The sequence below is a fragment of the Lissotriton vulgaris genome, chromosome 7, assembly GCF_964263255.1.
Source record: "Lissotriton vulgaris chromosome 7, aLisVul1.2, whole genome shotgun sequence".
In the NCBI taxonomy this organism is placed as follows: Eukaryota; Metazoa; Chordata; class Amphibia; order Caudata; family Salamandridae; genus Lissotriton; species Lissotriton vulgaris.
Window position 1 is genome coordinate 847247787 of NC_141695.1, and position 72089 is coordinate 847319875.

Consider the following 72089-nt stretch of genomic DNA (forward strand, 5'->3'; position numbering starts at 1 on the left):
AAACTTTGCACCATTAGAGAGGGTCCCATTGCATGCCACATGCCGGGACTGGAGGTGCAGATGCGACCCAAGGTTAGTGCAGCAACACCAAAATGGTCCAAGGAAATTGGCCCCAATATAGCATACATGGCCAGAGGGTTGCGCACATACTTAAAACACCATCAAGTCAGATTGCACATGAAGTTAGGAACACACAGAAAAACATGACACAATACACACAGTACATGCAGTGATTGCATGCCCCTCATGCCGGACATCTGGACACACTACCCCCTGGCGCACATCGTGTCCATGCAAGGTCACGGCACACCTGCCTTTGTTATCAGAGACCTTTTATTAAGGATTCCACAGACAAGGCCCACATTCTTTTGCCAAACAAGGATCACCAGTTGTACTTTGATTGATCTAAAAAAAATTATCAGATTAATTGTACTTTGAGACAGTCCTTAGACCTGTTTCTGTAAGCTGTACTCCCGACTAGAGTGTTTAATTAAAACAGCTGTTCCTCTTTTTCCAAAATCCTCTTGTCTTTTGTTTTTTCAAGGTCAATGCATATTGGAGCAGAACGTGTAATTTCCAATTGGGAATATATAACTGTCCAAGTTTGGTGTCTCTGGAATCCTAGTTTGAAATCATAATTTATGATGAAGTCAGATTTTAAATTAATAAAAAAGAAGGTTTCATTTTTCCTGGTTATAGATGATAGATCAGACTGCGGTAAGCAGTCCTACTATCGACCGTAATTTACTGTACAGCTAGGAGTATGATCAGTTATGAGGCACCCCACACAGTAACAAATGTACACATAGGAGTTAATCAATATTAATATGGTTTCACAGGATTTAAGCGCATTTCAAAAAATACATAAGTAATGAAACTAGAGGTGAAAAATGATCAGAAAATAGAGGTTCTGTTGATTAACATTATTACATTTATTATAACAAAGGATGATATTTTATCATCCTTTGTTATAATAAATGTAATAACACACTCGACCCCGTCTTCACCACAAGCACCCACATCGCCTTCAACCACACCACCGAACTCCACTGGACCGACCACAGCTGCATCCGCTTCACCTTCAAGAAACCAACCATGCACCACCGCACCCAACAGCTCCCCCGCCGCTGCTGGAGCAAAGTCACCGAAAACCAGCTGACCTCCACCTTAGCCCAGAACTTGCCCACCGACACAGACGCCGCCGCCCGAAACTTCGGACAGTGAATCAACAACTGTGCCAACACCCTCGCCCCGCTCAAGAAACCATCCACCAACCACTTCAGCAAGAAAGCCGCCTGGTTCACCGAAGAACTCCAGACCTCCAAACGTACATGCCGGAAGTTGGAGAAGAAATGGCTCCATGACCGCACACCAGACAGCCACGTAGCCCACAAGGATGCCTTCCGCTGACATCACCACCTCATCAGAATGACCAAGAGATTCTCCTTCAAAGCCCGCCTGGACAACAAAGCACACGACAGCAAAGAAATTTTCATCATAGTGAAGGAACTCTCCAACCCTAGCACCAACACCAACGACGTCCCGCCCTCATGCGACTCTCTGGCCACCTTCTTCCATCACAAGATCGCTGACATTCACAACAGCTTCAACACCCCATCCACCCCGACCGCTACTGACCCCACCCTGAACACCACCTGCACCACCCAGCTGAGCTCTTGGTCCCACGTAAACGACGATGAGACACGCAAGGTCAGGAACTCCATCCACTCAGGATCACCATCAGACCCCTGCCCACACCACATTTTCAACAAAGCGGAAGCAACAATCGCACCCCAACTACATAAGGTCATCAACATCTCCTTCAACACAGCAACATTCCCGGAAAGCTGGAAGCACGCCAAAATCAACGCCCTCCTCAAGAAGCCCAAGGCGAACCTCAAAGACCTCAAGAACTTTCGGCCCATCTCCCTCCTCCCCTTCCCGGCGAAGGTCATCAAAAAAATCGCCAACTCAAGGCTGACCCGCCACCTCGAGGACAACAACATCCTAGACCCATCCCAGTCCGGATTCAGACAGAACCACAGCACAGAGACATCCCTCATCGCCGCCAAAGACGACATCAGGCACCAACTGGACAATGGCGTAACGTCAGCCCTCATCCTCCTGGACCTGTCGGCTGCCTTTGACACGGTCTGCCACCACACACTAAGAACGTGCCTCCAAGAAGCTGGAATACAGGAGAAAGCCCTGAACTGGACCACGTCCTTTCTCTCGGGCAGAACCCAGCGAGTTTGCCTCCCACCCTTCCGATCCAAAGTCACCAACATCATCTGCGGCACACCCCAAGGCTCATCCCTCAGCCCGACCCTGTTCAACGTCTACATGGCCCCCCTCGCACAAGTGGCCCGCCAGCACGACCTGAACATCATCTCTTACGCCGACCTCGGATCACTGACAGAATATCGACAGTCAAAATATCGACTTGCCAAAATATCGAGGTTAAAAATATAGAATGCCAGAATATCGACTTCCTATCTACAAACAGGTAAGTACAAAAATATCAAATCCAAAATATCGATAGGAAAAAATATGGACAGTCAAAATATCGAATTTTTTAAATATCTTAAAAGTAATTTTAAAGTAATATAATAATAAATATTATTCATTTAAACATATTTAAAATACTTAAATAAACTTAAAATTAATAAATAATTAATGTAACTTAAAAAAGAAAAATAATAATATTTTAAAACATATATATATATATATATATATATATATATATATATATATATATATATATATATATATATATATTCGTGAAACAAATGCCCTTGAGCTTGCAGAGGGCTCACCGCGCTGACCTCACCATCCGGTCTTTCAGCCTCGTGCTGTTTGCTTTTCAGATCCCCATCTGTTTTGCACCATGCCCGACGCGTTTCGAGGCTATTGACGCCCCGTAATCATGGGTTGCTGGAAGTACACACAGAATGCTTGCTGTTTCTTTTCCAATACTTTTATTTATTGAAAAAACGCCCCCAATGGGCGTGGCTCACAGATGCCTTGAAGCATGATGGTCACTGTGGTCCTGGAAACGGCATAATGGTCATCTCTTAAGTAGAGTCCGTGTTTGTACAACATTTCATTAGGCGCTTCATTATTTCCTAAAGTCAGGTAGGTTCATCTGGCAGGCAAAAAGTTAATAGCAGGTCAGCACTGCTTCTCACAAGTGAAGTGGTTTCTCTCCAAAGCCTTTCCTTGCCCTCAAAGCATGCTGGAAATGGAGCCCCTCTGCCACGGCCAGAGCTGCCGCGTTGTGTATTCGTGAAACAAATGCCCTTGAGCTTGCAGAGGGCTCACCGCGCTGACCTCACCATCCGGTCTTTCAGCCTCCTGCTGTTTGCTTTTCAGATCCCCATCTGTTTTGCACCATGCCCGACGCGTTTCGAGGCTATTGACGCCCCGTAATCATGGGTTGCTGGAAGTACACACAGAATGCTTGCTGTTTCTTTTCCAATACTTTTATTTATTGAAAAAACGCCCCCAATGGGCGTGGCTCACAGATGCCTTGAAGCATGATGGTCACTGTGGTCCTGGAAACGGCATAATGGTCATCTCTTAAGTAGAGTCCGTGTTTGTACAACATTTCATTAGGCGCTTCATTATTTCCTGAAGTCAGGTAGGTTCATCTGGCAGGCAAAAAGTTAATTGCAGGTCAGCACTGCTTCTCACGAGTGAAGTGGTTTCTCTCCAAAGCCTTTCCTTGCCCTCAAAGCATGCTGGAAATAATGAAGCGCCTAATGAAATGTTGTACAAACACGGACTCTACTTAAGAGATGACCATTATGCCGTTTCCAGGACCACAGTGACCATCATGCTTCAAGGCATCTGTGAGCCACGCCCATTGGGGGCATTTTTTCAATAAATAAAAGTATTGGAAAAGAAACAGCAAGCATTCTGTGTGTACTTCCAGCAACCCATGATTACGGGGCGTCAATAGCCTCGAAACGCGTCGGGCATGGTGCAAAACAGATGGGGATCTGAAAAGCAAACAGCACGAGGCTGAAAGACCGGATGGTGAGGTCAGCGTGGTGAGCCCTCTGCAAGCTCAAGGGCAATTGTTTCACGAATACACAACGCGGCAGCTCTGGCCGTGGCAGAGGGGCTCCATTTCCAGCATGCTTTGAGGGCAAGGAAAGGCTTTGGAGAGAAACCACTTCACTCGTGAGAAGCAGTACTGACCTGCAATGAACTTTTTGCCTGCCAGATGAACCTACCTGACTTCAGGAAATAATGAAGCGCCTAATGAAATGTTGTACAAACACGGACTCTACTTAAGAGATGACCATTATGCCGTTTCCAGGACCACAGTGACCATCATGCTTCAAGGCATCTGTGAGCCACGCCCATTGGGGGCGTTTTTTCAATAAATTAAAGTATTGGAAAAGAAACAGCAAGCATTCTGTGTGTACTTCCAGCAACCCATGATTACGGGGCATCAATAGCCTCGAAACGCGTCGGGCATGGTGCAAAACAGATGGGGATCTGAAAAGCAAACAGCACGAGGCTGAAAGACCGGATGGTGAGGTCAGCGCGGTGAGCCCTCTGCAAGCTCAAGGGCAATTGTTTCACGAATACACAACGCGGCAGCTCTGGCCGTGGCAGAGGGGCTCCATTTCCAGCATGCTTTGAGGGCAAGGAAAGGCTTTGGAGAGAAACCACTTCACTCGTGAGAAGCAGTTCTGACCTGCAATGAACTTTTTGCCTGCCAGATGAACCTACCTGACTTCAGGAAATAATGAAGCGCCTAATGAAATGTTGTACAAACACGGACTCTACTTAAGAGATGACCATTATGCCGTTTCCAGGACCAGAGTGACCATCATGCTTCAAGGCATCTGTGAGCCACGCCCATTGGGGGCGTTTTTTCAATAAATAAAAGTATTGGAAAAGAAACAGCAAGCATTCTGTGTGTACTTCCAGCAACCCATGATTACGGGGCGTCAATAGCCTCGAAACGCGTCGGGCATGGTGCAAAACAGATGGGGATCTGAAAAGCAAACAGCAGGAGGCTGAAAGACCGGATGGTGAGGTCAGCGCGGTGAGCCCTCTGCAAGCTCAAGGGCATTTGTTTCACGAATACACAACGCGGCAGCTCTGGCCGTGGCAGAGGGGCTCCATTTCCAGCATGCTTTGAGGGCAAGGAAAGGCTTTGGAGAGAAACCACTTCACTCGTGAGAAGCAGTGCTGACCTGCAATGAACTTTTTGCCTGCCAGATGAACCTACCTGACTTCAGGAAATAATGAAGCGCCTAATGAAATGTTGTACAAACACAGATTCTACTTAAGAGATGACCATTATGCCGTTTCCAGGACCACAGTGACCATCATGCTTCAAGGCATCTGTGAGCCACGCCGATTGGGGGCGTTTTTTCAATAAATAAAAGTATTGGAAAAGAAACAGCAAGCATTCTGTGTGTACTTCGTCCAACCCATGATTACGGGGCGTCAATAGCCTCGAAACGCGTTGGGCATGGTGCAAAACAGATGGGGATCTGAAAAGCAAACAGCACGAGGCTGAAAGACCGGATGGTGAGGTCAGCGCGGTGAGCCCTCTGCAAGCTCAAGGGCATTTGTTTCACGAATACACAACGCGGCAGCTCTGGCCGTGGCAGAGGGGCTCCATTTCCAGCATGCTTTGAGGGCAAGGAAAGGCTTTGGAGAGAAACCACTTCACTCGTGAGAAGCAGTGCTGACCTGCAATGAACTTTTTGCCTGCCAGATGAACCTACCTGACTTCAGGAAATAATGAAGCGCCTAATGAAATGTTGTACAAACACGGACTCTACTTAAGAGATGACCATTATGCCGTTTCCAGGACCACAGTGACCATCATGCTTCAAGGCATCTGTGAGCCACGCCCATTGGGGGCGTTTTTTCAATAAATAAAAGTATTGGAAAAGAAACAGCAAGTATTCTGTGTGTACTTCCAGCAACCCATGATTACGGGGCGTCAATAGCCTCGAAACGCGTCGGGCATGGTGCAAAACAGATGGGGATCTGAAAAGCAAACAGCAGGAGGCTGAAAGACCGGATGGTGAGGTCAGCGCGGTGAGCCCTCTGCAAGCTCAAGGGCATTTGTTTCACGAATACACAACGCGGCAGCTCTGGCCGTGGCAGAGGGGCTCCATTTCCAGCATGCTTTGAGGGCAAGGAAAGGCTTTGGAGAGAAACCACTTCACTCGTGAGAAGCAGTGCTGACCTGCAATGAACTTTTTGCCTGCCAGATGAACCTACCTGACTTCAGGAAATAATGAAGCGCCTAATGAAATGTTGTACAAACACGGACTCTACTTAAGAGATGACCATTATGCCGTTTCCAGGACCACAGTGACCATCATGCTTCAAGGCATCTGTGAGCCACGCCCATTGGGGGCGTTTTTTCAATAAATAAAAGTATTGGAAAAGAAACAGCAAGTATTCTGTGTGTACTTCCAGCAACCCATGATTACGGGGCGTCAATAGCCTCGAAACGCGTCGGGCATGGTGCAAAACAGATGGGGATCTGAAAAGCAAACAGCAGGAGGCTGAAAGACCGGATGGTGAGGTCAGCGCGGTGAGCCCTCTGCAAGCTCAAGGGCATTTGTTTCACGAATATATATATATATATGTATATATATATATATATATATATATATATATATATATATATATATATATATATATATATATATATATATATATATATATATATGTATATATATATATATATATATATATATATATATATATTCCAGCTCCGATTTTCTCTCGTGATTAGCAAAAAGGAATTCCGGCACTCGCGGGGGAAGTGTTCAGTATGTTTTTAATCCGAACCACTCAGCAGACAAACGCGTTTCGGTTTTCCTTCGTCAGTGTCTACCATTGACACGGAAGGAAGCAAGTTTAAAAGCTCTTCATCACATTTTAACAGGCAGAATCAAGGACATGCCGGGATTTTTCCCTTTCGGTAAATGCAAAGCCTGCGAGAGAAGCAAAAAGAGAACAACATTTGAAATACCAGGGTCAGGGCAGAGCAGGAAAATATCCAAGTTTCTCACATGTAACACCACCCATGTTGTGTACTGCCTACTGTGCCCATGTGGATTGAAGTACATAGGCAGTACAGTTAAGAATGTCAAGTTACGTGTATTGGAGCACCAGCATGCTATCATGAATAAGGATTTCAACTATCCCGTAGCAAAACACTTTGCCGCTAAGCACAACAGCAATAGAGACCTTTTGCAATACTTTGCGCTAGACCACATACCAGTGGACCCAAGGGGTGGAGACAGGTTGCGGAAATTAAGAAGGCTTGAATCTCGCTACATTATAGACCTCCAAACAAAGGCCCCTTTGGGATTAAACAGGAACGAGGAATTAGCTTCCCATTTGGGAAAAGCATAAACTCTGTAAATAACATATAATGAGATTTATCATACCCCGTGAGCAATGCCGATCCACGGCTTAATAACACCCACAATACAGCAAAAGGCAATCAAATTGATACATAATGTAAATAATTTCAGAAATAGGAAATGTAAAGCGTCCGAAATTAATGTTTGAAAACATAACTGTATTTCATTCACAGCGCCTTTGATTGTGATTCTTGAATGTTAAAGCAAAAAGTAATATACTATGTAATACTGTCTCTCACGGATTGAACGTCAGTCCTCTTTCTATGTACATGCAAAAATGTGACGAAGAGCTTTTAAACTTGCTTCCTTCCGTGTCAATGGTAGACACTGACGAAGGAAAACCGAAACGCGTTTGTCTGCTGAGTGGTTCGGATTAAAAACATACTGAACACTTCCCCCGCGAGTGCCGGATTTTCTTTTTGCTAATCACGAGAGAAACTCGGAGCTGGAATTTGTTTACGTGGAGCGCCACCACGAGAGGCACCCGTCTGCGAGTGACCCGGATACTGGTGCAACGGAGCTGGAATATATATATATATATATATATATATATATATATATATATATATATATATATATATATATATATATATATATATATATATATATATATATATATATATATATATATATATATATATATATATATATCAGGTCAGCCATCTCCTCCTTCGGATTCAATGTAGCAGGACACAGCGGGGCTTCGTTTTCAAACAATTTATTAAACAGGTTCGCATGACCGGTTTCGGCGGCTGAACGCCTTTATCAAATGCTTTTCAGTCCCGACATCGCATTCTCCCACTTAAATCACATGTTCGCTCCGCCTTGCCTAGTGGTGGTTGGCTCACTGCACCTGGTCACTCCTCACGAATAACAGTGGACTACTAGTCCCATAATGCCATGAAGTAGTGATTCCGTGTAGTGGAGTGGGATAGTCGAAGTAATTAATTCAAGAAATCTTCATGCCCCATACCTTCGTCCACCAACCTCAGTTCTTTGTTAAACAGTCTCTCGAGGCGCCATTCACGCTGGAAGCGCCTCCGTTCTTGATGCAGGTTCGCTGTTGCAAGTCATGCCATAACTTGCAGAGGCTGCGGTGGAGGGCCAGGAAAATGAATCCGCTACCACGGTAAAATCAGTTTTTTCCCATGTTTCTCTGGCCGCTTGTCTGAAGGGGTCCTGCCCTTAGCGTCATAGGGAACGCACTAACATCAGGTCAGCCATCTCCTCCTTCAGATTCAATGAAGCAGGACACAGCGGGGCTTCGTTTTCAAAACATTTATTAAACAGGTTCGCATGACCGGTTTCGGCGGCTGAACGCCTTTATCAAATGCTTTTCAGACCCGACATCGCATTTTCCCACTTAAATCACATGTTCGCTCCGCCTTGCCTAGTGGTGGTTGGCTCACTGCACCTGGTCACTCCTCACGAATAACAGGGGACTACTAGTCTCATAATGCCGTGAAGTATATATTCCGTGTAGTGGAGTGGGATAGTCAAAGTAATTAATTCAAGAAATCTTCATGCCCCATACCTTCGTCCACCAACCTCAGTTCTTTGTTAAACAGTCTCTCGAGGCGCCATTCACGCTGGAAGCGCCTCCGTTCTTGATGCAGGTTCGCTGTTGCAAGTCATGCCATAACTTGCAGAGGCTGCGGTGGAGGGCCAGGAAAATAAATCCGCTACCACGGTAAAATCAGTTTTTTCCCATGTTTCTCTGGCCGCTTGTCTGAAGGGTTCCTGCCCTTAGCGTCATAGGGAACGCACTAACATCAGGTCAGCCATCTCCTCCTTCGGATTCAATGAAGGAGGACACAGCGGGGCTTTGTTTTCAAACAATTTATTAAACAGGTTCGCATGACCGGTTTCGGCGGCTGAACGCCTTTATCAAATGCTTTTCAGTCCCGACATCTCATTTTCCCACTTAAATCACATGTTCGCTCCGCCTTGCCTAGTGGTGGTTGGCTCACTGCACCTGGTCACTCCTCACGAATAACAGGAGACTACTAGTCCCATAATGCCGTGAAGTAGTGATTCCGTGTAGTGGAGTGGGATAGTCGAAGTAATTAATTCAAGAAATCTTCATGCCCCATACCTTCGTCCACCAACCTCAGTTCTTTGTTAAACAGTCTCTCGAGGCGCCATTCACGCTGGAAGCGCCTCCGTTCTTGATGCAGGTTCGCTGTTGCAAGTCATGCCATAACTTGCAGAGGCTGCAGTGGAGGGCCAGGAAAATAAATCCGCTACCGCGGTAAAATAAGTTTTTTCCCATGTTTCTCTGTCCGCTTGTCTGAAGGGGTCCTGCCCTTAGCGTCATAGGGAACACACTAACATCAGGTCAGCCATCTCCTCCTTCGTATATATATATATCCACAAGGTACTTTTACTCATCCGAATAAAACGTCACCGACACTCTGGAAGTTGCTGTGCACGTAGGATTTTTAATAAGGCAGGAAAACAACGCATTTCGCTTTGCAGCTTGATCACGTTCACAAAGTGAATCACCAAACAATTGTCCTTTTACTCTTTCCAGTGATCTAGAAAGAGGACAAACCACCCAAAGTGTATCATAGTGGGTACCAACATGGCAGACATGTTTGTAGGAGCAAAATAGTATATGTGTGTATAATGCTTAACCATATAAGTCATTCATATTCACAAAGAAAGTTATGAAAACAGATAAATACATGCATATGTTATTTGGCGAGCACAAGATCATAAATTGATAAAATTTAGATTTCGGTGTAGGGACCATGTTTGCATTGCTCATAATTGTTGTAATTGGGCATTTCAAGTTTTTCATATCAAAATCACATACCAGCACTGCACGAAACAGATTACATTCGGAAGACATATCACGCAACCGTTAGCCGCAGCGGGCGAGTGTCAGTACAAGGCCACGCCCAAGTGGGCGAATGGCACAATCAAACCCATATTTTCTTGTCATGTTACATGATTATATGATTATATAGAGTCCAAGCCCAAGTGGGCAAGTTAGTTCACTGTTTTCCAGTGCAAATTTCAGTTGTAATTAATTCAATTCAAAGTCCATGCCCAAGTGGGCAAGCTGATCTTCCACCATGGTCAAGAGAACATAATTATCAAGACGTTAATCTCCAACTTTTCAAGGTCCCGCAATTTTTCAAAAACTATCACAATACTTGATCAGATTTACCGAGCTCCCTTATTCTGTCACATCAGTTCATGAGGTACACAAAATGTTAAAAAAGGAGAGTTAAAAACTGACTTATCCAAATCGGATTGCAGACAATACTTAAATTCTTAGTTTAATTTATTATTCAGCAAGATGTACGGCTAGTTCTTCATGCAAGTTCAGTCCATTAGTCATCATACACTTTTAAAGTCAATAATGTAACGCGACTCTAGTTGTCGTAAGGTAAGTTTTTTGTTACCACCACGTGTACCAAGGGTGATCTTATCTATGACTACCATCCTCACTTGATTTTCATTCTGAAAATAATGACTGGCAAAATGGCGAGCCACTGGGTATTGCAAATTAAGGTTTTTTATTGCCCTTAAATGCTGTAGGACTCGTTCTTTGGCTTTTAAGATTGTGCTACCCACATACCAAAAATTACATGGGCAGATGAGCACGTAGATACAGTACGTTGTGTTACACGAAAGAGATTTTTTGATCATGACCACTTTGCCTGTTGTGGGGACTGTTAATTCTTTACAATTCGTGTTATTGCGACACGCTTTGCATGATCTACAGCATCTAAAGCCTGGAATGTCGCTTGGCTCGATTCTATCAACAACAACATTTTTGCTCAGCTCATCTTTCAAGGATCTACACTTCCTGAAAGTGATCTGGGGGTTGTTGTTGAGATAGGGTTTCAAGTGATGATCCGTTAAGAGAATGCTCCAGTGTCTGTTTAAGATTTTTCTAAAATCCTGTGCCTGACCAGAATATGTTGTAATGAATCTTACTTTCTCATCTTTTTCTTTGATCTTATTAGGATTGAGAAGTTCATTTCTGGTACTGGCATCAACTCTTTTGCAAGCTTGTACAATTGTTTTATTTTTGTACCCTCGTTCTCGGAACCTGTTGCACATGAGTTCTTTTTCCAATTGGAATGCCGTCACTGTGCTACAGTTCCTTTTTGCCCGTAGAAGTTCACCATAAGGAATACTATCTACTAGACTCCGAGGATGAGCACTTCTGGCGTTCAACAAACTGTTGCCCGCCGTTGGTTTGCGAAAGAGGCTGGTAGTTATAGTGTCTCCTTGTACCTCAACACAGATATCTAGGAATTCAATGGAATTCCTTTGGATGTTTTCCGTGAAATTGAGATTAAAGGTGTTTTTGTTTAATGCTTTCACAAAGTCTCTGGCTGACTCAATGCTTTCATTCCAAATCATAAAAATATCATCGATGTACCTAAGCCACAGGGTCACTTCGGTGTTGAATTCGGCAAGTTGGCTGAACACCTGCTCCTCCCACCAACCCATGAAGAGGATGGCATAACTATGGGCGAAGCAGGTGCCCATCGCCGTGCCCTGTGACTGTCGGTACATCTTGTCATCAAACATAAAAAAGTTGTTGGTCAAACAAAATTCAATGAGAGTGATTAACATTAGGGAATGGCCTATATAAGAGATGGATCTGGACTTTAAGAAATGTTTTACAGCTTTGAGTCCCAGGTCATGCATGATGCATGTATACAGGCTACTTACATCCAAGGTAACCAAAATAAAGGTGGCTTCCCAATGAATGCCTTCAATGATTTTTAGGAAGTATGTGGTGTCCTTCAAATAGGCAGGGAGAGAGACAACAAAAGTTCGCAAGTAGTGATCAATATATCGGGATGTGTTTTCTAACAACGAACCCATTGCAGACACAATAGGTCTACCAGGGGGGTCTATGGCATTTTTGTGGAGTTTCGGGAGCAAGTACAGAATAGGAGTTTTAGGGTGTTCACATCTTAAGAATTTGTACTCCTCCCATTCCAATAGTCCTCTATCTCTGAAATCCTGTAAAAGGTCGTCAAAGCAATTTTTGGCTGTTCTTAAGTCAGATTGGGTGCATGGTTGATAACAAGTTGTATCTCCCAATTGTCTGTGACCTTCAGCGAGATATTTAGTTTTATCAAGGACTACAACATTCCTCCCTTTGTCTGCATTACGAATCACTATTGTGTTGTCTGCCTTGAGGTTGTCAATGGCATGTTTTTGTTCAAAGGAAAGATTTTTCATGTTATTAGGTATACGTTTCAATTTCAATTTCTTAATGTCATTCAAAACACATTTTTCAAAAACCTCTACTGATTCACAAGCAATATGAGGAAGAAACCTAGATTTGACCTTAAAATGACTCCCAGGGTTTACATTAGTGTCCATATCACTATCATTCAGAAATTCATCTGTTACAATGTTCCCCGAGGAAATCACTTCCATCAATTCCACATCATTTAAGTTCAAATCTATATAGTCATATAATCATGTAACATGACAAGAAAATATGGGTTGATTGTGCCATTCGCCCACTTGGGCGTGGCCTTGTACTGACACTCGCCCGCTGCGGCTAACGGTAGCGTGATTTATCTTCCGAATGTAATCTGTTTCGTGCAGTGCTGGCATGTGATTTTGATATGAAAAACGTGAAATGCCCAATTACAACAATTATGAGCAATGCAAACATGGCCGCTACACCGAAATCTAAATTTTATCAATTTATGATCTTGTGCTCGCCAAATGACATATGCATGTATTTATCTGTTTTCATAACTTTCTTTGTGAATATGAATGACTTATATGGTTAAGCATTATACACATATACTAGTTTGCACCTAAAAATATGTCTGCTATGTTGCTACCCACTATGATACACTTTGGGTAGTTTGTCCTCTTTCTAGATCACTGGAAAGAGTAAAAGGACAATTGTTTGGTGATTCACTTTGTAAACGTGATAAAGCTGCAAAGCGAAACGCGTTGTTTTCCTGCCTTATTAAAAATCCTATGTGCACAGCAACTTCCAGAGTGTCGGTGATGTTTTATTCGGATGAGTAAAAGTACCTTGTAGATGTTTTGGGTGACGGTAACCCTACGCCGACCTACCCGTGAATGTGACTGGCTCTGGACCGGAACTCTGGTGGTGTTCTACAATTATAAACCAGTCCGTTCCCTGATAGCAGTTCAGTCTGCCAGCCTTGGAAAGCGAGTTGAAGTGCGAACTCGCTATATTTTGGATTCATATCTGGTCACTCTCCGTGACTGCGGCAAGGTGCAAGGAATTGTGGGCTCTGTAGTGCGCTTGGGCGGACGTCCTGATCAGCGTATCCTAGAGGAGAGTCGCAGGTGAGCGGTTCAACTCGAAGGATTGCACTGGGGTGGATGACGCCGGAGAGCATTCTTTGTCCGCAGCTGCTTAGAGTTTGGGGAGCCGATTTTTACTAAGGGGAGACATCGGCGGAAGTTGCTGAATCAAATTACAAGCCCGAGACTATGGCAGCCTTGGATGCCAAACGTAAGGCTACAGCAGACAAATTATTCTTCATGCAGGGCGGAAATTTGCAAACTTCAAGTGCTCAAGCCTCAAGTAACATAAGCAATGAAGTGCAACTACAAACTCTTCTAAGTAAACTGGAGAAACTGCAAAAGAAAGAACTTTCAAAGTGGTGGGAGGCGGAGTCTCTACAACGGTATATCGAAGTTGGTAGAGTACCCCGAGGCTTAAGGATCTTTACCATTCCCACCTTTGAGGATCCTGATCCAGACATGCTTGAGGAGTGGGCCAATAACTCCTCATCCTGCTCTACCACTATGATGCGTATCCTAGTTAAATATGCTCTAAAAGATAGAAGCAAACTACTGGAACAAATTGTTCAGGTGCTAGTTGAAATAAGCACACTTATGACGAAAGAGGCACTAGATGTCCATTTTAAACAACTAGAAACCAAAATGCTTAAGCTTGAGGAGGAGATCACGATGAAGAAGCAGCACAAATTTTTGCGTGATTATAAAGACTATCAATCTGGTCGCACGCTAACCTTCCATCGCAAATATGATCATCTATTTGACAAACCTAACCCATCGAAAATCACTAATCCTGTCATATCGAGTCCAACAAAGTCATAGAAAGCGATGTGTCTGATGGGAGTCTTCCAGACATTTCCCCGGCTGGGTTGAATCAAAAGATCTCTGAGGATTCACAGAAGAAAAGGAACAATTTTTTATTACAGTTCCAAGTCCTGAATCAAGGACGAGCGGACTCCCAACAGGACCAGGGAAACCAGCGGGGAAGAGGCAGAGGAAATCGCGGAAGACCCAGAGGAACAAGCAAGCCAAAATTCGACAAAAGCGCAGAAAAATCGCCCATGGGAGTAATGACAAGGGGCAGCAAAGCACGAGTATGACGGTAATAAATCTTTCTCAAAGACCGTTAACTATGCATGAGAGTGAGGTACTATCTTTAGGACTTTGTTTTTGCCCCTCTACAAATTTCAATTATGCGCAAACCAGGATAGACTTGTTTTATTTTTCAAGAAAATTAAAACTTAAAAAATGGTTTGAAACGCGTCCCACTAGACCTCCCTCTGAGAATGGCATAACTAATCTGAATGATTTGAACTTAAATGATGTGGAATTGATGGAAGTGATTTCCTCGGGGAACATTGTAACAGATGAATTTCTGAATGATAGTGATATGGACACTAATGTAAACCCTGGGAGTCATTTTAAGGTCAAATCTAGGTTTCTTCCTCATATTGCTTGTGAATCAGTAGAGGTTTTTGAAAAATGTGTTTTGAATGACATTAAGAAATTGAGATTGAAACGTATACCTAATAACATGAAAAATCTTTCCTTTAAACAAAAGCATGCCATTGACAACCACAAGGCAGACAACACAATAGTGATTCGTAATGCAGACAAAGGGGGGAATGTTGTAGTCCTTGATAAAACTAAATATCTCGCTGAAGGTCATAGACAATTGGGAGATACAACTTGTTATCAACCATGCACCCAATCTGACTTAAGAACAGCCAAAAATTGCTTTGACAACCTTTTACAGGATTTCAGAGATAGAGGACTATTGGAATGGGAGGAGTACAAATTCTTAAGATATGAACACCCTAAAACTCCTATTCTGTACTTGCTCTCGAAACTCCACAAAAATGCCGTAGACCCCCCTGGTAGACCTATTGTGTCTGCAATGGGTTTGTTGTTGGAAAACACATCCCAATATATTGATCACTACTTGCGAACTTTTGTTGTCTCTCTCCCTGCCTATTTGAAGGACAACACACACTTCCTAAAAATCATTGAAGGCATTCATTGGGAACCCACCTTTATTTTGGTTACCTTGGATGTAAGTAGCCTGTATACATGCATCAGGCATGACCTGGGATTCAAAGCTGTAAAACATTTCTTAAAGTCCAGATCCATCTCTTATACAGGCCATTCCCTAATGTTAATCACTCTCATTGAATTTTGTTTGACCAACAACTTTTTTATGTTTGATGACAAGATGTACCGACCGTCACAGGGCACGGCGATGGGCACCTGCTTCGCCCCTAGTTATGCCAACCTCTTCATGGGTTGGTGGGAAGAGCAGGTGTTCAGCCAACTTGCCGAATTCAATACCGAAGTGACCCTGTGGCTTAGGTACATCGACAATATTTTTATGATTTGGAATGGAAGCATTGAGTCAGCCAGAGACTTTGTGAAAGCATTAAACAAAAACACCTTTAATCTCAATTTCACGGAAAACATCCAAAGGAATTCCATTGAATTCCTAGATATCTGTGTTGAGGTACAAGGAGACACTATAACTACCAGCCTCTTTCGCAAACCAACGGCGGGCAACAGTTTGTTGAACGCCAGAAGTGCTCATCCTCGGAGTCTAGTAGATAGTATTCCTTATGGTGAACTTCTACGGGCAAAAAGGAACTGTAGCACAGTGACGGCATACCAATTGGAAAAGAACTCATGTGCAACAGGTTCCGAGAACGAGGGTACAAAAATAAAACAATTGTACAAGCTTGCAAAAGAGTTGATGCCAGTACCAGAAATGAACTTCTCAATCCTAATAAGATCAAAGAAAAAGATGAGAAAGTAAGATTCATTACAACATATTCTGGTCAGGCACAGGATTTTAGAAAAATCTTAAACAGACACTGGAGCATTCTCTTAACGGATCATCACTTGAAACCCTATCTCAACAACAACCCCCAGATCACTTTCAGGAAGTGTAGATCCTTGAAAGATGAGCTGAGCAAAAATGTTGTTGTTGATAGTATCGAGCCAAGAGACATTCCAGGCTTTAGATGCTGTAGATCATGCAAAGCTTGTCGCAATAGCATGAATTGTAAAGAATTAACAGTCCCCACAACAGGCAAAGTGTTCATGATCAAAAAATCTCTTTCGTGTAGCACAACGTACTGTATCTACGTGCTCATCTGCCCCTGTAATTTTTGGTACGTGGGTAGCACAATCTTAAAAATCAAAGAACGAGTCCTACAGCATTTAAGGGCAATAAAAAACCTTAATTTGCAATACCCAGTGGCTCGCCATTTTGCCAGTCATCATTTTCAGAATGAAAATCAAGTGAGGATGGTAGTCATAGATAAGATCACCATTGGTACACGTGGTGGTAACAAAAAACTCGCCTTACGACAACTAGAGTCGCGTTACATTATTGACTTTGAGAGTATAATGCCTAATGGACTGAACTTGCATGAAGAACTAGCCGTACATCTTGCTGAATAATAAATTAAACTGAGAATTTAAGTATTGTCTGCAATCCGATTTGGATAAGTCGGTTTTTAACTCTCCTTTTTTAACATTTTTTGTTTAGGTACCTCATGAGCTGATGTGACAGAATAAGGGAGCTCGTTAAATCTGATCAAGTATTGTGATAGTTTTTGAAAAATTGCGGGACTTTGAAAAGTTGGAGATTAACGTCTTGATAATTATGTTCTCTTGACCATGGTGGAAGATCAGCTTGCCCACTTGGGCATGGACTTTGAATTGAATTAATTACAACAGAAATTTGCACTGGAAAACAGTGAACTAACTTGCCCACTTGGGCTTGAACTCTATATAATCATATAATCATGTAACATGACAAGAAAATATGGGTTTGATTGTGCCATTCGCCCACTTGGGCGTGGCCTTGTACTGACACTCGCCCGCTGCGGCTAATGGTAGCGTGATATGTCTTCCGAATGTAATCTGTTTCGTGCAGTGCTGGCATGTGATTTTGATATGAAAAACGTGAAATGCCCAATTACAACAATTATGAGCAATGCAAACATGGTCGCTACACCGAAATCTAAATTTTATCAATTTATGATCTTGTGCTCACCAAATAACATATGCATGCATTTATCTGTTTTCATAACTTTCTTTGTGAATATGAATGACTTATATGGTTAAGCATTATACACACATATACTATTTTGCTCCTAAAAACATGTCTGCCATGTTGGTACCACTATGATACACTTTGGGTGGTTTGTCCTCTTTCTAGATCACTGGAAAGAGTAAAAGGACAATTGTTTGGTGATTCACTGTGTAAACGTGATCAAGCTGCAAAGCGAAACACATTGTTTTCCTGCCTCATTAAAAATCCTGCGTGCACAGCAACTTCCAGAGTGTCGGTGACGTTTTATTCGGATGAGTAAAAGTACCTTGTGGATGTTTTGGGTGACCGGTAACCCTACGCCAACCCACCCGTGAACGTGACTGGTTCTGGACCGGAACTCTGGTGGTGTTCTATATATTTATATATATATGTGTATCCAGCCCGTCTACACGAGTGGTTAGCTGCACAGAAAGGCACACAGACCAGGAATCAGCACGCCCAGGCGAGGTCAGATATCCAACTGTTCAATTTTTATTCATCGTGTGGTTAAAAAGCTGTCATCAGACGCGTTTCGGGCACGTCCGTGCCCTTGCTCACTGACCATATATATACATATTATTACCAAAACATATACAATATTTTTTCCGTAGGATAGCGAGCGTGTTAAATTTACTATTCACACTCCAGAGAGTCCAACAGTAGGGAAAGCGTTGGATAGCGTAGGGATAAAAATTACTAATCCCACTCCAGAGAGCGCAACAGTAGGAAAAGCGTTGGATAGCGTAGGGGTAAAAATTACTATTCCCACTCCAGTGAGTGCAACAGTAGGGAAAGCGTTGGATAGCGTAGTGGTAAAAATTACTATTCCAACTCCAGAGAGTGCAACAGTAGGGCAAGCATTGGATAGTGAGAGGGTAAAAATTACTATTACCACTCCAGAGAGAGCAACAGTAGGGAAAGCATTGGCTAGCGAAGGGGTAAAAATAACTATTCCCACTCCAGAGAGCGCAACAGTAGGGAAAGTGTTGGATAGCGTAGGAGTAAAAATTACTATTCCCACTCCAGTGAGTGCAACAAAGCGTTGGATAGCGTAGGGGTAAAAATTACTATTCCATCTCCAGAGAGTGCAACAGTAGGGAAAGCTTTGGATAGCGTAGGGGTAAAAATTACTATTCTCACTCCAGTGAGTGCAACAGTAGGGAAAGCTTTGGATAGCGTAGGGGTAACAATTACTGTTCCCACTCCAGTGAGTGCAATAGTAGGGAAAGTAAATACTTCATATATAAATATAAATAACATAAATATTAATACCAATTACAAAATAATTAAAATATTTTACAATTTTATAAAATATATTAATTAATCAATTAAAATTACATATACAAATTAACTATTAATATAAATTACCTACTAATACTAAATATTTACCAATTACCAATAAATTAATTTACAATATAAAAATAAATAAAAATTAGACACAAATAAATATTTAAAAAATATAATTACTTACAATTAAATTACTTCCCAAGCTATTCCCCTATAAACACACAACCCACTACAGAAAATAATGTAATAAAAGTAAAATATTTTTAACTTAATAAATTAAAATGAATTACCAATTATATTTTAATGAATTACCAATTATCAATTAATTAACAATTAATTCTAAATAAATACCAATAAATAAAATAACATATTTAATTAATTATAATTAAATTACTTCCCACCCTATTCCCCTATAAACCCACAACCCGCTACAGAAAATAAATTACTAAAATTAACATATTTATCAATTAATCAATTAAAATTGATTACCAATTAAATTTTAATTTATTACCAATAAATAATTGATTAACAATTAATTCTAAATAAATACCAATAAATAAAATAACATATTTAAATAATTATAATTAAATTACTTCCCACCCTATTCCCCTATAAACCCACAACCCGCTACAGAAAATAAATTACTAAAATTAACATATTTATTAATGAATCAATTAAAATTAATTACCAATTATATTTTAATTAATTACCAATTAATAATTAATTAACAATTAATTCTAAATAAATAACAATAAATAAAATAACATATTTAATTAATATTAATTAAATTACTTCTCACCCTATTCCCCTATAAACCCACAACCCGCTACAGAAAATAAATTACTAAAAGTAAAATATTTATCAATTAATCAATTAAAATGAATTATCAATTATATTTTAATTAATTACCAATTAATAATTAATTAACAATTAATTCTAAATAAATAACAATAAATAAAATAACATATTTAATTAATTATAATTAAATTACTTCCCACCCTATTCCCCTATAAACCCACAACCCGCTACAGATTTATATTACACAACAATTTTAAATTAATAATAACTTACCTTAAATTAGATATTTTTGTCGTCTGTATTATGTCTAGTGGATATTATGTCCATTCTATATCTTTTTATTCAATATTATGTCCATTCTATTCGATATTAAAATGTTCTAGTCGATATTTTGGTAGTCTATATTATGTCTAGTCGATATTTTGTCCATTCTATATTTTTTACACAATATTATGTCTAGTCGATAATAAAAACTCGATATTTTGGCTTTATACCGCTGACGACACCCAGCTCATCCTCTCCCTCACCAAGGACCCTCTCAACGCCAAGACTAAGCTCCATGAGCCGACAGGATGAGGAGTAGCCCCCTGAAGCTGAACTCGGACAAGATGGAGGTCCTCATCCTCGGCCCCAACCCCTCTGCGTGGGACCACTCCTGGTGGCTGACAACACTGGGAACAGCACCGACACCCATGGACCACGCACCCAACCAAGGATTCAGCCTCGACTCTTCACTCTCCATGACAAAGCAGGTCAACACCATCTCTCCTCCTCCTGCTACAACACCCTCCGCATGCTACGCAGGATCTACAAGTGGATCCCGACTGAAACCAGAAGAACGGTGACTCAAGCCCTCGTCAGCAGCAGGCTGGACTACAGCAACAGACTCTACGCAGGAATCCCGGCCAAACACCTGCAACCACTACAAATCATCCAAAACGCCTCCGCCCGACGGATCCTCAACGTCCCCCGCTGCAGCCACATCACCCCCCACCTCAGAGACCTGCACTGGCTCCCCGTCAACAAGAGGATCACCTTCATGATCCTCACCCACGCACACAAAGCACTCTACAAAACCGGACCAGCCTAAATACAATCACAATCATAAATATAAACTGACATAGGGCTCAAAAACAAGTGACTAAAGAGCACCAGCTCCATGTTGACAAATGTGCAACAGTGACGATAAAAAAACATAATGACTGAACCAAAGTCCAGGATTAAGGCTCCGATGGTACCAAATGTGAAAGGTAAGTGAAAATATGATGAAATCCACATCTAAAAGCAACAAGGTCCAGATACCTGAAGGCAGAACTATAAACACATTCTGCCACAATACAAAACCAGCAACCATAAAATTGAACTGTCAAGGCAACAAGGAATACAATTAAAATTGTGTTTCAAAGAGGCAAACTCTAAGGAACTGAAAAAACAAGTGTAATGGCCATCTGCCTCCAATGTATAATGTCACTGTTGTGAAGTCAACAACGTCCAGCAATAGAAGCCTGAACACATTAGAAATATGACCACCTGTGGATCAAAATACTCGCATTGGTAACTCGATGGATGGGGTGCTCCGGGACATGGTCTGGTAAGTGAGGCGGTGGATGAGTTTTGGTGGCGTGGGGGAAGCTTTTAGTGGTGGGGTAATTTTTAGGGCTATGGAGGGTTTGGGGTTGTTTTCTGGGTTCGGGGGATTGGGTTGCTTTCAGTTCTCCGGGGGAGGTCGGGTTGTTTTTAGGGCTCAGGAGTGGGTTGTTTTTAGGCCCTGTGGTTGGGGTTGTGTTTAGGGCTGAGGGGGTGGGGGGGGGTAGGGGGCTGGGTTGCTTTTTGGGCTGGGGGTCGGGTTGTTTTTAGGGTTCGGATCGGGTTGTTTTTAGGGCTCTGGGTGGTCGGGTTGTTTTTTAGGGCTTCGGGAGGGTCAGGGTTGTTTTTATGCCTCAGGGCGGGAGGCTGAGGTGTGATCTTTACCACACATATCCCTTTACTAGTCATGCCTTTACCACAAAATTGCATGGTAAAGGAATGCGTTGTTAAGATGCATTTGTTTGTTCAGGCAGCATTGTAGGGTCACTCGTGGTTTAGCCATTCGTGCCTCTGTCATACAACCCACTGCGATGACGTACACATGGTATATGGTGCGCTATGCAAGTGATACTTACCAATAATTAGCACTTGTGGTACGGTCTGTAGTGGGGCCCTTGCCTTCCTATCTGGGATGCTAATTTGTGTACACTACAACTATTTTAGAGTGTCCCCTTATGCCTAACATCTCAATGTATAAAAAACAAAAACACAACCAGCCTTGTGAGAATGCTAAAAATGCGCTGACAGTGCCAAAGCGACACTCTTGACTTGCCCTGCTCACAGTCTTGAAGTGGCATCTGGAGGGTCTGCCCTCAGCCCCCACCAAGCGGAGTCAGCATTATGTTAATTTTCAGCACTATGCGGCGCGTGCAGCACCAGGAAGCATTAACAGTCGTCCTGCAGTGCAGGTAGATGAGTCGTGCTGTAAACATTGTGGTACATTGGTAAGATCCCTACAACATGTGTTCACGCCTCTTTCTGAACTAGGATGGGCTCACAGCTGACCGCCAGGGCCGTTTCTAGGTGTTTTGCGCCCTAGGCGAGAATTGAAAAATGCCGCCCCCTCCCTTTTACTACCATCACTCTCTCCCCTGTCATCCAGGGCAGAATAATTAATGCACTAGATATAAAAGAACTTGTATTCAATATTAAACAATAAAACACATCAAACATCAAATAACTATATAAGCACTGTTCATGATATTTGATTTCGTTTTTAATTTTCTCTCTTCTAACTTCAATGGTGTTTTCTAAGGCCATTGCACTCTATGCCACAACACTGCACTCTACGTCAGTGCCACTCTAGTTTACTCTGAACCACACTACACCACCCTACTCTACGCCACTGTACTCTATGCCACAACACTAGACTCTACGCCACGCCACTCCACTAACTATATCCTGCTCCACTCCACGCAACTCTAGTCTACCGCATTTCACTCATCACAACTCTATACCATGCAACACCACTCGACTCTACTTTATGCCCCGCCATTCTACATCACTCTACTCCACGTCATTCCACTCTACTCAACTCCACGCCACACCACTCTATGCCCCTCCTTTCCATTCCACGCTGCTGCACAACATGGCTAAAAGATACTGGCAAAGTCAATAGCTCTCGCGCAGGTGAAACCTATTGGCTTTGAAAATGCTTGTTTAGTTGAGAGGGCAAATCTAAAAGGATTCCCTGCCTCCAATTTATTTATGCTAGAAGTCATTTGCATAATGCATATTGTTCAATTAGTGTGGCCTCAAGCGCAAAGTAACGCTTGCCAAAATATTAAGCGTTTGCTATGCGTAAAAAATGACAAAATAAGAGAACCTTGATAGTTCTAGCCTTCTATCAACCCACCAGCTAAGGATAGTCCAGTGGGTTCATCGCCTGCTGCTAGGGCACTTGCATAACTAGAATTTACTAGCAATGGATCATTTAGGGCCTATTCAGACTATAAGCCGTTCTGGGCAGCTAACTTTTGTAACATGTAGCTGTGGGAATCAAATTAAAAACCCATGAGCCAATGCGCTTCTAAGATGCAGGTCCTTGGCTGTTGGTGCTTTATAAGGACATCATCATTGCTATGCTTCACTGCACATGATGCACGTGTAGGCGAACACGTATTACTGGTGGTGCAATTTTTGAAGTACTTCAAAGAGAGGCGCTGATTTTCTTTGTGCGTAAAAGGAAACAAACCTTTTCACTGCACTTAAAATTCTGTGAAGCGCAGTCCCTTCCCCCGCCCACTCCCCCCCACCAACACCACAGGGTCGAGGTCACAGAAAGAAGAATTATCCGTTACTTTCACTACAATCTTTCTCCTGGGCATTAGCGTTTAATAATTTGTGCTTTACAAAAGTTCCCATCTGGGAGGTAGTATGGTGCATGGCACAACGAGGGCTCTCCAGGGGCCTGGTGACAGAGGGCACGGGCGCGCGCACAGGGGCAGCTTCAGGGCACAGTTAGTGGGTTGAGGCACATGGATGGCCTATGCGGAGGGCTCTACGGGGGCCTGGTGGCAGAGGGCTCCTCATTACCTAGGCACATAGGGAAGAATTCCACAACACAAGACTGTGTACTTGTACTATTATCTTGCTTGCATTGACTACTTCAACACGTGTTTACTTAGTGATGCATACTTTACTGTACCTTGTATTCTTTGCCACCTTCCACTTAAGATTCCCCAGTGTAAAGTTTATCCAATCAATCAATCAATCAATCAAAGACATTTATAGAGCGCACTACTTACCCGTAGGGTCTCAAGGCGCTGGGGGGGGGGGGGGGGGGCGCTACTGCTCGAACAGCCAGGTCTTCAGCGCTTCTTCCTGAAGGAAAAGTGGTCTTGGGTCAGGTGCAGGTCGGTCGGGAGGGAGGGAGTTCCAGGTCTTGGCGGCCAGGTAGAGAAGGACCTTCCTCCTGTAGTCGCTCTTCGGATGCGGGGGACGGCGGCGAGGGCGTGGTTGGCTGATCGGAGGTGGCGTTTGGGAGCTTAGAAGTTGATTCGGTTGTTGAGGTAGCTCGGGCCTTGGTCGTGTAGGGCTTTGTGTGCGTGGGTGAGGAGGCGGAAGGTGATTCTTTTGTTGACGGGGAGCCAATGCAGGTCTCTCAGATGTCCGGAGATGTGGCTGGTTCGTGGGATGTCGAGGATGAGTCTGGCTGAGGCGTTCTGGATCCGCTGGAGTCTCTTCTGGAGCTTGGCGGTGGTACCGGCGTAGAGGGCGTTGCCGTAGTCCAGTCGACTGGTGACGAGGGCCTGGGTGACGGTCTTCCTGGTCTCAGTGGGGATCCACCAGAAGATCTTCCGTAGCATGCGTAGGATGTTGAAGCACGCCGAGGAGACGTTGTTGACTTGCCTGGTCATGGAGAGGGAGGAGTCCAGGATGAAGCCCAGGTTGCGTGCGTGGTCTGTTGGTTTGGGTGCGGTGCCCAGGGCGGGAGGCCACCAGGAGTCGTCCCAGGCGGAGGGTGAAGAGCCCAGGATGAGGACCTCCGTCTTGTCTGAGTTCAGTTTCAGGCGGCTGGTCGTCATCCACTCGGCTACCTCTTTCATCCCTTCGTGCAGGTTGGCTCTGGCGGCGGCGGGGTCGTTGGTCAGGGAGAGGATCAGCTGGGTGTCGTCGGCGTAGGAGATTATGCTGAGGTTGTGTTGGCGTGCGATGGCCGCGAGGGGGCTCATGTAGACGTTGAAGAGGGTGGGGCTCAGCGAGGATCCTTGAGGGACGCCGCAGATGACTTCGGTGGCCTCTGACTTGTAAGGTGGTAGGCGGACTCTCTGTGTTCTTCCGTCGAGGAAGGAGATGATCCATTCCAGAGCCTTCTCCTGGATTCCGATGTTGCTGAGGCGCTGTACTAGGGTGCGGTGGCAGACAGTGTCGAATGCCGCGGAGAGGTCTAGGAGGATGAGGGCCGCTGTTTCTCCATTGTCCATCAGGGCTCGGATGTCATCGGTGGCGGCGATGAGGGCGGTCTCGGTGCTGTGGTTGGCTCGGAAGCCAGACTGTGAGGGGTCGAGGGATCCATTTGTCTCCAGGAAGGCGGCCAGCTGCTTGTTGACGGTCTTCTCGATGACTTTGGCTGGAAACGGGAGGAGCGAGATGGGGCGGTAATTCTTGAGTTCGGTGGGGTCCGCTGTGGGTTTCTTGAGTAGAGCGCTGAGTTCGGCGTGCTTCCAGCTCTCAGGGAAGGTGGCGGTGTCGAAGGATGTGTTAATGATGTCTCGCAGGTGGGGTGCGATGACAGCGTCGGCCTTGTTGAAGACGTGGTGAGGGCAGGGGTCGGTCGGAGATCCGGAGTGGATGGAGTTCATCGTCCAATCCAAAAATTCTTTATTTCGGCCATTTAGGCCATAAAAGATACATATAAAACATATATACAAAATACATATTAAATAAAACATTAAATTAAGACATACTTTGAAAGGGTGAATAAAAAGAACAGTCACTTCCCGAATAATAGTCAAGAGATACATTGGCAATGAGGATAATTTGACAATACTATCCTTTGGTACTCAGACTTTGAGTGATTTCTTCCTGATGTGCCACATGGCCATTAGAAATGTTGCAACTGCAAATACTATATGAGGGGAGGAATCAGTTTTCAGTATTCTGTACGAAATCTCATAACTCCTTACGCCCAAGTTCCTACACAGAGGCACTAGCCAATGTTTCCTAGGTCTGTCGTAGGCCGGGCAGAAGAACAGAACATGGATTTCCTCCTCATCGCAGTGGGTACAACCGGGGCATATTTTGTCCCCCCCATTGGCCAATTTACACGTGAAGGATTTAATAGGTAAAGTGTCAAGCCTCCATTGGATAAATAGCTTTCTTGCCAGAATCGGGAAAATAATGTCCATAAAACTTTCAAAGAAATAAGAATTTTTGGGGTCCAGAAAACGTTCGGTTAAAATCCCATTGCGGGGTGCAAGCACAAGGGAAACAAGACTTTTTTCCTTATGAGCTTCTACAAGTCTTTTCCGGGAAACCTTTTGGCAGCCTAACTCAGGGGCCTCCCACAACTCGCGGAGACTCAACCGATACAGTTCTTGCTTTACAAAAGATAACCATGGAATTTTGTCGCTATGATTTAGGTTCATAACATGAATAAGATCTTGCCTATAATGTTTGAGCTCATTGGTAGTCCAAAGCCTGTGCCAGAATCTTAACGGTTTGAATTCAAGATCCTCCCCTATAGGAGGGAGACCCATGTCTAATCGTAAAGGAAGCAGAGGTGTACCACGCGGAAGGGCCAAAAGACGTCTCAGAAAATTATTCTCAACACTCGTCAGCACTTTTCCAGCTTTATAACCCCACAGCTCGCTGCCATATAATGCGGCTGCCTTGGCTTGTGTTTTATACATTTCAACTGCAGGGGCAATAGGTTTGTAAGTAGAAGTGTTTGTAACCTTCAAGATTGCCCCGGACAGTTGTGACAGCTTTAATCGAGAACTTGATATCTGTGGTTCCCAAGCTAAATTCTCATGCAGTGTTACCCCCAAATACTGGAATGTTTTTACCCTCTCCAGACTTACGGAGCTCAATGAAGGGTTTGGTCCTGTCTAAGGGGAGGGGTTGAATATCATGAATTTGGTCTTCCCTGTATTGGTCTCTAGACCATACTGTCTACAGAAAAGACCAAATCCATCCAGGATCCGCTGTATTCCCATCGGAGATTTGGAGAGCAGGAGGGTGTCGTTGGTGAACATAATGGCCGGCACCGTCCTGCCTGCCAAAAGTGGGGCATCATTGTCCCTGACATTACTTAGATGGGTTAAAAAGTTATTAACGTACAGGCAAAACAGGGTTGACGCCAGAACGCAACCCTGCCTTACCCACCTTAGGATAGGGAACCTCTTTGACAAAACTCCACCCCTCCCACACCGAACCTGAGCAAAATTACCTTCATGGAGTCTAATTATGGCCTGTAAGAGATGAGTATGAACTCCCATCTCGCTTAAAACCTCCCAAAGTTTTTTCCGGGGTACCAAGTCAAATGCTGACTTCAGGTCCACGAACACCATATACAACCTCCCACCCTCAATCCTCACAGATTTCCAGTAGAGGAGTACAAGGCGGAAGATTTGGTCCATGGTGGACGTGTTTTTCCTGAAGCCAGCCTGAAGGGGGCTTTGAATGTCTCTGTCCTCCATCCAGTCCAGGAGATGGTCCAGTATAAGGCGGGAAAAAGGTTTTTGAGGCACATCTATAAGACTGATCGGCCTATAATTGGCTGGGAGGAGAGGACAGCCCTTCTTGAAGATGGGAACTATCTCCGCCCCCAGCCAAGTACAGGGGATCTCCATGCCTCGTGCAATGGAATTAAAAAGAATGTGAAGGTATGGGGCCCAGATCTCAGGATGGGACCTAAAAAGGTCACCAGGCAGTTTGTCGAGTCCCGGTGCTTTGCCCAGCGCCAGTCTGTCTATAGCACTAACCACCTACCCGAGACTAAATTCCAGTCTGTCGCCAGAATGGGATAGAAGAGCAGCGGCCACATCATTGGTACCATCAGAACTGTCTTCATAGAGTTTACCAAAGTGGGCTTCCCACAGGGAAGCTGCTATATTAGGCTCTACTGCAGCTTTTGGTTCTCCTGACCCAATATTTACTAATGACCAGAATCTCCTAGAGTCCCTCGTTCCAAGGGCAAAAGAGAGGTCCTGCCATCTGTCCCAGTCCCAGTCTGACCTAGCCTGGGCCATTACACCCTTATACTGACGCCTAAGCTCGGCCACCCTAGTCCTATCTGTACCTGCTTTTACTGCTGATGTTAATTCAGACTTAGCCTTTTTACAGGCTGAGTTGTACCAGGAAGTAGTTCGGATCTTTTGCTTGCACTGTACTACCTCCAGATAGAGGACCTCACCTAGAACTCTCACTAGCTCTTCGTGAATTAGAGCTAAACTCTTGTTAAAGTCTTGAGGTCTGGGTTGATTAATTAGACTGCCCAGATCCTCAAACTTGGGCAGTGCTCATACATTTTCCTGGTGCTTTCTTTCGAGTTTGCCAGTTTCTCCCATCTTACCCTACGCTTGTTAGAGGTGAGTACCAGATTGCTTGGTTCATCCCTAGTCTCAGGAGGCTGAGGGCCAGGAACTATTGCAGAATGCACCAGATGTAGTAAAAGTGCATTATGGTCGCTATCCGTACGAGTGACTACTTTGAAATCCTCGACCTTAGGCCACAAGCTAATATCTACAAAAATGTAGTCTAATTGCGACTCATGGTCCTTCCTATTGAAAGTACATTGTGAGGGGGTATCTGGGATTGTTCGTCCATTGCATGCCCTTAGCGCAAAATTGAGCGTCAGGGACATGATTTGAACCGCGAGTGGGGACCAAGATATGGGGTGGGGAGATTGACACACCGGAACACCCCAGAAATCATCTTCGGCAGTGAGTGCCCCTTCCCTTAACCCCTCCAATGGTTCAAAATGACAGTTGAAGTCTCCACCCATCACTATCTTGTAGTCATCCGGTAACTGGCCCAGGAAGGACGAAAGGTCATCAAGTGTGGGTGACTCCATAGTTGGGCCAACAGGACGGGAATATACATTTATAATGGCTAGCTTGGGGGCGTTAGGCCACTTCAGTATAACACCCTGTATGTCCTGGGAGCACGTGTCTATATTCTCCGCAGTGCATCCAATGTGAGTAGCTACCCACACCGCCAAACCACCCGAGGGCCTCCCCTTACCACTCCAACTGGCCTTGATTTAAAAAATTGCGTATCCTGTTCTTGACAGGGATTCCCTAGCCCAAGTCTCTTGAAAGAGACAGCCATCGCTATTTGTTACTATGGTGTCCCAATCGTCTGTATATAATTTGTTGGCCATACCTGCAACGTTCCATGACATAACCTTCAAGGCTTCAGGTAGAGATTTAGATTTAAAGCCTGGTGTCCCGGTTTTAACGTGATCAATGCCCGCATGCGGAGCAGGGGACCCAATTGAAGATGATGGATACTGGTTAGGTGGGACAAAGGATGTTGGAGTCATGTCAAGCTGATCATGAAAAGTCTGTGCATAAAGATATGCGCTATCAGGGAGGATATTCTCTTGGGCCCGCATGCTACAGGGAATTGGATTATCTATCTGCAGCGTGTTGTTTTCCCCGATGGTACTGACTACATTAACTCCCGCGGTCCCCTGACCTCCCTGCACACTACTAGTTGGACAGGTCTGTTTGCAACAACTAAGCTTCATTTTATTACTGATACCCCTCGGAGAAGGCGGTGGGTTACTGCAAGTACCCAACCATCAGTCGCAATTTTCGAGGCCTGAAAAGGCTTCAAATCTATTTTTTACTTCTAGAGGAGTAAAGGGGAGCAGATGTTCCATCCCCCTTGTTTCAAGCGTATGATCCAACCTCCCAGAGTTACTGCCATAGCCCCTTTTGGGAACAGTTTCCCACCCAAATACATTCTTTGGGGCCATGGAACTAGGCATCGAGGGCAAGTATTGGTTGATAAATTTAGAACCTGGATTGCTCAATTGGGCAGGGGGTGGCCAGGGACATGACATGGGAGCCACTAGAGCTCTTGGGTAAAAGTAAGTGAGGTCACAGGGCATGATTGATTTACCTAAGTTCCCAGGCATCCAACTCAGGATGTGCCTAACCGCTTCAGGGTCTCTGAAGTTAACCACAATAAGATCACCCTCAATGTCTTTTTCTCGGCCCCCCAGCCATGGGAGTCGGCGTACATGCCAATCGCTCCTTTGATATTACCGGGGAGTGGTCTATTCCGGGTCAGCCAGTGCATGGTTTTGTTTTTAAGCTGTAGGGATCCTTCTCGCTTGTCAGGCTCAAGAGTGGGGACACCCGTAAGCACCACCACATAGGGAACTGCTTCCGGGAGAAGTTCAACCTGGCGGCCCCTGCGATGTTCAGCTCTATTTGGGGACGCCCTCCTTCTTACCGGCCGCATACTTCTTGCAGCCGGACTATTTCTCCCCTTCGGGATGGCGCCTGAAGTATGCGTGGCTAGTCGGGGAGCGGTGATGGAGGATTTAGCCCCTTGTAGGTTTCGGCTCGCTATTTTGCTAGGTGCATTTGACTCTTTGACTTTGTCAGATGTGGTAGTAGAGGATACAACTACAGCGGCCGGAGCTGGAGTTGGATTAACAGGGACTTTCTGTTGATCCACTTTATTGGAAATTGCCATTTCCAGTTTCCCCAGTCGTTGCTCTATACCTAGTAATCTTTCTAGAATAGGGAAAGTATACGTCCTAAATAGGTGCTCGAGAATATCAAGAGAGGGGACAGACGACTGGGAGTCCGTCAATCTGCCGCTCAGGGATTCTGAGCCAGTTGTTGGGGCAGACGAAATGGGGGTGATAGTATTTCTTGGGGGGTCATTTGGATTTTTTCAGATCTTGAATCCTCCTTTGGTTTGGGGACAGAAGTTGGATTCGCCCCTTTCCCCTTACCAAAATCAGAATGACTGATCCTACCTTTTTGAAGAGAACCCCCCCTCCTCCTTTTTTTGTTAGGGGGTGGGCCATGAACTTTTAGGACCTCCGTTTTTCTAGGTTTATTTCTTGCAGTCATTTTAGCTGTACGCAAGGCAGCTGATGAAACTTCCGGCCCTGCACCTGGATTACATGATGGTGTTGTAGTGTTTATGGGGGTGCTATTTAAGGCCACTGTGGGGGAGGGTGGGGGAGAGGTGTCCCGTAAAAGTACCGGAATACCCTGGGTGGCAAAGGGATCCTCATTTAATGGGGCCACCCCTGGACTAGGGGTTAAAGTATGCGGAGCTAATGCTGAGAAAAGTCTGGCTTTGTAACCTTCAATGGAGCGACGACGCTCCACCCTTATTTCGGCCAGTGCATCGTCCCTATCTATTTCAGAGGTAGACTTTTTAAAGTAATTGTCTAAGGTGCCCTTACTAGTGTTTCCCCCCGCGCTGCTTAACAGAGATGAGTCCATGGTAGTAACTATGGGGCAACTCTTCTAGTACCAGACCAGGTTAAAACCTTAGAAAATATATCTAAAAAACTATAATACATTTACACATTGACCCTAACAAGGAGAGAAATAAACTAATGCAAGGTACAAAAAACAAGTAAATCCTAATTCAGCAGCACCACTTCACAGGGGTATAAGTATTAGATAGGGTACTATGACCAAGCAGTATACCACATACAGGTGAAGGTCCAGCAGCGATGTAGCCACAGAAAGGAGAAGCAGCAAAATAAAGTGAAATAGAAAAGAAAGGGAAGGCCCCAAGCCCAGCCTCCCACAGCCACCTAACCGCCACACAACGGCCCGCCCTTTGCCTGGGCTTCGCCCCGTGCTCCGTCCCGCGCGCGTCCCGCGTTCGCGGGATGGAGGGAGGTTAAGTACAAGAGGTCTATTGCGTCAGAGGGAGGAGTGGGGCGGGAAGAGTCACAGGTGCGCTGGTGCCTGACGCGCAATTCCTGCTGGGACTCGCAGTCCCACACCCACAGTCCAAGCAGTTGAAAGGCTCTCCCCTGGGTCCGCGGTGCGGAATTCAATCTCCTTCAATTGGCAGCAAGCAACAACAAAAGTCCGGCACTACGGCTGCGAGCGGCTCCCGCGAAGCGGGGGCTGTGAGCCGTTTTGAGCAGGTGAGGGGGGAGTGGGGCGGGAAGAGTCGCAGGTGCGCTGGTGCCTGACGCGCAATTCCTGCTGGGACTCGCAGTCCCACACCCACAGTCCAAGCAGTTGAAAGGCTCTCCCCTGGGTCCTCGGTGCGGAATTCAATCTCCTTCAATGGGCAGCAAGCAACAACAGAAGTCCAGCACTACGGCAGCGAGCGGCGCCCGCGAAGCGGGGGCGGCGAGCCGTTTTGAGCAGGTGAGGGAGGAGTGGGGCGGGAAGAGTCGCAGGTGCGCTGGTGCCTGACGCGCATTTCCTGCTGGGACTCGCAGTCCTACACCCACAGTCCAAGCAGTTGAAAGGCTCTCCCCTAGGGCCTCGGTGCGGAATTCAATCTCCTTCAATGGGCAGCAGGCAACAACAAAAGTCCGGCACTACGGCTGCGAGCGGCACCCGCGAAGTGAGGGCCGCGAGCCGTTTTGAGCAGGTGAGGGAGGAGTGGGGCGGGAAGAGTCGCAGGTGCGCTGGTGCCTGACGCGCAATTCCTGCTGGGACTCGCAGTCCTACACCCACAGTCCAAGCAGTTGAAAGGCTCTCCCCTAGGGCCTCGGTGCGGAATTCAATCTCCTTCAATGGGCAGCAGGCAACAACAAAAGTCCGGCACTACGGCAGCGAGCGGCGCCCGCGAAGCGGGGGCGGCGAGCCGTTTTGAGCAGGTGAGGGAGGAGTGGGGCGGGAAGAGTCGCAGGTGCGCTGGTGCCTGACGCGCATTTCCTGCTGGGACTCGCAGTCCTACACCCACAGTCCAAGCAGTTGAAAGGCTCTCCCCTAGGGCCTCGGTGCGGAATTCAATCTCCTTCAATGGGCAGCAGGCAACAACAAAAGTCCGGCACTACGGCTGCGAGCGGCACCCGCGAAGTGAGGGCCGCGAGCCGTTTTGAGCAGGTGAGGGAGGAGTGGGGCGGGAAGAGTCGCAGGTGCGCTGGTGCCTGACGCGCAATTCCTGCTGGGACTCCCAGTCCCACACCCACAGTCCAAGCAGTTGAAAGGCTCTCCCCTGGGTCCTCGGTGCAGAATTCAATCTCCTTCAATGGGCAGCAAGCAACAACAAAAGTCCGGCACTACGGCTGCGAGCGGCACCCAAGTTTATGATTTTGGGTTTCCCCACACACTGGACACACACTTGTCCTTTTTATTTGACAGTGGCCTTCACAAAAACTCATCTGCGGCCTTGCCGAGGCCTCCATCCTGATCTGCTGAAAGGCCTACGGGATGGCCGGGGGCTCCTTGTTGGGCCTGCCCCTCTGGCTGAACCTGTGCTGGCACCTCAGGCACGACTAAAGTCGGAGACACAAGCTCAAGGGCCTTTGAGCAGAAGACCTGCGCTAAGCACGGGCGCGTGCACAGGGGCAGCTTCAGGGCAAAGAAAATAAATACTTATGTTTCCCCCTTTTGCCGCCCTAGCCATTTTGCCGCCCTAGGCGGCCGCCTAGTGTTGCCTAATGGTAGAAACGGCAGCGTTCTTTCTCGCGTTTTAGCTGATGGTAAGTGGTGCAAAATGTAAAGAATGTGGTCACAAGGCACACAGAAGAATGTCAAAACATTTTGCAAGTAAGTTGCAGCAGAATAATTTTGCATCCGCAATTTACCGGTGTCTAAATTACGTCAGGAGTTCTTAACATCGTTCACCACAACATGAAACAAACTTGGACAAACAATTGAAAATACAAACAGGGTCATGTACTTGCAGTAGCAGTACATTTCTGTGAGACAGATGGAGAGTAGTGTGTTTGAATGCGTTTGTCCCTGTTTGCTTGCGTTGTTACCATATTTTATTGGTAGTCTGTAGGTACCACCCAGTAAAAGATGGAGGCCATTGTGCAGGCCAAGCAAGAGTTAATATAATTCACACTCCGGTCCTAATCCCTGCTAATTATAAAAATATTTTCATTTTAGCATTTTATCTGCCTCGGAAAGAAGGAAGATAAAATACACCTATGTTTTGGAGAATTTAACCTATGGAGAAAGTCTATGATTAATTGTAGATTCAATTTTCAGATTCGCTGGCTGAGAGGGGTCCATGGTTGGCCCAAAGGCATATTTGTCAGAATGATCAGCGGCTATATACATGCTCTCCAGTCAAATTCGTTTCGTGTTAATGTATCTCCAGTGGATATCTTGAAAATCTAACACACTGTCTGTACATTTATCTCATGTAGACATCCTGAAAATCTAACACACTGTCTGTATATTTATCTCATGTGGATATCCTGAAAATCTAACACACTGTCTGTATATTTATCTCATGTGGATATCCTGAAAATCTAACACACTGTCTGTATATTAAGCTCATGTGGTGGATATCCTGAAAATCTAATACACTGTCAGTATATTTATCTCATGTGGATATCTGTATATTTATCTCATGTGGATATCTTGAAAATCTAACACACTGTCTGTATATTTATATCATGTGGAATTCTGAAAATTAAACACACTCTCTGTATATTTATATCATGTTGATATCCTGAAAATCTAACACACTGTCTGTATATTAAGCTCATGTGGATACCTATATATATATTTTTTTCATCAAGCAGGACAGATTACACAAATAGTAAAAATGATCCACAAACAGAGAAGAGACATTGTAAGAGAGAAAAATCAAAAACAGGTCAAAGGAGATAAGGTGTTCCTAGATCAAACTTAAAATAATAATATTACGACATAAGAAATCAGAAAAAAGAGCTTAAACTGTAGTGCAATCGATTAGATTTCATCCACAATACCAACAGAGAATTAACATTATAAGCGAGAAAGAAAGGGAGGAAGTCTACTGTAAATGAACAGCTATTAGGACTGAAAACAGAGACAGGATCAGTCCAGCTCCCCTTGGATCCAGTGTTGGACCGGCGCCCAAAGCTCCCTACCTAGGGCTCTTTTTTTACGACCCTTTATTCAATACATAGCCATTTCCATATGATACATAACTAAGTGGCGAACCCTCCTCGTAAAAAAAGGAGGTTCTGGACTGATCCATTCCTGTGTAATGCAAGCACGCATCGTTGCCATAGATATAAAAAGTAGATTTTTTTCCCCTCTGACAACATTTCTGAGGATAATCCAATTAAGACTAATTCATCTGTCAAAATAACTGAAAAACCCAGCAAGAGTGATAAAAAAGTTTGAATTGCAGAGACAAAGAAAGTTAGTTGAGGCAAGAGAAAAACATATGTGCTGCGTCGGCAGCAAACAAACCACACCTATTACATGATGTACCCCTTGTCGATCCCCATTCAGCAATTTCCGATGGCGAATAGTATAAATCAAATAAAGCCATGTAATGTTGCAAGCGTGATCTCCCAGTTATCAAAAAAGTATTAGCCAGGGCAATAGATTCCTCCATCAGAATGTTATCGATGCCAAACTTCGCCGCCCATCTCTCTTGATGAGCCGCTATATCAACTGAATATGATGAAATTAATAGGTTATAAAGAAACCCTATTCTCTTTTTGCTGTACAGGCTATCGATGAATGGAATCCTCCGGAGCCCAGACCTTTCCTGATGGCGTAAAGTGTTAAAAAAGCTGTATATTTGCAGATACTTGTAGTAATCAAAAATTGTAAGATTGTATTTAGCCAGCAGCTCTGGAAAGGATATAAGCTGATCATTTTGCCATAAATCGCTCACACAATAAATGCCAGAGTTCCGCCATCTAATCATTATGTGATCTCTAAAAATCGAGGGGAAAATAATGGATTGGAGGGGTGTATGTTGTCAGATTTTTTGAATCCCTAAGTGACGCCAAATCTGCTTCCATACCCCAAACGCCGATTTCAAAATCTTGAACTTAGTTTTTTTAAAGTAACTAGGCTCAGCGATTTTTTAAGAGGCAACCACGGGACTCCATTCCCAATGCGAGTTCGTATATTGATGGTGAGTGGCTCACTGGAATTCGGGCCTTTGAACCGATTAGCAAAGGGGTAACAAACTGTAAAACTGAAGCAAAGTAATAAAACGTAAAGTATGGAATGCCCCACCCACCCCTTGTCTTTGGGAGGATCATCTTCTTATATGCTCTGCGCTTGCGCTTATACCCCCAAATGAATCTAGCAGACATCCGATCTAATTGCTTGAGAAGGCTAGAGGGAAACTCAAGAGGGATTGTTCTGAACATATATAAAAATTTCGGGAGTATGAGCATTTTTAAGACATTGTTTCGGCCATATAAGGATAGGTGGAGGTGATCAATACGTTCCAATGAGGTATTAGCTTTTTTGAGGACTGTATTAAAGTTTAGCTCTGGGATTGCAGACACTGGGGTTGTAATTTTAATTCCCAAGTATGTCGCTACTGACACAGTATTCAGGTGTACAAAAGATTGCGGGCCAATATATAGAATTTGGGTTTTAGCCAGGTTGAATTTATAGCCCGAAAAAGCGCCGAAGTGAGTCGCTAGCTGTTCTATCTTTGGTAATGCCTTTACATTATCAGTAGTAGTCACCACAATGTCGTCTGCATAAGCAACAGCTCTATAGTTGGTATTTGCAGAATACACAGGGGCTTGATTCAATTTATTTAAGAATATGTCGTTATACAAGGCAAATAGAAGTGGTGATGACGGACAGCCCTGACGTGTGCCGCGATAAATAGGGAAAGAAGCAGATTTTTTTCCCGCAATTTTAATGCAGGAAGTTGGTAACTCATAAAATGCTTTTAATGCGGTGATCATCTGAGGACCAAAGCCTTTCAATGAAAGGAGATCATAGAGGTACAGCCAGGCCACCCTGTCAAATGCCTTCTCGGCATCCAACAGGGTGATCCCAAGTGCCGTATTAGTCCCCTGGGCCCAGTCCATTAGGGTGATCACTCGCCCAACATGATCCGTGGTATCAGGATTAGGGATGAAACTGTGCTGCCAGTGTGAAACCAACGCAGATATTATACCAGAAAGACGAGAAGCTAGAATTTTTTAAAAGACCTTCCTATCTGCGTTGATTAAAGAAACTGGCCTATACGAGGCAGGATCACGAGGGGGTTTGTCCTTTTTGAGAAAGGCCATTATTATCGATTGTCTCCAAGAGATTGGAGCCATCCCTTTCTGTGCTTCCAGGAGAGTGGACAGCAGATCTTGTTTTAGAACCTTACGAAAAACTCTATAAAACTCCAGCGGTAAGCCGTCCGGCCCCCTTGCTTTGCCAACGGCAAGAGAAAGTATAGCCGCCTCTGTTTCCTCCCATGTAATATCTGCCTCCAATAATGTCGCCTGAGCGGAGGTTAATTTAGTTAAGATGTCAGGAAAGATGAAATCTAAAATAGATTCATCGGAATACGATAATGGATCACTGACATATTATCGACTACAAAAATATATGCATTTAAAATATCGACTCCAAAATATCGACTACAAAAATATCGAAGTCCTATCTACAAACAGGTAAGTACAAAAATATCGAATCAAAAATATCGTTTAAAAATATGTACTTTGTAAAAATATCGAATTTATTCAAATTAATGTAAAATTAAAAAAATATTAAAAATAAATAACTAAAATATACTTAAACATACTTTAATAACCTTAAAATTATTAAATAATTATTTTAAGTTATAAAAAAATAAAATTTTATTCGTTAAAACATATATATATATTAACATAATAATATTAAAAAATATACAATATTTTTACCATAGCATAGCAAGAGTGTTAAAATTACTATTCCCACTCCAATGAGTGCAACAGTAGGGAAAGCTTTGGATAGCGTAGTGGTAAAAATTACTATTCCGACTCCAAAGAGTTTAACAGTAGGGAAAGCGTTGGATAGCGTAGGGATAAAAATTACTATTCCCACTCCAAAGAGTGCAACAGTAGGGAAAGCGTTGGATAGCGTAGCAGTAAAAATTACTATTCCCACTCCAGTGAGTGCAACAGTAGGGAAAGCATTGGATAGCGTAGGGGAAAAAATTACTATTCCCACTCCAGTGAATGCAACAGTAGAGAAAGCATTGGATAGCGTAGGGGTAAAAATTACTATTCCCACTCCGGTCCGTGCAACAGTAGGGAAAGCGTTGGATAGCGTAGGGGTAAAAATTACGATTCCCACTCCAAAGAGTGCAACAGTAGGGAAAGCGTTGGATAGCGTAGGGGTAAAAATTACTATTCACACTCCAGTGAGTGCAACAGTAGGGAAAGCGTTGGATAGCGTAGGGGTAAAAATTACTATTCCCACTCCGGTGGGTGCAACAGTAGGGAAAGCGTTGGATAGCCTAGGGGTAAAAATTACTATTCCAACTCCAAAGAGTGCAACAGTGGGGAAAGCGTTGGATAGCGTAGGGATAAAAATTACTATTCCCACTCCAAAGAGTGCAACAGTAGGGAAAGCGTTGGATAGCATAGGGGTTAAAATTACTATTCCCACTCCAAAGAGTGCAACAGTAGGGAAAGCGTTGGATAGCATAGGGGTAAAAATTACTATTCCCACTCCAGTGGGTGCAACAGTAGGGAAAGTGTTGGATAGTGTAGGGGTAAAAATTACTATTCACACTCCAGTGAGTGCAACAGTAGGGAAAGCATTGGATAGCATAGGGGTAAAAATTACTATTCCGACTCCAGTGGGTGCAACAGTAGGGAAAGCGTTGGATAGCGTAGGGGGTAAAAATTACTATTCCAACTCCAAAGAGTGCAACAGTAGGGAAAGCGTTGGATAGCGTAGGGGTTAAAATTACTATTCCCACTCCAAAGAGTGCAACAGTAGGGAAAGCGTTGGATAGCATAAGGGTAAAAATTACTATTCCCATTCCAGAGAGTGCAACAGTAGGGAAAGTAAATACTTCATATATTATATAAAAAAATATAAATTAATATCTATAGAAAAATGTATTAAAAGTAATTACCAATTTAATATAATATAATAATTAATCAATTAAAATTACAAATTAAAATTAATTATTACAATTAGTTACCTATTAATACAAATTAATTACAAATTAACAATTAATTAATTAACAATTAAACATTAATTAACAATTAATTAAATTAAATTATTTAATTAATTATAAATAAATTACTTCTCACCCTATTCCCCTATAAACCCACAACCCACTACAGAAAATAAATTAGTAAAATTAACATAATTAGCAATTAATCAATTAAATACAATTATTTGGCAATTAAAATTTAATTAATTACCCATAAAAAATTAATTCACAATTAAGTCTGAATAAATACCAATAAATAATTTTTAATATTTAATTAATTATAAATAAATTACTTCCCACCCAATTCCCCTATATACCCACAACCCGCTACAGAAAATAAAGTAGTAAAATTTACATAATTAGCAATTAATCAATTAATTAAAATTTAATTATTTACCAAATATAAATTAATTAACAATTAATTAAAAATGAATACCAATAAATAAATGTACATATTTAATTAATTATAATTAGATTACTTTCCACCCTATTCCCCTATAAACCCACAACCCGCTACAGAATTAAATTACGCAAAAATTAAAAAAACAAAATTCATTAATTAAAATAAATTATAACATAAATACACAGTTTTCACACATATAATAACATAAAAAACACTATAAAAAATTCGATATTATTAAAAAATCGATAATTTTAAACCTTTATTATATACTTCGATATATTAACTATTTATATTTTTAACATTCGATATTACATTACTTACCTTAAAAACGATATTTTTGATGTCTATATTCTGTCCATTCGATATTTTGTCCATTCTATATTTTAAACTCGATATTATGTCCATTCGAAATGTTTTACTCGATATTTTGACTGTTTACCAGGATAATATGTTCTCATCATACAGCTTGCTATAAAACTAACGAAAGACCTCCAAGATTTCTTCCGGGTGCTGATAGATTTGGCCCGCCTCATCCTGAATACTGTTAATCGAGTTGTATACCTCTTTTTGCCTAATTTGTTTGGACAGGATCCGGCCAGAGTTTTCCCCCACTTCATATATTTGTGAACGAAACATTGCCACCTGTTCTGCAAGCTTGGCTGCAAAGATCTCATACAACTTAGATTTGTGTATGGCAAGGGTAGCTTTAATGTGATCAGTATCTTGAAAAGAATTAATGGCGGTGATTAATTTAGCTTCCCAGTCCAGCACTGCCTTGTAATAAATGGTTAATGTATTTCGGGTCTTTTTTTGCTTGTGTATGGAGAAAGACAAAGTCTCTCCACGCACACTGGCTTTAAAAGAGTCCCAAACATTTTGAACGGACGCAGACCCCCGATTAAAATAAAAAAAATCCTTAATCCATTTATTCATGTGCTCTATATATAAAGGGTCTGCTAGGAGTTTCCGTTCAAATTACCATAATGTCGGATCTGATGTCGAGCGTGAGTCTGTTCTGATCTCTATCAAAACCGGATTATGGTCTGAGATTATTCAAGGGAATATCTCATAGCCTATTTTGCTTAAAAGACCAGAGGTGACAAAAAATAATCCAGTGGGACAAAGTTTTGATGCGGTGCAGAAAAGTATGTAAAGCCTGGCATAGGATAATTCTTAATAAATCCAACATCACATAACCCAAATTCTACAACTATCCCTCTTAATGCATTATAAGTCTTTTTTTAAGCCCTTGATAAGGCTGGTCAGAGCGAATGTCAAAAGCTTGTTCAAGGTGAATATTATAATCTCCACACAATATTAAAGGGGAAGGCCAGCTGGCTAATTCTAAACTTAGAAAGTTAAGAATGTCAGGGTCGTCCAGATTTGAAGCGTAAATCGAGCAGATAGTCCACGGTTTACCCTCTATACTCATTTCTAATATAGTCCATCTGCCGCACAAGTCCACTTTACTACGTTTGACACAACCCAGACCTCTTTTCGTGAGGATGGCAACCCCTTTTGTAGTAGTACCTTGACGCGTACAACTCACTACTTGCATACCCAGATCGTTTAACCATCGCCTATCATTCCATGACACATGTGTTTCTTGAAGACAAAGAAGATCTAGTCTCATAGTCTGTAATATTTGTGCACAGATTCCTCTTTTTTCATGTTGTTCAAGCCGCAGATATTCCAGGAGCAATTCCTGAGCTTTCCCATAGTATAATTTTAATAAAGAAACCAAAAAGTCAAGGAAAACAACACCTTTAACTACATGATCCTCTGCAAATCCTGTCCCAGAAAGTGTACTGCAGCAGCAAATACCATCAAAGCCTCTCTTAAAAAAAAGAAATCTGTCCTAGCTTGCCCCGCCCTTGTGCCACCCCAACCCCCCTCTGGTGCCCCCCTCCCCCCTCCAGCCCCACCCACGAAACCACCCATATGAGGCAAAGGGACTGAATAGTCCCTAGAGATGGATACCTGTATATTTTATCTCATGTGGATATCCTGAAAATCAAACACACTGTCTGTACATTTATCTCATGTGGATATCTTGAAAATCTAACACACTGTCTGTATGTTTATATCATGTGGAATCCTGAAAATTAAACACACTCTCTGTATATTTATCTCATGTGGATATCCTGAAACTCTAACACACTGTCTGTGTATTTATCTCATGTGGTTATCCTGAAAATCTAACACACTGTCTGTATATTTATCTCATGTGGATTTCCTGAAAGTCTAACACACTGTCTGTATACTTATCTCATGTGGATTTCCTGAAAATCTGACCCAGGCCAAAACTGGAAGAGGAAGCTGCTTATTTGGGGTCACAAACACCAACAGAAAATGTATTGGTTTAAAAACTAGATAAAGGCATTAAGAAAGCAAGACAAACAATCCACACACAGGTGATGGTGCATCAGTGTCTCTCTTGCTCAGTGTTTAATTTGAGAAAGTGGTTTCCAGTACTGACACTTATATCAATCTGTACATGGTGGTGTTGTTTGCCAAATGTAGCGAGAAGCACATCAACAGTTGAATATTAATCCCTTATACATTAAAAGCAATGAATACCTGCCGACTAAACAGTAAAACACAAACAATTGAAGAAGGGTCTGAGGGAAATTTAAAGACCTGCCCAGTTCGTATCCCCCTAACTGTAATCTTAACAACAAAAGAACCGGGGGTCTATAACGGAGCTTCAAGTACTCCGAGCTGCTGCAAAACTCCTACATAAGTGAGTTAGGCGCTAATAGAGCTATATAAGTCTCTATATCAGAATGTGTGCCAGGACAAACCTGTCGAAGGATCTACTGAGATTGTTGGTAAGACCCGTACAGAGATGTGTTGGATTCCCATCAAATAGGTGTGTAGATCAAGTGTTCTCATTTGGTCATCCAAAAATGGGGTGGTATGTCTCTTGATCAATGAGACCCATCCATCGCCCTTACTCAATTGGGTCGCACCATCAATCGCTAAGGTACCCATGAACAAATGATAAAGATGGGATCGAGTGCAGTGCAAATATCAAAAGATGTGTGAGTTAAAAACAAGGGGTAAAAGGATCAATAGGCGAAAAACTCTAATGTAATTTGTCCTTTCCCTCAAACAAACAAGAACAATGCAGAGGAAGCAGTCTAAACATATAACTGCATTTACAAGGCCAACCGGCTGAAACATGTTGGCCTTGTAAATGCAGTTATATGTTTAGACTGCTTCCTCTGCATTGTTCTTGTTTGTTTGAGGGAAAGGACAAATTACATTAGAGTTTTTCGCCTATTGATCCTTTTACCCCTTGTTTTTAACTCACACATCTTTTGATTTTTGCACTGCACTCGATCCCATCTTTATCATTTGTTCATGGGTACCTTAGCGATTGATGGTGCGACCCAATTGAGTAAGGGCGATGGATGGGTCTCATTGATCAAGAGACATACCACCCCATTTTTGGATGACCAAATGAGAACACGTGATCTACATACCTATTTGATGGGAATCCAACACATCTCTGTACGGGTCTTACCAACAATCTCAGTAGGTCCTTCGACAGGTTTGTCCTGGCACACATTCTGATATAGTTACCTGCCGACTAAGCCATTCTTAAAGTGTTGGGGGCTCGGGATGGTCTGAATTGTCAGACTTGTAGGAGCGTGATGGCAGGAAGTTGTGCTGGTACTGTTATTGCCAACGTTGCAGGGGCAATGGGTGGTTTAGGTTGCAGTGCTCCCTGAAGAGTGCCCCGGCCCTCATGTTTTTACAAATTAAGCACTGCAGTCTTGCTTTATTCTTGTAGACACGAGCCGCTCTCCTGCTGAGAGCAAAGAGCTGTTCCCCAGGGTCTGAGAAAGTTGGCAACTTTACCAGCAGGAATTTGTGAAAATGAGTGGTCATTTAATATCATTAATATGATTTATGTGTTTACCGCGAGAGCTAAACATCTCAAAGCCAGTCTTTAGAAAACATGTGATAATGCACTGATCAAAACATAAGAAGAATTTGCAATAGAAGCAGTTTCAAAATATGCAGGCAGCACATATGGGGGGAGAGCCTGAGTATGGAAACATTGCCAGGTGTGTTATAGGATCAGGAGCTCGCCTCTTATGCAAGCACACAAGACAACCACCCAGTTTCCAGAAGTGGGAGGTAAGGAGCCGACAGTGGGCTTGGTTCAAAAATATTTGTGCATGTGCACATGAAAACATGTTTATTGTGAGAGTTCAACGACTTTTGCTTTTTTGTAGGCTGGCCAGATTTTTAGAATCAAAACCCGGGATGACCATGAAAGTAGCACTAACTAAACATTGGCACCTACCAACACTGAAGTATCACGACATAGAACCACACTGTAATAACCCACAAATCTAATAAAAAGGCTACATGTAATAAAACCAAATAAAATGTTTTTCAGAGTTTGTGCACCTCGTTCGATTTCAAAAAGTTAAGGCTAGCCCACATTCAGGCCTTTGCCCTCCAGTCCTTGGAGTCCTGTGTTTATAATGGAAAAGCAAGTCTACAAGTATCAGGAAGCAAAACAACTACACCACAGGACTGGATAAGCCTCAGTTTGTGTTTGTGCAGGGCAGTGGGGTAATGAAACTTGAGTGCCCCCCTGCAAGGTACATGGAGGTAACCCCCCAGGCTCAAGACCCATGCAGGAGCTCTCAGGACAGGGGTCCGCCGCCCATGCGGAGTGCCAGATGGGCCCCCCTGGAGCTCTGGCACGTGGTGGCTGCCAAGGGATTACGCCCCTGCATCCCCCGCAGAACGGGGGGGGGGGGCACAACTCCAAGGGGCCCCTCAGCACTGCACTTCCGCTGGGTCGCTCCTGAAAGAGTCTGGATGGGGCCCCTCACCGTATCTTGCAGGGGGGCCCCTCAAATGTCGTTACGCCACTGGTGGCTGCGGAGGCTATTGTTACACCACTGGTGCAAGGGAGGGCTGGAGGTGGCAGGGAGATGCCCATGGGGATTGTTTTCAGAGCACCTTTCCTGACTCGTGTATTCAACAGTGTGCAAACCAGTGTAGTATGGAAACACTCCTTCCACGAGCTGCAGTGACTCCCAGGGGCAGGCTGGGGATCCAGTTGATGCTGATTCACCCCCTCTGTAAAACTTGCTGTTCTGCTGAAAGATGATGGACTAGGAAGCGGCTGCGTAATTACCAGTGCTGATATTAATTCACGCATTGCATACATCACTTTTTTGTAAACTTTAGTTTGTCACCCTTAGTGGGATAGATATGCCCAGATGTAAGTCCTGTGCACACTGCGTCACTGGAATCAAGCTATACCTGGCTGATGCTCCCTAACTTGGGCAAAACTGGTCCTGGGTTGCTTGTATTCTGGTTCAGGAAGGACCTGGCCTGGCACTTGGACCAGACTGTTCCCTCTGCAGTGGGTTCAAGACTGATTTGCATATGGCTGGGCCCAAACTGAGGTGGAATGGTGTGCAAAATAACCGAACCTGTGGCTGAGGTTAATTCACGCATTCCTTCCATTGCATTTTTGTATTCTTCAGTTTGTCATCCTAAGTTGGATGGGTATGCCAAGATGTGGGACCCATACACATTGAGTCACTTGAATCAAGCTAGACCTGGCTGATAAGCCCTAATTAGGGCTAAACCAATCATGAGTTGCTTGTGTTTTGGTTCAAGGAGGACCTGGCCCGGCAGTTTGGGCTGGACTGTTCCCACTCGATCTAAACTGAGGTGGTATGGTGTGCAAAATAATGACAGACTGGATGTGGCCTAAGTAACTACCAGAGGCTGAGATGAATTCAAGCATTCCATCCATCCCTTTTTTGTATACTATAGCTGTGCTGCTTAATGAGGCAGCAAAGAAGGCAATTTCATCCAAGAATAGGATGTCTGTTTGTGGTGTAAGCAGTGGGCCGGTAACACATGAGCATGTACTACACTGTCATGAAAAGGATGTTGCGCAGTGGCTAGAGCTGCCAACTCAGGAGTTTGGGATCTGGGTTCGAGTCTACGTCATCGCAGAAACCTGTGATTCTGGGCAAATCACTTAATCTCCCTGTGCCCCTTAACATCCCCTGGATACCCTCACACATGATAAGTTGTTCTATATAAATCTACAAACAAACATGTGCCTGCCCACCAATCCTCACTCAAAAACCACAACTAAAAAGTATTGTGAAGGGGGGACCTTTCGAGCGAAGTAGGGGCTACTATCCGGGAAAATCCAGCACGTCTGGTCACCCTACTACCATTCTAAAAAGTTGTGTTAAAGTTAATAAAATGATTTATTCAAATGTGCTCCTATGAATGAGCAAATCTATGAGCAACGGCGGGGGTTACTTGAAGTGTGGGCTGCCCTGCAAGTTTGGGAGCATCCACAAGCTTACATGTAGCATGGTGCTTACAGGCTCGCATCCAATCCCTTTCCACTTGGTGTTTCGAGTTTTACACCTGTCATGGGGAGGAGCAACTTCTTTTAATGAGTGGGAAGGGGAAAGTAAAACCCTAAAATATGGGAGAGGGAAGTAGGTGTATAGGCTTATCCAGGACTAATTTGTTTTCTGTATGGGGAAATACATGAAAAAGTTTACAAGCTTGTTTGCGTTTACTGTTTTTTATGCATTCAAATATACGTGTGTATGTTTCTGTATTGGAAGTCTGGGTTCTGGCAGGTTTCCATGTTGTACCTGTCATTAGTGCCCTGAGATTGCATCTCACTGGTTTAATGCTCTGGGGTAATCTTATCTTAAACCTATTAACAGTGTTTTTTGGAATACACAGGTGATCGGATCTGATTCCCCCCCTCGCGAGTCCTACTTCCTTCCCTTATGACATCTCTGCCGATTCTTTCGGCTATATATATTCAGATAAAGTTATATTTTCCATTGACCACAAGAGGGCATCCATGGTTCATGACCTCTTTCTTTGTCCAAGCTGATTGCTCCACGTCAAAAATAAGTTATTTATTTGTGTTGAGTATTTATAGACATGTTTTATTTTATTTGTTTATGATTTTGTTGAGCAGGAAGCAGGTGCTAGTGGGTGTTGGACCGCTCTGCAAAGTGGAAGGATAAAAATCACTGGAGTTGCGGGTGGGAGGAGGGACACAGAACAAATCCAATGTTTCATCAGGTAAATAGAGGTAACCGCCCTAGATATGGCAGGCACGCTTTATATACGAAACGGGGCCCTATAAAGGGCTGATTTATATGTATGTTAAAGAAGACTATATTTAGTACATAAAATTCTAAAAGCCATAGGGGGTGATAGCTATTAGTGCAAACCTCTAAACTATGGCACGTCATTCTGAAGAAAATGAGGATAATCAGCAACCACCTAGAACTCAGAAAACAAAAAAAAACACGTCTCTTCCCCAAGATATGACTCAACCTCTGGAACATCATTCACGAGTTCCTGTTGGGACATTGTGTATCCCCGTAGCCCCAAGAGCACAGATGCAGCAAGTGGAGCCAGGGCTTGTCACACCTTGTCAGAAGACTCCATTCCTTCAGGGTGGTCCATCAATGTCCCAGTGGGCTATGCTTCAAGAGTCTGCGAGGTGGATTCAGATTACTGGCTGGATCCCCCTTCGTTACAACCACAGAGGGCGACAGGGTGACCTCCTGACTCCAAGGCTTTTTGGACACTCTGTCCAATCATGAATGTTTAACCTACAAAACATAGATTTCAGGTGTATACGAATACCAAAACAATGCCATATTATTATTTTTTTCGTGTTTTAAATATCATTAACTTGCTGCTACAAAGACAGGTCGATGTGCTCTAAGAAATATAAGACCCAAAATTGCTAAAACGAAGTAGTGTTCACACAGTCACAATGAGCCTAGTGAGTATCATGAGTCAACGTACATAATACGTGTCAAGGTGAGATTTTCTCCCAGGTGGACAGTCCAAAGTAGGTGACCCCCAGAAAGACCCAGAACTGTCACAAAAGGCTCTGCTCTATATGCAAGTGAGCTAAATGGGACTAGACACAAAGCCAGGCCCCGCTTTAAGTTGTATCACTGTATATCCCTATTCACGTTGCTATATGGTTTAAAATAAACTGTCTGAGTACACTGCATCTGCTAACAGAACTACGAAAGACATCGATGTATCACATTTCTTTGTTTGTTTGTAGGTGGGTGATGCTGGTACTTTAAAAATAGTCATTTGTGTTATTTTCGTGCTGTGCACTCACCTTTTGAATTGATAAAAGTGCCGATGGCTTTCGTTAGTGTATCTGAATTCGTATTGGTCCTCCATTCGTGAGTTCATTCAGTAGAAGAAGCTGGTATTCGCGCATCACGTGCGGCACATCAGAGGAGTGCTTGTAATCCTGGTAGCAGTGCAAGGGAGTGAGGCAGGCAGTTTTATCATCTGTGCCACACGTTCTGTATGAGTTGGCCTGTTGGCACTTCTTTTGTAAAGTGTGTGGGCACATACCTTGGTAGCGGAGCTCTGTAGAGGACCTGTGGTTTCATAGCACTACTCTGGTCTCATGGAGGTGATGAAGGGTTGGTGTATGCCCTGAATGCCAAAAAGAGAGTTGGAAACAAGTTTATTTTACCATGCAAGCCAACACTCCTTATATAAACAATTACCCATCCATGTTCCCACCGTGAACTTACTCCACATCGATGCACGTTCTTGTAACACCAATGTCTTTCAAAATCAGTACCCCCTCGCATACATGTTGACATATGACAACATGATTACATGCAAATATGACTTGTAAACGTAGACTGTGCAACAGCAGTATGAAGTAGCAGTGACTTAGTGTGATTGTCTCATTGCGTCCAAGCTTTTACATTATGTGAATCCTACAAGTACTTTCTTGTTGTGGGCAAAATAGCTCTGCAGTCACTGAAAGCACAGGCTCGGGATTTGAAGCCGAGAGCTTAGGTGCTGGTGAGAGATATACTCGCTTTGAATCAAAAAACCATCACAACCCACCTTCAACAAAGAATGCTATGAGGGATGAAGTAGTGAGTAAAGTGAATGTGGTAGGAAGAGCAAAAGGAGATGCAAGGGCCTGTAGAAGAAGATGGTTTGGTGTACCACGTAAGATTGAAGAGGAATTACTAACACAAAGGAATATTGGAAGAGGACGGATGAGGGCTCCTCAATTGTTCTAGCCCTCAGACATATTCAGGAGTGAGTATTACATTACAGAAGGCTTGTCAGGCGTGGGCTCTTGCAAGTGATGTACTGATAGTATGTATCACTAAAGCCTGGAAAGTTGTGATGTGCCACTTATTCAGTCAAGTGTTGTACAAGTTGACCTCATCATTCAAGGCTTTATCTTACTGGTTCACATCTGCTCCTCTGCAGATGACTGTAAAAGCAGAAACTATTGACACAAGTACTATTGACAATGTACCTGAAGGTTAAGGCAACTTTGAGGTTGGCACTGCCATAAGCTCTCCACGAGATGTCACAATGACACCAGTGCACAGAAAAACTGCAGAGGGGCAGCCAATAAAGATCACGAGAAAAGTAAGAAAAATGTGTATGCTTTATCCAGTGATGACAAAGTTGCTTATGACTTGGTGGAAAACCCTGCAGAAGCAGTGTCAGACAATGAACAGCAAAGCATTTCAAGCCGAAATGCTGTGCCAAATGAATCAATCTTTCAAGACACACAAATAAGAAAATCAAAAAATCTAGCATTTGCAACAAGAATTTTCAATTCACGAGGCAAGGATTGTGCTTCTCTTTCTTTACTCTTCATTTTTAGCAACCAATCAAATGTAAACTTTTTAAAACACTACATTTCCCATGACCACTTGTGTAGTAACATGTAACAACCATAGAGCCCACAGCCCTATATACTCTTCAAACTGTAATACAGCTTCTCATTTTTTTGCTTCAAATCTAGCAAAGCAGACAAACAGTCCGAGACCCTATAATGACAAGATCTGCAAACAACTGGAAAAACCACAACTGGTCCAAAGGGAGCCTTGCTCGAAGATCCTGGATCCAAGCAACCCAAAAGCCTCTGTATGCAACAGCGGGGAAGTCGATCATCCAACGATGAATCAAGATGTGTTTGAAGAACACTTACAGAGAGTTGGGATTTCATCACAGAAGGAATCACTTGTCCTCGTTTCCTAGTAAAGGATTAAAAACCACCAAAGCCGTAAACAGTGGTCTGTATATAGGAAATACCATGAAATAATCATCTACATTAGGGAGGGAAATATATACATCATACAATTTATTCAAATACACAGGTGGGATAATCCTCGCTTCTGTGCCCTTAATAAAATTGAGATTTCATTTTGCCATTGCTAGAATTTTTTTAATTATATGTCAGGCTCTATGGAGGCTCCGAATATGTTTGTCTAAAGCTGAGCCACCATCAGAGAAGCAACTTTCACAATCAGTTTGTATTAAACGTGGATTCTGACAGCCAGTTGGCCACCCTCATCCAAACAAGAACCCAAAGCAAACGATTTTGAAGCCATCACCCCTCGAATAGAGTGGGCGCCAAAAACAGAGGTATCCATACCAGCCTCAGTCAGAAGCCAATGGATGTATGACGTTACAACGCATACTTTTACCACGCATACCATTACAACGCGGTATTTACAACGCATACCGTTACAACGCATAGCGCTTAGAGGTGCTGGATAGTGGAAAGTATAATTTTATATTCCAACTCCAGTCCCCGTGGACACTAGGGAAGGTGTTGGATATAAAATTATACTTATTCCCTATCCTAGAGCGCCCCCCAGCGCAATGCGTTGTAATGGTATGCGTGGTAATGCCTGCGTTGTAGTGGTAGTGAGTGGTAAAAACTTCGTTGTAAACGTTGTATACCGAAGCCAATACATTCATCTAGCTAGAATGGCAGATGCCACTGGACTGAAAGTTTTTTGAAAAGCAATCAACAATTGACCTCTCACATTCATACGAAACTCAGTGGTAATCACCCCGTTAGCCTTAGGACATTGCTAGTTTGGAATTATCTGGAAAGGCTTGATAAGATACTGACCTGGAATTACATTTAAATAAAGGCAAAGATCCAACAGTGGACTCCAAGTGCCGCACAAGCCTCAGTAAGTTAACCCCAAGTGATCCAATATCCAAAAATTTGGCGGTGTGCACAAACTGCTCCTGCAACCGCCGTTGAGGGCTGCAACCCGTCAGCCCGAGAACCAAAATAGGGAAAAAATGGAGCGGTGCACTACCCAGGAACAATGGTATCCAATAATGAAGCACGATCAGTTACTTTGTTAGTGTCATCTGTATTTAAATAGATACAAATCAACAGAATACAGACATCAGCCAACGCGTTTCGTTCAAGAGAATGAACTTCGTCAGGGCGAAAATATGTCGAAAAACCTTCACAGGTGATGAGAGGTAAGATCCAATCAACCTCAATATGCGGTCGTCGATGCAATAATAATAGCTTAGGCCTCCATGATAAGGGCCAACAACGAGAAGCCTTTGACGAGCAGTCAGAGTGTAAGTGCACTCCTCGGACTAGAATTACATTTAGTCCGTCTTGAAATAGAAAAGGTAACACCTTCAGGAGAAAAGACTCTCCCTACCAAATCTAGAAAATGCACATCAGACACTCACTTACATGAAATTAGACACAAAAGCATGGTTAATTTGGCTAGAATGTGTTGCTTTGATAGGTATTTATTGTCTGGCCAAGATTCAAAGAACCTCAGGACTATTTTACCATCCCACAAAACAGAGTACTTTGGCTGGGGAGGTTTCACCACCCGAATACCTCTCAATGATTTACACACCAGCTTGGTTTACCATCACTTGGCAAATTACCTTCCAAATAGCTGACCAAAATTGTTAACCGAACGATAAGCCAAGCCTGTGGAGGCATGTGAAGACAGAAAATTTACGACCAAACTACAATCTGCCCTAATGGGGTCTCCACTCTGTCCACTGCACCAATTACCCCAGCGCCTCCATGCTGAAGCATATCTGCTGTGTGTTTCTGACTTTCAGGCTTGACTGATGAATGCATTAGCCTCCTAAGAAATGCCTGCGAGACTTCATGTTTTCCAGAAACTCTCCAAGCCACCAGAGAGAGGTGTTCTGACAGGATCAGTGGTTGTGGAAGGTAACTGGATCCAGAAGGATGTTCCAATGGAAAGGGATCAAAACCAGGCTGGCACAGACCAGTTCCAGAACACTGAAAACCAAGCTTCGGCTCTCCAAAGTGGAGTCACGAACATCAGCTCTGCCCTCTAGCACCTCAACTGTGCTAAAACCCTGAGAATAATCATGAAAAGGGGAAAGGCGTAACTCAGGAAGGAGCACCAGTCCTGAAGAAAAGCATCTGTGGCTTGGGCTTCCGGATCCGAACGCCAACTGAAAAAAGGCGGAAACTGACGATTGAGATGAGATGCAAAAGGATCCACCAAGCATGGCCAACAACAGTGGTGAAGCGTATGGAAGACTTTTGGGTGAAATATCTAGCCCCTTAAAGTCCCGTAGCTAGCGAGAGTGCCAATCCACAATCGTATTATGCTGGGTTGGGAGATACTCTGCCACTGCTGATATTCGAAGTTGAAGATAAAAGTCCTTGGCTATCTCTGCCAGCAGGCACAATGTAGTCCTGCATACTTGTTCACATACCGGACTGCAGAAATATTGTCCATACGAAGGAGAATGCAACAATCTGTCTTCTTTGAAGAGCGTCTCCGAATCGCAAAAGAACCCGCTAGGAGTTCTAAGCAGTTGATATGGAAATCCGGTTCTGCTTTGGATCAGCGACCTCCATTGAGATCGGACTGCAGTGTGCCCCCCATCGGCAGGCATTGGAATCTATTATCATCTATGGAGTTGATCCAAAAATCACTCCGCGATTCCAGGTTTTCACGTGGTATAATCACCAAGACATTTCCATTCTGGTTTCGTCCGATAGAACAATCTGTTCTGAGTAGCTGAGACGCTTGCAGTGGTGTTGAACTTTGAACCATTGAAGGGTGCAGTAGTGGAGTGACCTCAAGGATACAGTCAGCTTGCTCAAGGCTGACCTCAACTTTTTCCTGATGTTCCATGTTTTTTGGGCTGGAAGGACTAGTTGGCACAGAATGGAGTCTACCTGAAAACCCAGAAATTCCAGGCATATGGCTGAGATACCCGCCACCCCCTCTCAACACAATCCCCAAGGATGGGAAACCGGAAACAGTTCTGAACTTTTGGAAGGCGGGAGGGAGTGACCCTCCCGGCCGTATTTATTAAAATTATGAAACAAAATCAAAACATTAAAATAACAGTCTCATATTATGTACAATTTCATTTCCACATTACAATGTTTTGGCTAACCTTAACATATTTCTAATACAAAGGTTCTCCTAGCCGAAACTAACATCCTACAAATACATTTTAACTTGAAATTGTACATCCTAACGTTAAGGGCCAACGGCAAGGTCGTAACCGGTGTCAGATCCCTAAACCAGATTTACCCCCTCACTTGGGTGGGGCGACCGCACAGAGGGCTGTACCTCATGTGCACATACCAATTTCCCTTGACTTGACGGAGGCCCCAATGAACTCGACGCCATCTTATGGTCGTCCGAGGACTCGTGTGAGGTGTCTAGAAGGTAGCGTAAACCCCCCTCCCCACCCCACACAACTTACCACATCTGCCGTCGCAGATGTCCTGGCCCCGGGAAATTCCCAGGAGCGGCCCGTAGCCCCTCCTATCCAGGGAGGGGCCTTGACCGCCTTCCCTTTCCTTTCGGCGTCCCATCCTTAGAAGGGACCGCCTCCCCGTTGAGGGGCCAATGGCCACCTCCCCCCGGGCGCTCCCATCCGTAATGGGTGACGCCCCCACCATAGGGATCTTCCAATTACTGCTCACCGATCATGACCTTACCACCCGACCAAAATAAATACGACATTAACTAGCAATACTAAACTAACAACAAAACAATAACCGCTTTAAGTATGACTATTGAAACATCATTGATCAACACTGGTGCAAAATACTTTATTCGAAAAACATACTGTAAGGAATCATTCACTTTATTGCATACTGAAACCACACTTTAATTACAACCTGTAAAAAATAGAGTTACCACATCAAAACTTTATTTCAAAACCACTTGCTGTCTCCAGGGGCTGGTGGGTGGGTCAAAATTGGCTCTTCGTTCCGTCTCGAGCTCACGTGCAACGGGGAGGTGCAGCTTCAGAGCACAGGAACAAGAGGATGCTTCCTTGGCTTGTTGCTCCTTTTATCCTTCTTCGGGCGGGCGTAAACCCGCCTCCGCCCACCTCCGGGGGCGTGGCTGGCGGCTTCAGTGTCTAGGACAACCCACTCTAGGGCGGGAAAAAGCGCGCCCCGGCTACACCGCTTCGGGCATACCAGCCGAGACTCGCCTCCCGCCCAAGATGGCTTCCCGGGGGGATCGGGGTACTCCACCATACGTTCGGGGGGACCGAGTGGTCGCCCCTTTCCATATGGCTGAGATACCCGCCACCCCCTCTCAACACAATCCCCAAGGATGGGAAACCGGAAACAGTTCTGAACTTTTGGAAGGCGGGAGGGAGTGACCCTCCCGGCCGTATTTATTAAAATTATGAAACAAAATCAAAACATTAAAATAACAGTTTCATATTATGTACAATTTCATTTCCACATTACGATGTTTTGGCTAACCTTAACATATTTCTAATACAAAGGTTCTCCTAGCCGAAACTAACATCCTACAAATACATTTTAACTTGAAATTGTACATCCTAACGTTAAGGGCCAACGGCAAGGTCGTAACCGGTGTCAGATCCCTAAACCAGAATTACCCCCTCACTTGCGAGGGGCGACCGCACAGAGGGCTGTACCTCATGTGCACATACCAATCTCCCTTGACTTGACGGGGGCCCCAATGAACTCAACGCCATCTTATGGTCGTCCGAGGACTCGTGTGAGGTGTCTAGAAGGTAGCGTAAACCCCCCTCCCCACCCCACACAACTTACCACATCTGCCGTCGCAGATGTCCTGGCCCCGGGAAATTCCCAGGAGGGGCCGTAGCCCCTCCTATCCAGGGAGGGGCCTTGACCGCCTTCCCTTTCCTTTCGGCGTCCCATCCTTAGAAGGGACCGCCTCCCCGTTGAGGGGCCAATGGCCACCTCCCCCCGGGCGCTCCCATCCGTAATGGGTGACGCCCCCACCATAGGGATCTTCCAATTACTGCTCACCGATCATGACCTTACCGCCACAGGCCGGATAGTTGACCGGCTATCCGGACTCCCCACAAAACTCCTGCCTAAAGGTCATGCTGTAAACTCTTTAACCAAGCTATGAGGTCTCCTATGAGTAACACATTCCCCACCCGGGACAAATGGACCCCATCCTCCAAATACATACTATCCCCCTTGATACAACCATGAGAAATAGAATGCAATGCATTTGAACGAAACAATCTACTCAATTTGTTATTGACTTTCTTTACCGAATGATTTATAGCAGACACCGAATTCGCCCCCCGCCACACCTTACGTGGAATCATATGGGACCATGCAATTGTGCACCCTGGAACCCTTCTCACCAACCAACTTACTGTGGAAAGTATCGCCTCGAGAAGAAGTCGTCTACCAGTGGTCACCAAATCGTTGCCCCCTAGATGGACTATGATTACAGATGGCGGTGACCTTGTCCGCCCTAACAAACCCTCGAAAAAGGATTGAAAATGGTCAATACAGAGCCCGCCCCTTCCGTAGAAGGTCACCCTGTACCCGTATTCCCCAGCCATGTGAATCATGTCACCTGCTTTGAATACGTCCGCGGCACGCCTCACGTATGAGTGGCCCACGACCCACACCACTTTTTCCGCAGCCGGTGATGTTTGACCGCTGGTTCCCAGGTGTCGGGTCGACTGCACAGTCCGCCCCGCCTCGTAAGCTTGCGAAACTGTAAACCAAACAAAAACAAGAAGCGTGAGTACTTGATAGCAGCTTCACAACATGTGCAACCGCACATACCTTTTGTAACAATTCGAGGACCAACGCCCCAATCGTTTCACTTTTTCCACACTCAAACCCCTGGCTGTAGCCTCAGTAGCAGCCCCTATCCGAAAGGAATGGGTCCCAAACTCGCCGGGGTTCAAGCCCGCGGCCGAAATTGCCATTGTAAACACCCGCTGGAACTGAAACCTCGTCAGTGGGGTGGCATCAGCGTGTCTCAACAAGGTCCCCCCCCATGATGCCGCCCTCTGCGCTAAATATTCCTCTACGCAAACAACAGGGCACATGGGAGATCCGGGAATCCGATGTATGACTACGCAATCCCCAATCGCACCCTGATCGGCCTTGGACCTGACAAACGAGACAATCATCGTCTCCCCCTTAACCTGAATGTGCTCTCGGCACAGTCCTCCCACCGTATCCCGCTTGTTCTTCGCCACCAGTTCGCTTACCCGCATCGCCCCATGGAATGCTAACGTAAAAGCGGCCCGGAATAACACTGTTTCATACTGGGATGAACATGTCGCAGGGAGTACGGATAATAACAGGGCCAACCTATCCAGACCTATCGGGTGCCTCTCATCTACTCTGCGACCCTCAAGGCGTTGCCACCCACGTAGCGCTTTCTGCACAACGAAAGACGCTGTCGGGTCCTGGATCCCATGAGCCCTTGCCATAAAGGAAATGGCGGCCCGATGCCTCTGGGCCGTAGCTACTGATTTGCCTGCCTGATGTAAAGACAGCAAAAATTTTACAACAAACTCTTCCTGGCCCCAAAGCTCCCCCCTAGCAGCACCCAAAAAGGACCAATAGGAACGGAACGCCCCTTCATATGCCTTCCTTGTCCTGGGTGCTAAACTCTCTCCCACCAGGTTTTGTAGTTCGGGGCACCGAGAGACCAGAGAGCTTCGGGAAAGGGTGCCGCCACCGGGTCCGCTGTGGGCAGAAAACCCCAGAAGGCCTGCATACGGAAACGAGAAAGCGCATCAGCCGCTTGGTTCAGTACCCCCGGCACATGTCTTGCCCTAAAGAGCACATTCAATTGCATACACAATAACACAATTTATTTGAGCAATCTCAGAATCCATTTGCATCGTGCTGCCTGACTATTGATACACTCAACCACGGTCATGTTATCAGACCAGAACACCACCGAGTGATCCCGGAACCCCTCAGGCCATGTTTTCAGGGGCACCAAAATAGGGAAAAGTTCAAGAAAAACAATGTTACTCGTCAGCCCGCACTCGTGCCACCATGACAGCCATTTTTGAGCCGACCATTGATTACCGAATATGGCACCAAAACCTATACTCCCCGCCGAATCTGTCCACAGCCCCAGCTCCTCGGAGGACACCGCCGGCTTGTTCCAGACAATTCGACCATTGAAATCCGCCAGGAATGCCAACCAAATGCGCATGTCCTGTCGAATCTCTGCCGAGAGCCTCGTGCGGTGGTGTCCCTCTTTAAGACCGACCATGGCTTGTGCAATTGAGCGGGAAAAGGGGCGGGCCATTGGCATTACTCTAAGGGCAAAATTCAACTGACCCACAGTTTGCTGCAATTGATGCAAGTTCACCTTAGTCTCCCGAATACATGTTTCAAGGGAGGCCCTGAATTTCCCCACCTTTTCCTTGGGTAGCCGAAAGCAACCTTCTTCTGAATCGAGCTCTATTCCAAGGAACTCGAGCGAAGTTGCTGGCCCCACAGTCTTACCTGGTGCCAATGGCACACCAAACTGACTCATCAGGACACAAAATTCTTTTAAAGCCCGTGCACATTCTGGATCCCCGGCTGGCCCCAGGAACAGAAAATCATCAAGATAATGCATAACATGCTGAAAACCCGTCTTTCTCATGAATACCCATTGCAGAAAACAACTGAATTTTTCAAAATAAGCACAAGATATGGAGCATCCCATTGGCATACATTTATCCATGTAATAGCGACCCTGAAACATAAAACCAAGGAGACGCTGATCGTCTGGGTGTACCGGGAGCAACCGGAACGCTGACTCGATGTCTGATTTTGCCATCAGCGCTCCGGGCCCCAGGCGATTCAACATGGCGACGGCCTCATCGAAAGATGCGTACCGCACCGAACACACTTCCGGGTCTATCGCATCATTCACGGAAAGACCTCGTGGGGCTGACAAATTATGTATTAGTCTAAACTCACCCGGGTCCTTCTTTGGGACCACTCCTAAGGGGGAACAAACAAAGTTAGCAACTGGTGGTATATCGAATGGTCCGGCAACCCGCCCTCGAGTCACCTCTTTCCCAATCTTTACCTGTACCACCGCCGTATTATGCAGGACCGACAGTTGGTTCTTACAACGTGCCTTACCCTGAAAATTCCCCACTGGAATGCGGAAACCATACGAAAACCCGTCTCGCAACACCCCAGCGGAGACCTGATCCGGGTATTCATTGAGCCAAGGAATCATTGCCATGGTATCAACCGGGGTAGGTAAAGGCGCCCCTCGGACTATTTCAGACCTGTTTGGCGCTTCCCCTACCACCGTTATCACCCGTTTTGGCTCTGCACATGGTCTCAGGATGCGAGGACTGTCCACACCCCCCACACTCGTGCCTAAACTTGCATGACCCCTGGGGCCTTGTACATTTTCCCCTATTAAAATTCCAACAGATCCCCTTTTTACCTGCGTTGCCACTCGGCTTCGAGTGATGCTCGTTACCTGCCCCCGTCCGAAAGGGCGTCCCAGACGAATGGCGGGAAAACTCACCCCCGCTACCCCCCGACAATGGTGTCTTTAACATGCCTGAATTCTCCATTTTTTGCCAAGAAATGGAGTCGTAAGAATCCCAGGTCAAAGCTGGGTCGTGCTCCTTGGCCTTCCGAAAAACATTATCATAGCAAAACCACTGATTGCCCTCATATGATTGAGAATACTCCATGATACGTGTCTGATATATGGGCAACTCAGCCAACAACTCAGGCCTTCGTTCCCCCATAATTGAAGTGAATATGCCAAACGCTCTGCCCCAGGTACCTATGTTCTCCTCGACCTTAAAGGCGGCCATCTTTGCGCGCCAAACACTCGGATGCAGAAACTCTTTTTGACCCTTCACATGCTCGATCTCGTAGTGATCGGTAAGCAAAGAAAACATGTTTACATACTTATCAGCCCAAATCTTTTCCTTGACTTCAATTGGAATATGCTGGGCCACTTTCTCTCTCCGTGAGGGTACAGACCCCTCCCCCGCAATCGGCAGTAGCCGCTTACCTGAATTAGAAGCTGTAGTCGCTGCCGAACTCGTGCCCGCTGCGGTTTCACCCACCGGAGCCTGTGGGGGAACAGAAGATGATGCCTTCGCAGCCTCTCTAGATTCTCGCAGTTGCCTCATTACTGCCCTGGCGTCATCTGCCGTGGTGCCCTCACTATCTTTCCCCAACCACGCTGCCAGTTGTGCAGCCAACTCGGGAGGCATATCCCCCTCGTTCACAGGGGTGACTACGACGGGGATCGGTTGTCCCTCCTTCGGAACCGAGATTGGCTCCTCAATCGGTGTATCGGGAACCGGGGCCTCTCCCCCAGATGCCCCCCTCTTGGACCTCTTGCCTCTACCGCTGGGGACTACACCCGGCAATGCTGGCCCGATGATGCGCTTCGGGCCTCCCGCCCCGTTCATTGCCGCCATCTGCTTCTTCATCTCGGCCATATCCTTTACGAGCATGCGGAGCATCTGATCGGTACCGACCCGCTTTCCGACCTTCTTGCTCGGCATTCTCCAACGAAGATATCTGAAAGAACAAGGACAAAATTACAACGCTCAAAATTGGCTCTTCGTTCCGTCTCGAGCTCACGTGCAGCGGGGAGGTGCAGCTTCAGAGCGCAGGAACAAGAGGATGCTTCCTTGGCTTGTTGCTCCTTTTATCCTTCTTCGGGCGGGCGTAAACCCGCCTCCGCCCGCCTCGGGGGGCGTGGCTGGCGGCTTCAGTGTCTAGGACAACCCACTCTAGGGCGGGAAAAAGCGCGCCCCGGCTACACCGCTTCGGGCATACCAGCCGAGACTCGCCTCCCGTCCAAGATGGCTTCCCGGGGGGATCGGGGTACTCCACCATACGTTCGGGGGGACCGAGTGGTCGCCCCTTTCCATTCTGAGGGTATCTAGATCCATTTCTGAGCATTGATGAAGAACCCTAGATCCTGAAGGAGGAGAATCGTCCACTCTCAATGGGTTAGGGTCAATTGAGGTCACTGGGCTATGACAATGATGTAGTCTAGGTAGATGATCAGACAAACACCCTGGGCCTGCAAGGAATTTACAACAGGTCTTGTGATCTTTGGGAAGCACCATGAGATGGAAGAGAGGCCAAAAGGGAGGTCTCTGAAGTCGTAACTACGGATCTGCCAGAGAAACTGAAGAAAACATTGAGAGGAGGAAAAATAGGGATGGCTAAGTAGGCGTTTTTTAAAGCTAACTGAACCATCCTTCTTGAAGCCTAACTCTCAAGAATTGGATTTCCATCACCTTGAAGAGACAGTAGACTATCCAACCATTTAAATCTTTCATGTTTAACACCAAGCGTGACCCGCTTCCCTTCTTTTCCACTAAAAAGATGCAACTTACAAACCTGTTCGAATGGGAGATGAAATATAGCATTTGCTGGGAAAATTGCATTGTGGGAGGGAGGATTGGACAGGGGTGATGTACACCTATACCTTGTATCTCTATACAGATTCGAGAACCCATGGGTCTTGTGTTAATCTCTGCCGCTTGTGTAGGAATCACCTGGTCCTGCATCCCAGTATAACCTCTGAAAATTGAATAATCCTCACCTGTGCCACTTGATTCCTAAAAAGATCCTTGCAATCCTCTGTATTGCTCCTTCCTGAAGCGACTGTAGTTGGCCCGGGACTGGGAAGGGTAGAAGGTGGACTTGCAAGAGGATTCCTCCTCTGCCTCATTGGTAGAAGTTTTGTTATGGGCCTTGTTGATAGCCACAGCCGAACCTCACCCCTTAAAGCATCCAGCCCTGCCAAAAAGTGGTCAGAACACTTTCTTGAGAGATCCGCCTTATCAAGCTCTCAAAGTGGTAGCTGTGGAGAGAAGCCTTTGGGCTTTTCTTGAACGAGTGTTAAGGAGCTTATTTTACCAGTGTAATCATTTCATTTTCATTTTATAAAACTTTATTCGGTTTAACAATGTGAAAACCATAAAAGTGACAGTAAATATACACATCCCATAGAAATTATACATTAAGAAAGTTTAAAATTCATAGCCTTGGAACAAGAGGAATTACAAATAAAATATGGCAGGTGCAATAAATATGTTTCAATACATCAGATAAAAAACACACAAGAGACATACCTTAAAACTATCAGTACCTCCTACCCCTAGAATATCTAATATTCCAAACAGGCCCTGGTTCTCACCAATGATTTCAGATAGCCTGCAATAACAATTATACATTCTGGTTTCAACAGCTGCAAATACAAAAGTGCTGGGCGAATCTGGTTGAAATTAATACTCTTTAGAAGGGGGAGTAAAAAGTATCTCCGAGGTACTTCATAGAATTTGCAGAGGAACATAAAGTGTAGCAGATCCTGTGGAGACAGATTGTCACAGCCACAGGGTGCTAACACCTGTCCTCTGCTGCACCCTTTTGGAACAGCGATTAAAAGATGAAAAAAATCAACGCGAAACCTAGACAATAAAAAACGCTCATATGTGGTCAATGTTCCCAGAAGGTATGGCTCTGTCAGTGGGTGCGTTTTTAGGGTCAAGAATTTATGGACACTTGGTTTACATAATTCCTGTTCATACCTTTCTAGCTTCCTTGTACAAATGAATGCTTTTTTGATCATTTCAACATTCTTTTTTGTTATGCTTGAAGGTTTTAAAAAGAATTCTGGACGACCCAACTCTATAAGGCAACATTTTACATACTTCAGCCATGGAATTCTAGACATATGTTCCAAGGACATACAGTCCATTAGGATCTGCTGGGTAAGTTTGTTTGGCCAACACTTAAGCCAGAACACTAGGGGACGCAAAGCAAGAATATCACATAAAAAAGGGTCCCCCAGTTCGTTGTGGGCTATCAGGTTCGATAAACCGGTTGGCATTCCAGCCAAGCGCTTTAAAAAGTTGTTCTCTGACACCTGCAGCATGTCTGCAGTGATATACCCCCAGACTTCACTACCATAAAATGCAGTTGACACGCCCTTAGCCTGGTACATTTTCAGCATAGCTGCAATTGGGCGCTTGCCCTTCTTAGCAGCAAAGCTGAAAATGGCGGCAGTTATTCGCATGAGCTCCCCCTTTTTCCTTAGGATAAGGGGCCCCTACTTCAGGCGATCATCCAACATGAGAAAACTGACGTAGTGGGGACCTTCACAAAGAGCCTACTGAGAAAGAATACTGTTTTGTTGGACGAGCCCCTACCTGCATGATGTAAGATTTTGAATTATTAATCGCTAGATCTCGAGACCCCATAAAATTCAGGAAAGCATCTAATAAAGATTGAAGTCCTCTAGCTGTTCTCGCTATCAGGACGGCGTCATCCCCATATAGGAGGACGGGGATACCCCGGCGACCCACATGCGGAAAATCAGCCACCGTGGATACCAGGGCTCCCTCGAAATCATTAATATATCAATTAAACAGGAAGGGGGCCGAAATACAGCCCTGCCTCACCCCTCTTTCAATGTTAAATTCCCTAAAAACCCGAAGATCCTGTGCATATCCAATGTTTGCCTTGGTATCCCTATGCAGATCCTTTAGAAAGTCCACGATAGGGGACTCCACCCCATGGCCCTCATGGACTGTCACAGTTTAGCCCGATTTGCACACTCGAACATGGATGATAGGTCCATGAAGGCCATGTAGATCGTACCTGGGCGGGCCATCGTGTACTTGCAAAGGATCAGGTACAGGTTTAAACATTGGGCCACCATAGACCTTCCCGCACGAAACCCACATTGGGTATCGGCAATGATATTATGCTCCTCTGCCCAAAGAGATAATCTTTGCAAGAGTACCCCTCCTACCACCTTAGCTACAGAGTCAATGAGAGAGATAGGCCGGTAGTAGTGCGTACTGTTTCGGACCCCCTTTTTTAACACTGGCACAATAGTAGAAATGGCCCATGATTCAGGGCTACCATCCCTGGCCGCTGCATTCAATACAGCCACCAGGATCAGAGCCCAGAAGAAAGGATCCGATTTGTAGAGGTCTGGTGGGATTCCGTCCGGTCCGGGTGCCTTGTTACTGGTTAAGCCCACAATTCCCGCCTCTATCTCTGGCATCTCAAAGACCAAATGATCAATATTTGTTGTCAGGGTGACTGGACGTGGTGACCCGTAGAACCTTTAAACATGAGTTGAATGTGGGCCACCCAATCCTCTTCTGTGTTGTTGGAGCCTAGGATATTACTTGTGTCTTTAGAGAACAGGGGTCTGTTGACAATGCCCCCAAACCGTGTACCATTACTTAGTGTGCTAGACTCTAACAGCTCCCCCCATGCCTCCTCTATCAATGTTCTCTTGCTGGTAGCTAGGGCCTGCTTATATCCTGTACGACAAGTCCGTATGTGTGGGGGGTTTCTCGGGACAACTTTCAGGGACTCCTTAACTTGCATACTTCCTGCGAACAAGAAGAATTAAACCATCTTGGGTTTGAGTTAAAAGCTTACAGGCTGTGGCCCTCAAAAGTTTCCCTACTTTACATGAGATGGAGCTGAAAGCACTAAGAACATTCCTTGGCAAACTCTCCGGTTTAACACAGAGGGGGAGTTTGGCTACACATGATTGTTTCACCTCCCTCTAAAAAGCCTCTGGGTCAATCTGGGACCATTTAAGAAAGTGCCCACTGTCTGTAGGTCTCATAATTCCCTTTACCCTGCCCCTAGGTTTGCTGGATATAAATACACCACAGAAATATACACAGAGAGGATTGTGATTACTGTAACCAATATCCTTGATGGTAAACGTCTGAAAAAGGGGCCGAAAGGAGGAAGGGACTAAAATATGGTCTATAAAAGACCTAGTACCTCTCCCTTTGAAGGTGGGAATCAGGCTTTTGCTGTTTGGGACGGAGAGGGTAATCAATGTCAGTAAGTCGAATTCATTGACTAGATTGTTTAATTTATCCCCCTGTATTGAATGTTCAAAATGAAACCCCCTCATTCTGTGGCATCCCATATCTGGCATATTTGTGATCTTTGGGTCGCCACAGGGGTGGGTATTACAATCTTCCAACACCATCAAGGGATGTGAGCTGAGATCAGGCAACTTCCTTAAATAGTGACTCAGCTGGATAATGTTACCTTCTTCCTTTTAACTATTTGGTGGGTTATAAAAATTAATCAAGGTCATTTTCTTATTCCCCTTCTTAAGAGTGATGTCCTGTAGGACCTTGCCAGAAAGGGGGCAGGTTTGTTCCTGGCAATCAACAGCCAGGGAGATATAAATAACCAAACCTCCCTTGGCTCGACTACCAGGTGAAGGGGAGGCAGGGACAAAATAACATTTAAAGCCCTCCAAGATCAGGTTGCAGTCCACTGACCAGGTCTCTTGAAGGCAAATTACTAGGAATTGCCTAATAAACCGGGAACATCCTTTACAACGCAACTTTTACCACGCAGTGCTGTTACAACGCAGGTTTTACTAAGCATACCATTACAACGCATTACACTGGGGGCGCTCTAGGATAAGGAATAAGTTTAATTTACTATCCCTAGCGTCCACGTGGACTGGAGTTGGAATAGTAAATTAAACTATTCACTATCCAGCACCCCAAAGTGTAATGCGTTGTAATGGTATGCATAGTAAAACCTGCGTTGTAACAGCATGCGTGGTAAAAGCATGCGTTGTAACGTCATACATCCCTAATAAACTGTTGCCATAAAGGATCCTGGAACTTATCTGCCAGGCCTGCTATATTCCAGGATATGACATTACTGTCCACCTCGGGGGGTATCACCTCAGTTTGCGGTGAAGGAAGGGGAACCGTTTGCAATATATCTTTTCAGTCCTCAATGTTGGGTGGGCCCTCAGATTGGTGCGTTGGCTCTGCTACTATCTTGTCAGAGATGTCCAGTCAATCGCATTCCTCCAACTCCAATAACATAGATAATCTATTAACTAATGCTAGGGTAGGAGGCATGGCAGGAGCAGAGTGGGGCCCCCATGGATGACTTGTACTGTACAATGGTTGAAGAAACTCATTGTTGTTGCCTACAGAGTTTTTATAAGGCCATCTAACTTGAGTGGGTTACCTAACCTTGTTCCCCGTTATGTACCCATGGGGTTCTGCTCTGTAGAAGAAACCCAATGGAAGTGCCTGTCTTATGGACCCATGGGTTGACTGGCCAACACGAACAACACCTGACAGGATTCTTTCTGCTACAGATGCCCTGTTAAAATTAACTATAACACAGTCGTCCCCTCCTGCCTTTTTAGAACTGCCTATCCATGCCACTCGACGTACCATAATGATCCTACGTTTCACCCCGGGACCCACGGGGGTGTTAGTTGTTAACCAATGGAGTACCTTGTTCTTTATATTATTATATTCCTCATTCACATCTGGGCGAAGAGGTGGGACATTCTCCAAAGCCACTACATAGGGTGTGGATTCTGGGGGAAGATGAATGGTAGTAAGACTCTGGCAAACCTTCCCTGGCAGTGCCACGGAGCCGTCCGACTGGCCTGCAATAGTTTGAGGGTCCTGCCTGTACGAAGGGAATGCCAGAAGCCTGCCAGGATTTTGGCCGCACCTTTGGCCGTCTGTTTCCCTGTGAACTGGTTGTGCTACATGTCGCTGTGTGAACTGCTGGTCTTCATATGATTTGGTAAGATTTTTTGGATATGCCTGGACCAGGATTGGCTACTAGATCTGATTCACTTGCATCCCTGCGATTCATACAAATATCAGTTTGGGCCCCCCCCCTACAAGACTTTTCTCGATTGCTGTTAGCCTGATCAAAATAGGACTCAATTTGGTGTCCAACAAGGTAGTCATTATGTCTTGAAAAACCTTGGTAACCGTTGTATCTAGGTTTGTGGCTATCGTTTTGGGCACCAAAGATTTATTTGAAGACTTAGGTGCCAAAGTCAATTTTGATCTTTCTGCTTTACCCCCAGTGGTTTAAAGTTTATGTTTTGTACTCCCCTGGGCAGTAAATTGACCAGGCTGGAAGAGCGGATGGGTGGTCGTAGAATTCAATGTGTTTGTGCTGTTCTTCCCTTGAGGTGGAACAATACTACCTCTTCTAGCAATTATAATAACTGGGGAGAGGGATCTGTGCGGGGGTGGAAGGCACTGGAGAGGGAACTTCATTTACAGGTGGTAAACCTTCAATGACAAAAAAGACTGCTGGCGACCCCTGGCAGCTGTCAGATCAGACAGATGACCATTCAACCAGGGGCACACCGGATCTAAGTATAGGTGGATGCAGATAATTAGAGGGTGATCAATTTCTTTGTCAATAACAGCGGCTGCTCTCTGGAGGAAAGAGTTGATTGTGGTAACAGTGGAGGAAGAACTAGCCGCTGGTTTAGCCCCGGTGGTCCCTGTCTGAACCTTTCTCCTCCCCATAATTTTGAGTGGCTTTAATAATACCACGGCTAAATTAAAACAGATGTGAGCATAGGTATAAGAATAAAATAAAATTAAATAGCAAGTGTACAAGTAAAACAAGAAGGATACTTCGCTCGTGTTTGAATCTGGGTATGTGTCCAACGCTTAGTTCAGGAAAAACTTCCTCCCTAACATGAGGTTTTAAATGCCAATACCTATATAAAGCGTTCCAAGAGTGTCTTTATGGTAGGTGTTGATGCAAGCCTACCTACTTTTGCAGGTACAAGGGCTCGATGACCAACTATCCAGGTATCGGGTGCACATCAGCCGGCAACTTAAAAGATAGAAGCCAAGAGGGATGGCGCGGCCTCTGCTGGGCTCAGACGGGCCCGCCCTTGGTCCGGGCTTGGTCCGGGCTAAGTCCCACGGGCGCCCCGCGTTGCGGGTGGAGAGGGGGCACTTTAAGCGCGGTGTCCATGCCTCCCCCTCACTCGCAGCAGCTGGTGCAAGTAAGTTGCACTCTGGGAGACCGAGTCCTCTCCCGGAGTGTTGTCGATGGCGGTGGATGCCTCACGAAGATCAGGTCACCCCTGGAACCGCTCCTCACAGGGCACCTCAAAGAATGCAGGCAGCGGGCAGAAACCATGAAAGCAGTCAGCAATGCAGGCAGCAGAAGATCCCACGTCACGGGGGGAGAGCCAGAGCTTTAAGCGCGGTGTCCACGCCTCCTCCTCACTTGCGGCAGCTGGTGCAAGTAAGTTGCACTCTGGGAGACCGAGTCCTCTCCCGGAGTGTTGCTGATGGCGGTGGATGCCCTGCGAAGATCAGGTCACCCCTGGAACCGCTCCTCACAGGGCGCCTCAAAGAATGCAGGCAGTAGGCAGAAACCGCAAAAGCGGGCAGCAATGCAGGAAGCAGAAGATAAATACTGCTGTCTCGAGCCAGGCTGTCGAGGGAGTAAGATGCACGACTAATTAGAGCTTTCAGAAGATTGGACGCAATTGCCAAGAACAGATGCCTTGAACCAGAGATTGGATGTGTTTGGACCATAGTTCAATTGAATTGGATGTATGGAGGTGATTTGGAACTAATGCTGTTGATGGAAGAATATTGAATAATAATCGAGGAGACTTACAAAGGACAATTTATTTTTGATGGGAGATAGAGGTGCGTCAATTGTAAGACCAGGAATAGGAATGGTGAAGTACTGAGATAAGCTTTTGAGGTACCAGTGAAAAATTGACTAAGTTGGGCAACACTTTAGGATAATGGAGGAAATTTATAAAAATTAACCACATCAAGGATTTAAGATAGAGGTACTTTTGGATATAAGACCAGGAATAGGAATCAGGAATGGAAGGAAATGCTAAAAGAGACACTAAAATATATTGTTTCTTCTATCCAAGGACTAGACAATCTTTGAAGCCCTGATGACGTCCCATGCGGGACGAAACGCGTAGGCTACGGAGTGTACTAGTAATTAAACATTCTACGAATGTCTTCTTGAAGAACTAATTGTGGATTAAAAGGAGATGGAAAGTATAAACAACGTAAACCAATAAAAGACTGGATCAAAAAATAGGAAGCTTGCAGTGGAACTGGATTATTTATGGACATCAATATTGGACTGTTGATTCTTGTAATTATATTGCACTCCTTCTATATGGTTGTTTGTATTGTATTTTGGTTTAACGGTGGGCCACGAGAAGTTGAGCGCAGGAAGGCAAAAGTACAGTTACATTTAGAAAATAACTCACCAGTGAGCATGTGTTTGACCCTCATTGTGAAAGTGGTATTGTCATTAAAAGACCATTCACTTGTTAACGAGGCTTTGTGTTTTTTCACCCCTTCTTAGATCTCCTGCATTTCCACTGGCTGGAAGAATTAGCCCCCCCCCCCCCCCCCCCCCCCCGAAAATGTTATCAGCCTCCCCCCATGCCCCCCGCACAAAATTTGGCTCTAGTTGGGCCTCTGGTCCCACACCTCCAGGCAGCATGGGATTTCAGAATGGGTATCCCACAACAGAGTTCCTGCTTAGACAAACCACAAATGGTTGCCCTGGTCTGTGTCTGAATAGCCTTCGAGAAACACAGGAGACCCCGAGTTGTTTTAAAGCAATGAGTGCTAAGCACACACAGGCAGGACGGCCTGGTGTCAGTTTCTGCAACCAAACCATGTGACCTTGTAAATCACAGCACTTAGAAAATGATTTCGCCATTAAACGCTGCTTTTAGGACATTCGCAGCAACACGATGTGGCAAATGGGAAGCGTCATCTTAAAATGTACAGCGGCTGGAGGTGGAATTATGTGGGAGCGGATGCCGCGTGCCGCTGGCGCAGGAGCTGCCAGAAGAGCGCATTCCCTTCAAGCATGCATTCTTCTTGACAGATCTTGCAACAGCTCTAATAGTAAAACGAAAAGAATTGCTGAAGTAGCGAGCTAGTGTGTTGTTGCAAGCCCAACCCTGACCCAAGTGCACCCAAGTGCTCACAGCAATTTTAGGTCTTTCCATGCACAGATACTTAGTGTGGCCTATGGGCAGGGTCACTGGAATTATGCTGCAGGAGAGGACCAATTTATGCGGCAGAGTTCACTAAATTGCGGCCGAAAAAGGCATATATGTGGCAAAATGTGTTACATGTAATACTTTACTGTTTTGATATTTTTACACGTGTGGATCCTGAGCAGGCAAATATTTCACTTTATTACTATCTGTTTAACACCGAAATACAACTATCCGCAACTGCATGGTGACCTGCTTCTGCATGACAAAAGGCATGCATGCCACTGTGTGGCAACACACGTAGTAACATTTGATGCGTTGGAGCTTGAAACAAACTTTTTTGGTTAAAATCTGCAAATTATGCTGGAGATTATGGATTATGCAACGAGTGCAGCAAGACCATAAGCATGTGGAAAATGCACCAGGTGCAGAATTGCAAAATTCTAGTGGCCTTCCCTTTATGTCAGCCCATTGCTCACAATTCATTGGCTTTCTTTTTTGAAAAATATATTTTTATTGATTTTATACCATGAAATCAAACTAACATAGTTGTCAATCATTGTACAGCATAGTTATCTACAAATCATGTACAATTACCAAGATGTACCCTATAATCTGTTGTTTTCTTCCAAAGATTGTGCTATTCTCTGTTGCATTTTAATTTCAACTGTTGGGGAAATACACAATTCCCCACGGTATTCATTCCACTTGCCCCATTTCTTGTCCCATTTCTTGGGGCACCTTCTGGACTTAAAAACCTCCTTCTCAGCAATCATACTCTTGTCCAGTTCCTTTGCCCATACCCTCAGAGACGGCCGATCTGCCACTCCCTATTTCATCGGCCTTGGACAGACCTTAAGACCAATCAAAAATGTGGAGATTGTCACCTGGTTCCCCAGTACAGACGTTGTCAGCTCTGGCGCTAACTCCGGTTTACAAATGTTTCAGGAGAGACTTGTTTATTTATTTTATGCGTTTTTATATAGCTCAGACTTTACCCGAAGGTGTCAGAACGCTTCACAATAGGAACAGTAATGATACATAAGGAGAAAATTACAAGTGAGCAAATTACAAAAGCAAACGTTAAGTTACATGAGGCAAAAGTGACAATTGTGAGCAAACAAAATACAAGAGGTAGCAAACGATACAATACAGGAGGAAAAAGTGATATGTGTGCAGGTTACAAAAGCATACAAAGTACAAGTAGAGATATAGTACTGCAATAAATGGCAGACACTCCAGCGCAAGAACAAACGTTACATGAGGCAATGGCGGCACTTGCGCAAGTATCTAAAGCAAACAAAATGTAAGAGGTAGCAAACAGTATGTTACAAGAGAAAAGTGACATGTGCATGTTACAAAGGAGTACCAGTACTGGACAGATGGCTCAGTGGGCTGTAGGCCATCGGTTCGATTTAAGGCAGGCTGAAGCAGCATGTAATCCTTAGGCGGTTGATAAAATGCATGCAGATTTCGTGCATACAACCTTGGCACGGTCAAAAAGCTAACCCCGCCCCTTGTTCCCCCTTAGCCCCGCCCTAAACTCCGCCCACTGCTCCTTTTGGTGAGTACCTGCACTTATTTTTTTCCATTTAAAGCACTGGAGACAGCACAAAATAAAATGAAGGGGGTCCCAGCACAGTACTCCGCTGCTTCTGCACAATGGCGTGAGAAGGCAGGCGGTCCCTGTGCATTGAGGCCCACTGCGGGGACTGCACATGTGGACCACTTGCACTGGTGGTCTTGGGTGCTCCTATCAGCATAGGCTGTGGACCAAGTCTCTGCAAGGACTTTTTAGGTCGAGCTATTTATAGCTATGACGTATTGTAGGGGAAATAACACTCTTGAAGAAGCGGATTCCAAGCGGATTCCTCCCAATGCATGTGATCTATTGAAGCGTGGCGCTTCGCCAGCACGCGCTTGGCCTCACTCACACCCCATATGCTCATTCCCTCCCACTCGCTCGCTCCCCCGCCCCCCCTACCCCCATCCGACTTGCAAGTAAGCCTCGCACCCCACCAGGCTCTTGAAGCGTGACGCTTCGCCAGCGCGCGCTTGGCCCCACTCACACCCCACATGCTTGTTCCCTCCCACTCTCTCACTCCCCTGCTCCCCCGCCCAATCCGACTTGTTTCGCTCTTATGGTTACCTCTTGTTTCGCTCTTATGGTTACCTCTTGCCTGTATCACATCACCTCATTATATATTTTACCTTTCTTTCTCCTACCCCTGTAACTTCTGCCCTTCATTTCTCCATCTTTGCCTTTCCATGTTTTCCATATTTCCCTTCCTACCAACACTTTCCCCTCTAACTTGGGACTCTCATCTGCCTTTCGCCATTTGTTTCTTGCGGTGTCTCTCCCTTTTGCTTCTCTTACCTGTGTTTTTTGTTTTTTCATTTTTTTGCTAAATCACTCTTTTTTCCTTCTCATTCTTTTTCCGCTTTGTCTCCCCCGTTCTCTTCTCTCAGTTCCACGCGGTCCCCCTCTCTCTTGCCTTCCTCTCCCTTCACCCTCATCTCAGTGCTCTCTACACATCTCTCCCAGCTTGCCGCAGCCTCACTGCCTGTCTCACAAGAAGAACGAGGTGGCCCTGGTGATCCAGAGCTGGTGGCGCCGCGCACAGTTCCACCGGCGTGATTGGCGCCGCATGTGGGTGCTCTCGCAGTACATCCGGTGCCCCGTACATTAACTCTACAACTGTTAGATAAATATTTCTCACTCTACAGCTTGTTTTTCCTTTTGACTCAAATTGCGAGTTACATAATTTCACTGCTGGGGCTGGATTAAGAGTCTTGTGAACAGGGTATTTATTTAATGCGATTTTATATAGCGCGAACATTACCCGAAGGTGTCAGAGCGCTCCAGAGGTACTCCATTCCAATTGCGATGGCATACCCTCTGCCCGCCTCATTTAGAGTTGGGCTGGCAGGTAGTTTTCCACTGGCAGAACCAGATGTTAGCTCTTGTTACACTCTCCCCCTGAACCTCTTTCCACAATGTATTGCCTTCCTTCAGGCCGTCATGCCTCAAAGCACAGCACTCTCCCAAGTTCCTCGCTGCCCCTCCCCACCTCCTCATCAACTTCCCCGCCCCCCAACCTTTCCTATCCCTCCTCTCCGCCCCATTCCTTCACAATTTCTCACTCCACTTTTGTTCTGGCGCCACCCAAGATCGCCTCTCCGCACTGCTGCATCTGTAAATTCAACCCCCCGCCCCTTCCCTGCCAGGTTCTTCTCCCCTTTCACTTCTGCCCACTTTTAATTATTTATTTAGTTGTGCACGTTTTATATTTAGCATGGCGCCCGCTTTTTATTATTTATTTAGTTGCACGCATTGCTTGTTTAGTGGAGCCAGCTTTTTACAAAAATTTGTTTGTGTTTGAGCGGCCTCCAAGAGCACCTCGGCGCACTGCTACATCTGTAAATTTAAACCACCCTTCCCGGCCAGGTTCTCCTCCCCTCGTGCTTCCAGTGACTGCCCATAGTCCCCACAGCTGTTAGCACTCCTACAATACGTCCACACAAGGCAAAACCTTCTTCAAACAAGCATTTGCAATGCAATAGGGCTCACATTTATGCAAGTTTAAGCTATTGCCATTGTAAATGCCAATGCCTTTTATTTATGTTTTACAAACAAAAACATAAATAAAAGGCATTGTCATTTACAATGCAATGGCTCAAATCTGCATAATGCGAGACCTACTGCATTGCACCACTCAATG